Source organism: Anarhichas minor, unplaced genomic scaffold (assembly GCF_050575085.1).
Source record: "Anarhichas minor isolate MPS153535 unplaced genomic scaffold, ASM5057508v1 ptg000058l, whole genome shotgun sequence".
In the NCBI taxonomy this organism is placed as follows: domain Eukaryota; kingdom Metazoa; phylum Chordata; class Actinopteri; order Perciformes; family Anarhichadidae; genus Anarhichas; species Anarhichas minor.
This window is the reverse complement of record NW_027466504.1, coordinates 6,015,293-6,087,381: the sequence shown is the minus strand read 5'-3', so window position 1 is coordinate 6,087,381 and position 72,089 is coordinate 6,015,293. Positions and strand designations below refer to the sequence as shown.

The 72,089-nt window shown below is 43.3% G+C and overlaps 2 protein-coding genes across 2 annotated transcripts; both read right to left on the bottom strand.

Annotated features, from left to right (window-relative positions):
* Positions 1–19,725: 19,725 nt before the first annotated feature.
* On the bottom strand, positions 19,726–20,700 carry vox (ventral homeobox). Its single transcript, XM_076076543.1, has 3 exons — positions 20,430–20,700; positions 20,092–20,324; positions 19,726–19,977 (listed from the first exon to the last, which is right to left on the bottom strand). Exons 1-3 carry the CDS (start codon positions 20,698–20,700, stop codon positions 19,726–19,728), a joined length of 756 nt encoding a protein of 251 aa, XP_075932658.1.
* Positions 20,701–27,033: 6,333 nt separating this feature from the next.
* kndc1 (kinase non-catalytic C-lobe domain containing 1) lies at positions 27,034–60,721 on the bottom strand. The gene is made up of 31 exons (XM_076077034.1): positions 60,617–60,721; positions 56,241–56,439; positions 53,348–53,406; positions 51,125–51,271; positions 49,363–49,480; positions 49,122–49,261; positions 47,698–48,318; positions 47,044–47,158; positions 46,833–46,904; positions 46,620–46,681; positions 46,362–46,520; positions 45,147–45,224; positions 44,868–44,955; positions 44,359–44,551; positions 42,697–43,415; positions 42,401–42,539; positions 40,529–40,800; positions 39,174–39,529; positions 38,174–38,267; positions 37,984–38,078; positions 37,695–37,879; positions 35,177–35,287; positions 34,843–34,990; positions 34,601–34,756; positions 34,037–34,243; positions 33,781–33,863; positions 33,211–33,364; positions 31,571–31,693; positions 31,135–31,194; positions 30,372–30,529; positions 27,034–27,262 (listed from the first exon to the last, which is right to left on the bottom strand). The coding sequence occupies exons 1-31, from the start codon at positions 60,719–60,721 to the stop codon at positions 27,034–27,036; spliced, it is 5,445 nt and encodes a 1,814-aa protein (XP_075933149.1).
* Between the last annotated feature and the right edge of the window lie 11,368 nt (positions 60,722–72,089).

Below are 72,089 nucleotides of genomic sequence, written 5' to 3'. Positions count from 1 at the left end.
TCACCAGAGAGAGAGAGAGAGAGAGAGAGAGAGAGAGAGAGAGATCTCACCTCACTCGGGCTGAGACATTCACAGAAAGGAAGAAAGAGACGAGACAGGAGAAATGTCAAAAAACTAGAAACAGCCTGCCGAACCTCACATCTCCCCACTGCAACCCCAGCACAGCACGGGCACCACTTGAGGTTAGATATAGAAAGGCTCCACATTTCCATTTCCGTCGGCAAGCTCTGATGTGTCACTATTTACGTCTGAGCCGGCTCATACCTTGACACACACCTAGACTGAGCAGATGCCGTTCATTTATCTGCGCTAGTAAGAATACTATTTGTGTAAGAGTGTGTGTGCATGTGTTAGCATAAAACACCGGTTATACTTTCTGCAAAGAGTAAACACAGGTTTCTCCCTGCAGCGAAACCAACATTCTCAAAGCTCCTCAAAGTTCCCCTTTTTCTCCGGCCATCGACGTCTACAAAGATGGAAAATGTTTGATGGGCACGGATGCCCCGCGAAGTGTCATGTCTGATGGTGCGACGTCACTTTGCCCGTCCTGACACTCGCAAATGCTTTAAGCACAAATCAAGCTTAAAGGGAAGTCACCCCAGTTGATTGAGACAAAAAAAAATTCTATTACAAGTTTTGTGAAATTGTATATTTAAACATTTAATGAGACATTATCTAATGCTAACTTTTGGTGAATTTAGGAAAAAAACAACATATGGAAATAGAGCGAGTAGTAAAATATACAGCTAAATGTGTATAATGGATAATGGTTTCTTTCCACTCGTCTGAAAGAAGACAAAATATTGAAATTGACCTGTACATAAAAAAGAATTTATTTTTACATAAAAAAATACATTTTTTGCCTCTTGTCACAAGAGGACATGAAACTGTGTTTGAATAAAGGTGGTGGTTAATATTCAAAAGCAAATAAAACATACAAAGCATCTGGAAAAAATATATATAATGGACAAAGACAACTGCCCATCAAACAGTTGTCTTTGTCACAATCCATCGTATTCATCGTATTTTGATGTTGGCATACCATAACACAAATGTTTGTTGCATGATGGAGACTGTCACCTGTCACCATGTCAGACATGTGACGAATCAGACTGTGAGAGAATCTGTCGACTTGGATTCCATTTGAATGACAGCAACTGAGTCACAAGGTACTCACAGGGATTACCAATTGGGCAAAGTGGGCAGCCGCCCAGGGGTCTCGGACTCTTTTGGGGCCCCGGGGGCCCCACGTTGTTTCTTTGGCAATTACTCTGCGCTAATTTGATCAATGAAAACCTCTGTGCAGCAGCCGAGTCAAAGGCGCAGAGACGCAACCCGGGGAGACTGAGCGATGTGCGAGCACTAAATATTTCATTAAATGGCTTTTGATCTTTAATTGCACATATTAGTGCACCATTAGCCATGATCAAACCAAACAGAGCCATTCAGCGGCGGCAATGCCACATTAAAGCGGCGGTGATGCATGGTTACTCCGTAAGAGTCAGTCAACTCAGTACAATAGCGCGCTTCACTCACTGTCAGCTCCCTGCTCTCAGCTCTGTATTGTCGGTTTTACTCGCCGCACGGCTTATCACAGCTCCCTCCGGAGATACAAGAGAAGATGCACGTGTGCGGAAAGATGCATTGTCATCGTTCACTTACCCAACAAGACAAAAACTTACAGAGCGGAACAACAGAACCCTTATTCAAATCTCTGTTAACACAAGCCGATCCTCTCAAAGCATTAAGGAAGCTAGTTCTACGATTCATGTCTTTGTTCTGCAGTTAACAGCTCGACTCATTTATATTTCATCTCACATTTAAGGGTCTTAGGTAACGTCTTTATTCTTGGTGACTTACAATGAGAGAGCAGGTAGGGATCTGGGTGTCTTATGCCGCTGTCACACATGCAACCCGGGAGTAGTATGGCCCCAGGAGGCCTCATACACAAAGATGTCTCACTGGAGTGTTATTTGAACGGTTCATATTCACGATAGAGGACAGTGTGATGGCATAAACAGAAAGAAATATTGTGGAATAGACTTGTATGGCACTCTCAAAAACAACAAGAGAATTACATAACTGACACTGTTTGAAGGGTGTCAAATGTCTCTTGGCCACTAAATATGCCACACAAAGTAAACACTTCATGAAAAAAAGGGGGCTTTCACTGGATAACTGTGTGTAATGAATAACAACTGCCAAAGTGAACTTGCTCCGATGTGGGTGTTATCAGATGGAATGCCCGTTAATGGCTTTTGTCAGCTGTGAAAGCGATTTGACGATCGGCAGTTTGGTATGTGAGTTTTCAAAGCGGCATGAGACATAATGGTCAGCATCCAAATTATAGGTGCATTACTGTAGTCAAAGGAATTGCAAAATTGTTCGATATGACATGACGATTAGTCTGGAACATAACAACCTACAGTGACAAAGAGATCAATAGCACATATTTAGACTAAAGGAGGGGTGTGACAGATGGATACAGTGCATCAAGGGTGCTAAAAATGTTTCGAATTAGCCTGCAATGCAATTCAGCTTTTTAATGGCTTTTGCAATGGTGATGTCTTTATATGTAAGTGCTTGTTTTGCCTCAATTTGCTACTCCGCTTTGTTTGAAATCAGTGAGTATTATTAAGAATGCTGCAAGGATGAAGTGCAACCCCGGAAGTTAGCGTTGCACTGGTTCCCTCGGCCAAAACGTAATGAGATTGTTCCAATGTATTTTGCATTATTGCAGAAAATAAACTCTGTGGGAAACACGTTTTTATGATACTTACACATTTTATTAAGTGAGATACTCTTCACAAATGAAAACCACTTTTATGATTTTTGAAGCATCACCGCAATCACCAGAAGTAAAAAGCTAACGTTAGGCTATTAACAAACTGCACCAAGGTCGCATGACTTCTCGTCACCACCACGAAGCTAAAGGCGTTTTGTAGTCTCACTTAGCCAGTGAGTAGTTTGCTTCCTGCCTTTTTTAAGACGCGTAAAAGCTTCAAAATTAAAAAGTGAGGTATTTACTGATGCTGAAGCTTGTGCTCACCACAGACTTTATTTCAAGCATCTAACCGAAAACCGAGGGAACCGAAAGTGCTGAAATGCTTTCCAGGTATTTGTATTTCTCCCTCAACACTCTATTACAAAACAATATCATGCTTAAAGTAAAATAAATAGTTGGATAATTTGGGAAAAAGTAGAATTCATTTTTTTGAAAATTAACACCTCTGCTTTAACATAGACTGCTTATGAAGCTAGTTAGCTTAGCATAAAGGCAGCCTGGGGAAACAGCTAGTCTGACTCTGTCCAAAAGTAAAACATTGAAATAAAATAGAAGTAGTCATCCTACCAATACCTGTAAAGCCAACAAAATAGGTCTTGTTTATTAATCTACACAAAGTTCTGGTCTTTATGCTATGCTAAGCTAATCCCAAGCTTTTTCTAGCTTCATGTTTAGCATACGGACATGAGGGTTCTATCAGTTCCTCTCATCGAGAAATTGTAACATTTCTTTTTTCCCATTCGCTTATATCCAGTGGTTGAAAAGCTACTCACTCTTTCCACCTCACTCGAATTAACGACATTACGCTCTTCATGCAGAATAATCAAGCGTGCGCCCGTTTTTTCGTGGAGAGAGTTTTGTTTATGGAGAAACAAGCATGGTCGAGGGGGCCTGGGCCCTCATCAGCATTGCTGAGCAGCCGGGTTGAGATAGAGAGAGGGAGAGAGCGTATACTGGGCCGACCCCACTGGGAGCGACCTGGGGACTGGCAGCCTTTTGAAGTGGTAATTTGCCCGAACCCGAGGGAGGGTCGCCAAATTGAAATGTCTTTTGACAACATCACACAGCCGCCGTTGTCGTCTGATTGAGCCACCTTCAGGGAGAGAGGAAAAGAGGGAGACAGGGAGGACGGGATTGAGACATAGACAAAGAGAGAGAGAGAGAGAGAGAGAGAGAGAGAGAGAGAGAGAGAGAGAGAGAGAGAGAGAGAGAGAGAGAGAGAGAGAGAGAGAGAGAGAGAGAGAGAGACAAGGTTTTGCTTTTGCATTTTGCTGGATTTATCTTTATTATTGCATCTCACTGTTACTGTTAAGGGGAGGCACTACAGGTGAATAGGGTAAACATTTTAAATAGATTTCACCAGGAAGCTTCCCCAGTTGATATCTTACATTAAGACAATTCTGTTTTGAAATACAAGTTTTCAGAAATTGTATGTTTAAATATGCAAATGAATCATTATCTTATCAAATAATCTGAACATTGGATAAAGCATTTAATGTTGTTGACATATTGGATTCAAAAGCTTTTACAGAAGGAATTTGAAATCACTCCATAAATAGAGAAAGTAAATACCATTAAAAAATGTATATTATGTTTTTTGGATTAAATTGTTGTATAGATTATGTTATGAATGAAATTTGAACAAACCCTTCTGTAAAGATCTTCAGAATATAGATAGAAATAGGTGAATAGGGTACAAAATTACACCACTAGAACTCACCATGAAACTTTTCCAAGTTGCTTACTTACATTAAGACAATTCTTTTTTGTATTACAAGATTTTTGAAATGTTATGTTTGAACATGCAAATGAGGCATCATCTAATACTAACTTCTGTATGTATTTTGGATGTTTTCCTTCATCTGCTCTGAAGACATGTTATGGAAGCAAAATAGCCCAAAATCTCTAAATTGACCAGTGCATCAAAACAACAATGTTTACCAGCGTAAATCTAAAATGGCTGGGTGTGTGGTGACACAAGCCCTTATCTGTCTTAGCCCCCAAGTCTTTTTTTGGTGTCATTTTATTATCTTATCTATTGCTATTGGAGAAAACAGAGAAAAATCTCGTGGCATAACATATTTTGCCTGCAATCATTGGAACCAAAAGTGTCTGCTGCTGTCGCTGTCTTTGTCAGTGACTCTGTGCCAGATACAGTAAACGCCTGGAGTCAAAGAGGAAAAAGAAGAAGAAGAAGAAGTGGTTGCAGGCAGTGTGCTCCACAGCCCTGAATGATATGAGCACATGAATTAGGGCATTAGAGTCATGAGAAAGCTTGAGGTCAAACCCTGCCTGGTTTCCATTACAGCTGGCTGCGAACCACAAATAGATTCCTGCGCCAATGCAGAGAGCAGAGACGGACAGTTTACAAACATACACGCAGTAAAACGAAGCCCAAGACATTCATTGAAATGTAAAACGAGCTTATACACTTGCGATGGTCACGCCACACAAATGTGGTAGAGAAATACTCTCTTCTGTTTGGTTTAAATCTGCTGAGTTGTATGCATCTTGTTTCAGAAGCAGGGGCTCCTGTAATCATTGTTTTATTCAACTACTCCTTCATCATCCTCCTCTCTCAAACACACCTGGAGACACTCCTGCAGAACAGATGAAAAGAGCCTCAGTCGCTCAGGGGTGAGGAGAACTTTTAGCCTCGGCATGCCTGCACTCATGGGCCTCCTATTGGGAGCCAGGTGGCAGCGTGGTGGCCCGACTCCCCAGAGGACCTGGTTGAGGTGCTTGGAGCTAGGTGATGGAGATTGGCCCCTACATGAGGGGACCAGGGAAGCCATCTGTTTGAACATCCCCAGCATCAAAGCACAACGCAATGAGGAAAATGGAGGGAGGGGAGGTTAAGACTCACTAACCGCTGGGAGAAGGAAAGGAAGAGGGAGACACAGGGATGCAGGCTCCCAGCCTCATGGAGGTGTGCAACAAAGTAGCATTTTCACATTGAAAGGAATGTTAGAATAACAGCAAGCACTGGCTAAGCTACTGAACGCGTTCTTTGTATTATTTGGGCTGGTGTTGTTCACGTATGAGATAAAGGCAGTTATCTTTTATTGTTCACTGTAGTGAATGCAATACTTTGTTTCACTAAAGTTAATACTTCTGGAACATTCAATATTTCATACTGGGACATTTCAAAGCATGGTCCCAGGGCCACACTATAGCAGCTCTGTGAGGCTCTAAAGCTCACTGTTAAGAAATTGCTGGATACAATTCCAGGTCCAAAAGTTTAGTTTTATATCTTTAGCAGTTAAGTGTCCAGTTCCAGCAGGAAAAAAAGTCGCACATAAATAATTTGCGAATGATGGCAAATGCTTTGCTGCCAAACTAAATTGTCCAGCCGATGTGTTGCTTCTCGTCAATGTTAACCTCAACATACTGTCCTTGGTTTGACCGTTCCAGTTGTTAGAGATGAGAAATTCAGTTTTATTTATTGTTTATTTTTTTGCCATTACATTTTATATTTCAGTTAACATTTGAGATATTTGGCCTTGAATCAAAATATTGGACACAAACTTCACATTTCAGACTGGTCGGTGTTGTTAGGCCCTCGGATTAGTTTGATACAAGCATAGTTCTGAGTCAGACAGTTTCTCATAAAACTGTCTGACTCAGAACTATGTTTCCATGGTAACAATCATGCCACTGGTGAATGGCACCAGATGACAAAAAAAAGAGGAAACATGGCTCATTATTTGTTGTTTTACGGTATTTTAGAGTGAGCAATGAGAAGGGAAAGAGCTTTTAGACAGCTCGGCAAGACAGCAGCAAGCTAGGACCTGTGAAGTCTGCTTATTAGTTTGCTCAAAGGCAAAGTCAACGTCTATCTTGGTGATGACACTAGATAGAAAGCTCATTAAGGTTCACATAGATGTCTGTACAAAAAAATGTGGGCTCATCCATCTTGTAGCTGTTGAGATATTTCACCATATTTTTTTACTTCTGGTGCCATGGGATGAAAAGTGATCCCCAAAGTCATGAGGGTTCATCCTCTGGAGACCACGGATATCTGAACCAGATTGTATGGCAATGCATCCAGTAGTTGCGGAGACATTCGACTACAAGCAAAAAAATGCCAATCTCATGGTGGCATTAGAGGAAAAACAGGGGATCACCAAAAGCAGTAGGCTTTCTGCTCTGGGGACCATGACAACTAGTAACTACAACTGCAGTCTATTAAATATAACTAGAGATATTTGACCAAAGTGGTGGACCACCTGACAGACAGACTAGAGCCAAGCTGCTACAGTAGCATGGCTCATAATACCATCCTGACACACTGACTTACATTATATATCTTGAAAGTGATTTGCACATCATTCTTTCGTACAAATGAACAAAAGGCACAGCAAGTATTTTTGAGCCGAACTCAGTTTGTAGCTAATGAGCATAACGGATCCCCCCAAATTGCCAATTGGAGCCAAAATGACAACTACAGGTGTTTGTTATGTTGCAACTCAGGAAATATCACATCCTCATCCTGTCCAAACTGTCAAATCCTTAAACCGCGTCTTGCCTGTGTGCAGTTGTGCCGAGTGAACTCGCTCCTGCTCCGTGGCAGATGCGTTTAGAGGAACAAGCAGCTTTTGTTGCCTTTTTTTTTTCTGCTTAACTCTGTAAAATTTGCTCCGCTCAAAGGAAACACTCTGCAAAAAAAACAACAAGAAGACTGGATTTAAAATGCCGCATGTTAAAGTGTACCCAATTAAAAGCAGCCCCTCGTGAGACACGGAGGAAATGAGTCCGAAGCTTTGATGAGGGGGAGGATATGCTGCATTAGAGTACACTTGTTTGCCATTGTTTTTTTCAGCCATTTGTTTTGCAGAGTAGAGGAGGATGCTGTACCTTGGATTAATGCATAAGTGCAGTACATATTGCAGGTCTCTCCATGACTGCTGCACACTCCTATCACCAGAGCACAAATATGCCCTTGCTCATCGGACCATGATCAAATAGTTTGTGTTTATCTCACCAGAAGGGGACGGCTCGCAGCACCGCTCTGATACTGTCAGCGCGGGTACTAGACTTCCCTGCAGGCACTGGTTGTGCCACTCATCATACAGTCATACATTATAAACCTTACCGACACATTGTCCTGAGTACGCTAACATTACAATTACATTATACTGTATACAAATAGTGTTTGACCTCAGTCTGCTGCCAGTCAAGGCTGGAAACTGCTACCACCAAGTGGTGCTTTGGAGGATTTATAATTATACCTGGCTTAGAAAACAAAGGTCAGAGCTTCTATGTCACAATAATGTGTAAAGCCACTGTCTTAACACTCCTAGAAAGAGCACATTTCATCACTAATACAGGCATAAATGAATGGCATTTCTATTATTGCATGCTCTGTGCAGCAAGCAAGACCCCACAAATGATTAAAAATCAAATCCCGAATTACACATAAACATCGACAAAGAGGCCAAAGCTAAAGAAAACCAGTTCAAATATGTCTTCACAGCCCAATGCATAAATCCCGAACAACTCATGCAATGCATAAAACCAAAACTGGAGAAATTTGAATACATTTATGAAATAGTCTTCCCTTCTTTTTAAGGCTTTAGGGACAAAGTCAAACACATCCAAATTCAATCATTTGAGGGGTTTTGTTTAATCCTGTGTGCACCAGAATATTTCAGTAAATTTCCGCAATATTTCATAAAACATTTACACTGAGAAATCAAAAAAGTATGGACAACATAAAAGACAATTGAACTCACTTCTTCCCAAATCAGACAGCTCACATAATTCCTCCTGAATCTAAATCTAAACTGTGGAACTAAAGATCTTTGGTGAGACGTAAACTATGATTCAGGGCCATACTCTTGTTTCATATGCATACAATATGCCTTTGATTTTAGTTTGAATTGAATAAAAGCTTGCTTTTGATGGTGACACAAAAACACGCATTGCATCCGCCTCCTACATGATTGAGTTGGGGCAGCACACATTTTTGTAATGTCAATATATACTTTTTAACATACGTGTTGATGACAAAATGAACATGTATCCACTGAAGGAAACGAAACACCCTGGCATAGAAACAGCTTGTAAAGAATTCAATACTTTGCAACTGTCTTTGTGGTGCTCATCATCGGCGTCTTTAGCCACAGAGACTCTTACTGGTTCGGTGCGGTGTGAGATGACCTCAACATGGGCCAACATGATCATCGAAGATAGATCTCCCCTCTACTAAACTCTGTGACGTATGAATGCTGCCCTTACCGGTGCGAACTCAGAGGCTCAGAGAGAAGAACACAGTTTCATCTTCGCCTGGCTGCACACGGCCTTGACATGCCATAACACTCCCAGCATGTGTGTTCCTGTATGTGTGTATGTGTGTGTGTCAGTGTCTCACTTCAGCACACCCTGAGAGTCCTTGTCTAGAGACCTTGAGTGCCAAAAAGCATGGGGGCCCCTCTTCTGGGAGAGAGGGAGGGGGGGGGGGCAAAAACAAAAACAAAAACCCTGAACAGATAAGAAACTTCTCCACCGGCGGGAACGAGTCGTCCTCAACATTTCCCTTCTTCCCTGCTCTGACGTCTAAGGCGTGTGTAGATAATAACTGTAACACTGTCAACCAGCGTAACCAGACGATGAACTTTGTACAGTTCTTTCGAGCTATGTGTTTTTCAAATTTTTTTTTTTTCCCCCACCTCGGGAGGCATCTGTGGTGTCCACAGGTGTGTCGCCGTGGCTCGAAACCAAGGAGGGAGTAAAAGTGCTGAGTGAGCGCAGACAATAGCTACACTGTCTTCCTTAAACATCTTCAAGGTCCCTGTGCGCGGATAAATGGCCAAGAGGAGGTGCCTTCTTGGGAGAGACTCATCTGGAGCGATACAGGGTAAGTCCTCTTCACACCTCATTCATTTCATTTACCTATTTCTTTCATTTATTTTCTTATTCTTCGAAACTAGAGAAAAAACATCTGAACTTAATGGGACAGTTCACCTCAAAATCAAAAATACGTATTTTTCGTCTTAACTGTGGTGCTATTTGTCAATCTAGATTGAATTGGTGTGAGTTGCTTAGTTTTGTAGATATCATCCGTAGAGATGTCTGCCTTCTCTCCAATATAATGGGACTTTATGACACTCGGCTTGTGGTGCTCAAAGGTTGTGATCTCTCTCCAGACATCGCGACCCGGTTTCTCGAGATAATCCACAGACCTTGCTGGGAGCAGTTTCATGGAGGAACTATTTTCTTTCAACCATACTTCCGACATGAAACTGCTCACAGCGAGGTCTGCGGGTTATCTTGAGTAACCGGGTCAGGATTTCTGGAAAGAAACACTGCTATCGAGTTTCTCAAATGCAATTTTTTTTGTTTACGCTTTGAGCGCCACAAGCCAAGTGCCATATAGTCCCATTATATTCTGGATATGGAAGACATAGCCAAGGCTGGTATCTCCAATACTCGGCAACTCACACCAAAACAATCTAGGTTGACAAATAGCACTACAGGTAAGAGGAGAAATGTCTATTATAGATTTTGGCGTGAACTGTCCCTTTAAGCTTTGTTTGTTTGTTTTTTTATATACCTGTTGTATGTACAGTCATGTATCTGACCAGCTTTTTCCCTTTCTGCCCTCCAGGCTTCCGGCGTGCAGCGACAGGGCAACAGGGCTCTTTGCACTCGCTTTTCCTTTTTCCTATGCATATACCTTTTTCAGATGTAACTTTAAAGAGGTATAGGGCATGGGAAAATGGGGCTGCAGAGGTTTTCCACCAAGCAGACAGCCATTTCATCATCCTCTCCACAAGACAGCTGACCTCAAAGCGCGCACACACACACACACACACACTGGGCTCCATGGACTTACTGTATAGAGGAAGGCTGTGAGGCGTGTATTCTGACACACTGACCGCAGGTGATTTTTGTGTCTCTGTGATTTTTTTTTGTGTAATATCATAACTCAAATTTCGTCATATTCACTCATGATGTGTCTGTGTGTGTGTGTGTGTGTGTGTGTGTGTGTGTGTGTGTGTGTGTGTGTGTGTGTGTGTGTGTGTGTGTGTGTGTGTGTGTGTGTGGAGTGAGGTGATATTGCATTTTTGCTACATTCTTGTTCATTTAAAACTGTTTTTAAATCTGTTTGTTTCTGAATAATTTGTTTGCTGTTGTTATTTAATAAAGAAATCTTGGCATTAAATACTGGATTCGACATTTATGTATTCTGACTTTTTAGATTATATGTAATAGGGTCTTTTGGTTAAGACAATACAGACATTTGAACAGTTTTTACATTTTAATTTTTACTCGCACAGAAATGTCTTAGGGTGGTGATACACTTGGCAATTCTTTGGGCAACTCTGATGGGCAACATTACCCAATAAATTGCCTCGGCATTGCTGCTCTAATAAAAACAAGATTCTACTATTGTTCTTCTTCACTTTCTTGTTTGCCGCTAAAAGTGTTGTCTGCCCATTGTGTTACCAACAAATAGCTTAGGATCTACTAAAGCCCCCATTTGTTCTTATATGTTTTCAAGCCTGAGACTCTCAATATACAATATCATATAAATCATCTATTTCACTCTTAATGAAAAGATTAAAACAAAAGGCAGTGGTGGAAGACAATATATACATACTCCATTGCAAGTTAAAGTTATGCAAAAATGTAAATCAAAATCAGTAAAAGTATCAGCAACAGTATCAGCAGCAAAATGTACTTAAATTAGCAGGTCTGCATGATATATTGATACAGATTGTTAATGCACAAGTATTACTTTACTGTTGCAGCTGCTCAAGGTGGACTTAGTTTGAACTGCTTTATATACACTTAGGTACGGCAGTGGTTGCAAACCTAGGGGTCAAGCCCCTTCAAAGGGTCACCAGATAAATCTCGGGGGCATTTGGGATGATGAATGGGCTTGGAAAGAAGAAGAAAACTTCTGGTGCACGTTGTGCTATGCAACTTTGTAGACATTTTTTGTGGACTTTGGACTGACTCTTTGTGATATATTAAATAATTTGACCTCTTAGGCACAGTTATCTGAATGAAACCATCTGATGGGTTCAGATGGTTTACTTTCCACCACTGAAAAAAGGGAACTATCAAAACACCATATGTGACTTCTGTGAGTTTTCAGACTAAAACAATAAAAACACATGTTTGTAACTGACCACACATTTCCCTATTTTTATCCAGATCCAAATGATATTTCTACACGTAGAACACTGTGAGCTTGATTCCATCACTGTAATCATCAGTTGCTGTTGCAGATCTCATTAGCATCTCCCTCTCTCTCGCTGAACTCGTGGACAACCTTTGGCCTCTCCCCGTCACCCAGCCTTGGCTCTGCTCCGTCTGCTGCCATCCAGCTGCAGCTTCAGTGAGTCTGTTAGCACCTCTTCCCACTGCCACTCACCTGGTTCCAAAGGATCAGTGAAACACTCATTGTCATTCAAGTCACCAAATACTCTGCCCTCCCTTTACAATGGATCATTTATTGATGCTCAAGTTGCCATTAGTGCCGGGAAACTGTCTCAGTTAATGCTGCAGACTGAGGCCTTGCACTGTCTGGTGCTCTGTGTGGAGGCTCTGCACAAATGGATATGTGGTCCAGTAAGCCTTTTAATGAATAACGTCCTTCTCATTATAGTAGTTGCTGATGCATGGAATCCTAACCGTCTCCTTTGATAGTTGTGCCTCCTAGTGGGAGGTGTCAGTATTTATCTTTTCCTTCTAAATCTGCAGGGAGTATAGGCTCCTTTTAATCAGGTATGTGGCTGCACATGATACAACTAAAGGAGCCCAGAACGCTGCATATCAGTGTCTGATCATCTGCAGCCAGCACGCCTTTCCTTTCTGAATCCCAACTCTAAATCATTGAACAAGGCATGACGGAGTGACTCAATCAGTGAACCGTTTAGCTGGAGCCACACTAATGACTTCTTGACGTGAGGCAATATACACCTCGGGCAGACTCTCGGGCGCCGTCCCTCCGCGTCTCCCGAGTAGGTGCGAATTGTTCAATCGGGAGACAATAGAGCTCAATGGGTCTCAATGATCTGGCAGTTACCTCCGCTTTGATGTCCCTTTGAAGATGCACGTCTACAACGAGCCGAGAGCGAGCACAGCTCGGAGCCCTGCCACCGGACGACAAAGGAAAACAGTTCGCCTCCAGCAGCCGGAGGCGGCTTCTTTTTTTAGCCGCTCCACGGGACTGAGGGGCAAGCTGACGGAGGCCTGTGATACCTTAAAGTCATCCTGGGCTTTTTTTTATTTATACCTGTAGCTGTATAATATTCTAACAAATAAAAAACAACCTGAGTGTGAGAAAAGTGGTCACTTGCTGGTCTGTGATCATCGTGGCCACCATGGAAGGTCTTGAAAGAAATAGAGGGAGAGAGAGAGGGGGGGGGGGGGGGGGGGGGGAGAGAGAGAGAGAGAGAGAGAGAGAGAGAGAGGACATGGTGTTATCCTTCACTTTATCAGACCCCTTTTAAAAATGTGCGAGAATGGCTTTCTTATTATTTCAAAGATAATCCTCAGATAATATTCAAAGGGCCCTCTGAACAAATATATGCACTTTATTTGTCAGAACTCGAAATCATATTTTAGATATTGTGAAATATGCGTATTTAATAATAATATAATACTGTAAGTATAACAACAGAAGGAAATATTGTCAATATTTCAAGCACTTTTGAATGGAAGACAATGAAGTGAAATAGGCAGTTTGTAGTCTTTAATTACGTTTTTTGTGTGACATAGAACATATAATATTTGCAGGAAATACATTTACATTGTTTTATACACGCATCAATATATACAGTAGTACTTCAGTTAAAAGTAATTATATTCTCAACTTTAAAACCCCTATTTTAGAGAGTGCAATGGAAAAAACATCTAGATTAGACAACTTTCTTGTTTTGTTTTGGGGTTTTTTTGGGGGGGGGGCGGGGGGGGGGGTGTCAGTAGAAGTGTGGAGGCATGATGACTGGGTGGGAGCGGTGCTGGGATGGAGGAGCGGTGGGCAGGGCCGCTCTATGGAGCGGCTGCAGCTGCGGGTAGAAGCGGCTGTTGCCCGCGGGGAGCTGTCCACTCAGGGCGGGGTGCTGAAACAACAGAGGCGGCAACAGAGCGACGGGGACGGAGAGGAACGTTTCAGCTTCATCCTCCTGTTTTGAAACCACGTTTTCACCTGGGAAACATAACGAATGATCTATATTCTCAGTTATGAATCATGGTGACTATACTTTCACTGAAAAAAACACACTCCAGGAGCCCTATACTTTGAAGTTTATATAATTGCACTATTCAGGGCTCCCAAACTAGTGAATATTCCCCTGGAGACCTCTGCAATGTCACCGGAGGCCTACACAGTCCTCATCGTAACCACTGTAAACCTCAACCCCACCTGAGTTTCGGAGAGGTTCAGCTTCTCAGCAATCCTCCTCCTCTGCACAGCACCCAGGTATTTGTGCCTACTGAAGGCATTCTCCAGTTTGCTGATTTGCTCGGAGGTGAACTTGGTCCTCATCCTTCGTTGCTGGGCGGCGTCCCCCTCGCTGTCATCCCCCACCTCGCTCTAGGACCCCGAAGTGTAACCGCAACTATCTAAACAAGGAAGAACAGAGCCGTTTAATTAATTCAGCCTAAAATCAATACCCACACAGAGACCTGTCTGATCTCAGCCCTTATGGCGAAGTTCATCAGTGAAGTTATACCGTTTGGCGAGGTCGGAGAGTATGTGCTCCTTGATCCATTTGTAAATTCCTCCATTTCGCTGTATGAACTTTTGAATGAAGCGCGTCCTCTTCATAATAACTTTTGGAAAGCCATTCCACAGATAAATTTGCCATGTTGTATCCAAGCAGTGGTCTCAAGGGTATGTGTATGTGTGTGTGTGTGTGTGTGTGTGTGTGTGTGTGTGTGTGTGTGTTTTGCTGCCCCTTGGGTGACTCTTGGCTGCTATATGGAGGAGGGGCACACGTCTTTATTTGCATATGCAAAGGACTGTCGACAGAATGATAGAAACTTGATGGTCGTTGTGATTGAGGTTAATGGAGGCTGGGTTGTGGTTTTTCTCACATTCATGGCTGGCTGAGATGCTCTGGTGCCGGTAAGTCTGAGTGTCAGTCAGTCACCTGGCATCTCAGACTTAAATTATCCCTGCATAAAGTGATCCAGGGCCATATCCCCTATGAATACAAAGCTGTTAACTAAAATATCAGATATAAAGCCCAATTTCAAAAATCTATTTCTAGTAGACTTTGAGTCCTACTGTGCCATTGGCAGAATAAATTCAGATTTGAAAGTATTCGATGTTCCATAAAATGTTATAGTGTATCAAATCATATTCAGCCATATGTGGATGTTTTAAGACTCCGAAATCTATGGAGCTAGAACTGGGGTGGTGAGTTTTGGCATCGGAAATAAAATGTGGAATTGCACAAAAGTTTACTGATAAATAAGGCATTAAAACTTATTTTACTTTGATATTTGTTGCATACTGATGTGTTTTTCCAATCTTCGCTTCTCAGTAAACAGTTTTATCACAATGGACCATCTTTGGTGGTGCTGTCACATATTCAATAAGTTGTATTTAATGTATGATTATTGATATAATTTCGATTTATTTGGTAAATAAAATGTGAGAATTGCTTCGTCCTTAATGGGCATTCCAGGCACCACTAACAAAACTGTGGGAATAGACGTGCATCAAAATATAAACAGCTGCTGGCTTGACAGCAGTATTTATATCCATGGCAGTAAGCTTCTGTCTTTTCTGTACATCTTTAAAGGCACTGCAAGATAGTGTAACGTACCTTGAGCCTCCATGCCGGCGTTGTGGAGTCCTGGTTAGGGCTGAAATAGAGCTGGGTGTGGGCGCCGTCATCTAGGAGTTTGTCCTCCAGCTGACCCAGCGTCTCCACCATAGTTTTCACCTGGATGAAGAATATGTACATGGAATTACATCAGCCAAAAAAAAAAAGAATTGAGTTTCCATTTGGGTTTTGACATGAACCTGTATTAAATCCAAGCGTAGTAGATGACGCACCAGGTGATACTGGCACCTCTGACGGAATGGCAGGCTGTCGAGGTACATAGTCGCCAGAACACCACCCAGAGACCACGTCTACCGCTGCTGAGACGGGAAGGCCCAGAATAACATCCGGAGACCAGAGGGCGGGAGACAAGCGTCTATTGTTGGAATGATAACCATGGTGGCACTAGGTCAGAAAGCCAAATTGGCACAAATTTATTTGAGTAAATAAATTAGTACTTAGTGCTTATTGAGTACTACAGACTCCTCCCTTTCTAGGTTACAGTTCACTGTACAAAAGCCCGCTGGCTCAACTAACCTGAACCAAAAACAGCATGAACATCACAAAGAAGTAGCTGAAGAGTAGATGTGACAGGTTCCAACATTGACAGTAGGATCTCGACTTTTCTCACACCATGTTGGCGTGTTTAGTCTCTCTCACCTGTTTGACTCGAGGTTCCTGTCGACTGCATGTTTATCTCTCTCAGAATTGAAAGCGACATGTTGTGTCAAGTTGTTTTGCAAATTCCAAGCACTCGAAGAGCAATGTGTCTTTCTGTGTCTCCTGTCTGAACAGGGCCTCCATTGATGACATCTGGGAAGAAGAGGAACGTTATACAGAACAATTGAGACAACATCTTCACTGTGCTGAAGCTCTGGGGTATGATGTTTTGTTCTCATTACCAGTTGCATTTGATGCTGAATATTGAAAGTGTACAAAATATTTTAAGATCAGTGGCCTATTTTATGAAATCATAGGATATGGTCTGTAACAGACATGAACATTCAGATATCACAGTGTGATTACACTTGATGTCCAGAACTTAAGAATGAAGCTGACATTGCAGCCCATTTAAGCAGCTCATGTGTCCTCTAATTGTCTTGTATGCTTTAAAAATATATCATTCAAATATTGGAGTATGGTACTTGCTATATGACTTTCTTCGACATACTGTACAAAGACCTTTTTCGACATGCTATACTATGACTTTTGTATGATATTTTTTGACGAGCTACAGTATACTATGACTTTTTTCGAAATACTATATGACTTTTTTATGACTTTTTCAACATGCTATACTATGACTTTTTAATGAATTTTCTTGTTGATTGTAAATATTTGTAAATTATTATTGATATCTTTGGGTTGGTGAAATCATGGAAATATGTATTGTACATATTTTGTTGATATATATACTTACCTGTAGATGGTATGTCTGGGCTAATTAGAGTGAGCAGGTGTTTACAGTATAAGGAGCTCAGTCTGTTCGTGTGGAGGGACTGGTCGAGGCTGGTGGGAACTGGTCGGTGATGGTGAACCGTTGGTGTGGTGTTGGAATGAAAAAACAAATGAAGCTTCATCTGAAACCTCTTCTAGACTCCTGATCTGCTTATTTGCCCCCATGGCCGCTCGGGCATGTTAACACTATACAATGACTTTTTTCGACATGCTATACTATGACCTTTCAGCATACTATACTATGACTTTTCATGACTTTTATGACTAATACCTAATATTGTAAAATAAATGTAGTTAAGTTAAAACTGCAATATTTGCCTCTAAGTTGTATTGGACTGCAAGTATAAAGTTATATAAAATGGAAATACATATTATAATAACTATAACTAAGTACATGTTCCTCAAAATTGTACTTAAGTACTTGAGTAAGCTGAATGTACTTAGTTATAGTTAAACACTGCTATAAAGAGCACAAAGGTCTCCATAGATCTAGCCTCTTAATGTTTCTCTCAAAGTACACCAGATTGATGCATTTAAGCCTAAAATAGAAAATACATTATGACATCTTTTTGGCATACTATACGTGACTGTTTAATTATTTTTTTATAACACACACTTTAGGCCACTGTGGGGCGTTTTATTCAACATTTCTGAGTGATGGTGCTTCATGGTTTAGATGTCCATCCTGTCTGTTTTCACAATCAGCTGATATCAGTAGCCTACTTTCTCTCCACAGAGTGTTAGTTTTTATCTCTTTACCTCTATACATCCATTGCTGCTCTGTGTGGACAAGAGGACACCACAGGCGCTATGCCTGTGAACAAAGATCACATTCAAGTGCGCCCTGCCAAACGCTCTTCTGGTAATTGTGTGGCGCAATTGAGCACAGGATCAGAAAGAATGCCATAGAGCTCTTCACGTCATGACGCACTGGCAGTTTGTGAAATATGCCTGTTGATGAGCAGAAGAAAATGCATAATAATTAATAAAAGGAAGGGAAAAAATCGTTAGATGCGCAGAGAAGCACAGAAAGGTTGTGTGGTCATTTTACAACAGTCTGATGCTGGTGGCACAAAATGTAACCAACTGATCTGTCGTGCGTAATTGTGGCTTAATAGCGCACAAATTCAGTCCATAGAGACTGCAGATTGGACAGACAGGTGAACTGCTGCCTTCAGATGGCTGTAAAGAGAGTCCTCATTAGAGGCTGTCAGCAGACATAGCTTTATTCTGCACCCTGTTGGCATCTGGTTGAAAATCCTGCTGTGGAATAAAGTAATTGTTGCTGTCACAACAATTAACGATATGGCATATATTAATTACTGTTTTCAAAGTCATTTCTGTCCATTCAGCTATAACAGCATGGGTCATCTCAGAAAACGCATTAATGCCAAAATAAAAAACCTTTTTATTCCTGTGTTTTGTTTTTCAGTGGGACTTTTTTCAGTGCCAAATATATAAATTCTAATAATTTTATTCCAATCAAAATATCGCATACATGGCTGTCAAATATGTGACTAGCTTTTTTTTTTTTTTTTTTTTTACAGTTGCAGACAGGAGCGCCCGGCTGTCTGAGCACCAAGAAACCCGCTGATGAAGCCTTTGTTATGGTGGGACATGGTGGGTGTGTCTGCATGTGTGAAAGTGAAAAAAACTTCCGTTTGATCACTGTTGACTCCATTTGAATGAGACATATGCTGAGGAGCCTCTGGGCACCTATAACCCCCCCCCCCCCCCCCCCCCCCATGCTGCAGGTAACCTCAAAGCACAATGGCGATTATATTGGTTTTAAATACATGCACATGTAGGACCTTCTGGTTATCTGAAAGTGCTCTATCTCCACATCTCATCACATAATCGCGTATTAACCGCAGGCCTCAGACTTCACTCGCCCAGATCTGATTTATTCGGCCACACAGAACCCCAGACTCTCTGGAGCCGGACCGGAGGGCTCCTGCTGTAAGTGTGAACTCATCAACGAGAGGCTTAATTAGGACTAATTGTTGCCCGTGTTCTCCCCGTTAGCTGGCGTTTGAAGAGCAGCGATGGCGGGGGGGGGGGGGGGGGGGGGCAAACAATGCATGTGAAAGGAAGAGCATATGGTCGGTCTTTGTTGACAGGTAAAAAAAAACATAATGTCTGTATGAGAGGCTCAATAAGAATGTGTTCGTTTCGTGTGTTTTTTTTCTTTCAACAGTACAATCCTTGTGATTTCGTTTATTATGACTTCTTTATATGGATTGGTTTGGCCGGGTTTTGGGCCTTTTTATCTTGATATTAGAAGAGATCCATACAATGAGTTGTGATAATGGTTAACTCCCACCTCCAACAGTTCTTTCTTCCAACCTCCCCGTCTTAAGATGACAGACAGGATGATCTATTCGTGTTGAACTAATCCTGCAATAGAGATAATATCATCACCATTATCTTGAAGATACCCAGTGCAGTTGCAGCTGTAGGCCTGCATCTAATAGCTTGTGTAAGCACAGATGAAAGGCAAAGTCCAGTGCTGCAGTATAGAAGATAGACTTTATTCAATTATAAATAGACTTTTTTTGTAAATTATATATACAACTTATATATATCCAATAAAATAAAAACAAATCAAACATCAAATTAAAAACAAATCTGGATTGCACGTGTTTGGATCCTAAGTGTTTCAGTCGGAAAAGTCTCTGGTTGACAGTTTGTTTAGTAGAAATGTGGGTTGCAGATCATGTGATGAGGAGGGGGATGGTGGTGAGGGCGCATCTGCTGCTGGAGGACCAGCTGCGGGTAAAAGGCCGGGCCGGTCGCGGGGTAATGGGGTCGCTGTCCGGCCACGATGTGGTACTGGTGAACAGGGGGCAGAGGCTGGAACAACACCGGTGGGATCTGGGGAGCAAGGTAGTCCTGAACTTCCCGTTTTAGCTTCATCCTCCTGTTCTGGAACCAGGTCCTGACCTGAGAGCAAGCAAAAAAACAACAATGAAATGAAGTTAGATCCAGAGTAATGCAGAATCAGGGGAATCCCTCATTATTTAAACGGGTTTGTTTACACTGAATGTCTCTTCTTACCTGAGTTTCTGTGAGGTTCAGCTTCTGCGCCGTCTTTACTCTCTCTCCGGCATCCAGGTATTTGTGCTTGTTGAAGATCTTTTCCAGTTTGCTGATCTGCTCGATACTGAACTTTGTGCGCACACGGCGCTGCGGCGCGTCTTTCTCCGCGTCGCTTCCCTCGTCCACAGAGAGGCACTCAGATGAGGCCGCCTCGCTCTCGTACCCGGAGGAATAACCGTTCATTTCTGAAACTGGAGAGATTAAAAAAAAGAAGAACTCTGGTTACAAACTGTGCTTGCGCGTAAAAGACCTATGGTTTAAAAGTTAGGAGTTGTAGGCTGCTATTAAGTACTTACTCGGAGAGGCGCAGCTTGTCGGATGAAAAGGTGAGCACAGGCTGGAGTCCTGCCCGCTGCTATCCACTCGCTCCGCGTGCTCGACTGGCTTTAATGCTTTGGGTTTCGGCTGCAGGTAACCCTTGCCAAAAGTCGGCGGGCGCGGCTGCACCATGCAGGGCATGTGGGGCCTGCAGTTCGGCGCGGTATCCGCTCCAGCTCCGTGGTCCTCGGCCGGTGCGCCTTGGAGATGGCTCTGGGCCAGCCAGTCCACGGAAAAGTATTTCACCATGTTCGCAGTGCTGCTCAGTGACCTGCACAGTCACCAGATGTCAGAGGGCGTGAGTGTGGTTGCAAACCCACACTCGGCCGGGGGCCAGCTTTTATAGCGCCCTGGCCCCTTGGCTGGCAATTTGCATATGTAGAGGCCCTTGTTAACGCCCGATCGATCCCGATGATTAGGGGTTAATGGCTCGTTATTGAAGTCTTTACATATCCTGTGAGTGTGTGAAGAACTGGCGCCGCCGAGTCTGTGAGAACCCTCCTGAGCTCATACATTTGTCCGCCCCGACTGAAACCGGGGGGCTCTGCAGAAACAGCTGTATCTGCTGCAGAGGTGGAGACGCGCTTTCATGTTTTTCATACAGTAGCACCGGAGCAAAGGTGTCAGAATAACCAGTCTTCTTAGTGGTCTCACTTCAGACAATACAGGTTAACTTGTCCATGACTGATCTAATGTCTCTGGTAATCTCCATGTGAGTGGACGGAAAGCATCCAGAGACGTCGGGAGGGAAGTAACTAAGTACAGGCCATGCGATTTCATTTCGAGGTGCTCTACTAGAGTATCCATTTGATGCTCATATACTTCTATTTTACTACATTTCAGGAGCTAATTTTGTACTCCACTATATTTATTTCACAACCATAATTACTAAATTCATTTTTTTAGATTAAGATTTTACACACAAGGACGCGAAATATTGGGCTCGCCAACTACAACAAGCACAGCTTATTATTACAATTTTAGTACAAATGTTGTGACTTGTGATGAAGTATTTTTTATGGTGTGGATATTAACATAAATAATGAATACTTCTTCCACAGCTCACTCATCTATTTTTTGGGTGTGTGTGTGGGGTGGGGGGGTGGGGGGGGGGGGGGTATTTAAGGCGTGGCTCCAGATTGGAGCACTTAATCCTAATAATAGTGATCCCTGCATTACACAAGGGGACTTGATCTGTGGTAAATGATGCTCAGCTCTTCTGTTGTACTGCACTATATCAAAATGGGGGGGAAGGGGGGGGGGGGGATGATGATGATCCCTCTGGATGGTTTTCGTATTGACATGACGTATTGATACCCCGGTGAGCGCTGGCGCCGGCTACCCGCGAGCCAGCGTTTGGCACAGGCGCTTCAAACATTACGAATCAAAGGCATTACAGTAGCAACACAATTACGGCGGATTGTCGGACCGTTCACATGTAAATATGCCAAAACAAGCTGCGAGGAAGCTGGGGGGGGGGGGGGGGGGTGGGGTGGGAGAGAGTCTGTGAGCCCAAACAAACCCGCAATAGGACGCGGTAATCCCTAAATTGGCACCAATAGCCGCACACATTGAAAAGATATTAGTAATGCATTAGTTGAGATATACACTTTTTTTCATCGGCTTTGGGTGTGATCTGTAAAGTGTCACCACGCTGACTGGCGGGATCACATCGTGTCTGTTCGGGGCCACATGAACCGGTGGGACGGCCCGTCCGATTTTGTGAGATCTCCGCGTGCGGTAGCTTCTGACAATGGCGCTAAACTGATCGTTTAGTTCTGCGACAAAAGCAGATAAGAGGCAGGGACCTGGTCGTCTCCTCTGTCGGCCATCTGTCGCGGCGGAGGCCGGAGTCCCCTCGGCCCTCTGGAGCTCTTTATCTCTGACGCTTTGAAGATGAGCCCCGATGCCGTTAGATAACAATACCAAAAACAACACAAAAAAGCCACCCGGGACGTCGCCTTCACACTGCGCCGATTTCCTCAGCTCTGCCTGCGTGGGCTCTCTCTTTCTGTCCCCACAGGGGAAAGGGCCTGGCAGAAGAGACTGTATTCTAATTTCGACAGGGTCACTAAAGCCTGGATTAAAATAAATAATTAAATCAATCAATTCGTTGTATTTTATCTAACTCACATAGTCAATAAAATCAATACATTTGGGAAGTTGTGGTGTTTTCACAGGATCCATTTCAGGTTATTCATGAACATTTCCTGCAGACCAGTAGTCAAGTCAGTCCTTTATTTAAAGTAAAAATACCGCCCTCCAGAAATATCCATTATAAGTCAAATTCCTGCATAGGTTTGATTTGCTTGTAAAATCAGCTTTGTATTCTCATTTACTATATTATTGCATCATAATTACAATGTATAAAGGTGTAAGCAGCCTTTTCATGTTGTAGAGCAGTGGTTCCCAAAGTGGGGGTCGCGACCCCTAGGGGGGCGCGGTGGTACTACAGGGGGGTCGCGGCTTCATCACCAACCCACACACACAGACGCACACATACACCGGTAAAACAATATAAAATAACCGACGTGACATGCACTGTGTTCCAACCACGCCACCAGAGCGGCTCATGTCACAGACCGACTGTGGCAAAACCAGCGAGAGCGAGAGCGAGCGCGCGCGAGCGAGAGAGCGAGCGCGCGCCCGAGCGAGAGAGCGCGAACGAGCGAGGGAGAGAGAGAGTGAGGGAGCGCGAACGAGAGAGAGACACACAGCGACACAGAGCGAGAAAGATACGGAGCGACAGAGAAAGATAAAGATAAGAGAAGGAAGTATGTACAAAGATGGACAGATTTGTGACTGGTCTAAAGCGCAAATCCGATGGAACTTCTGTTACAGCCGCAACAGGCGACGCGACCACCTCGACAACGCCTCAAACTAAGGTACCTCAGTACCACAGAGGAAGAGCAGTACATTGACATGACATCTGACTCAACAAGGAGACTACAGTTCACATCCAATTCACTGGCTGTGTTTTGGATTGGAGTGGAGAAAGACTACCCACTACTAGGCCAAAGAGCTATGGGCATACTGTTGCCTTTTGCCACATCCTATTTATGTGAAACAGGGTTTTCTGCAGTTGCTGCAATGAAGACCAAATACAGATCAAAGTTGAACATTGAGAATGAACTGAGAGTAGCTATCTCCAACCAGCAACCCCGCTTTGACAAAATCTGTAAAGCAAAGCAAGCCCACACCAGTCACTGATTGATATATATGAATAGGAATATACATAGGAATATGATCACAAAATAATATGGTCCATGTAGACCTGCACACCTTGTTCATAATTGTGTTATTTTATTGTTTGAGAAAACCTGCTGTTCAATGTGAGGAAATACAGTATATGTTGTTTGCACTTTGTTTGAAATTAAGTTAATTGTATTTACAAATTATTTTATATATTTTTTATTTTATATATATTTTATTATTGCTATTTTTTTTCCCAGTTAAACAAACTGAAGAATAAACTGTGAAGTGATATGTACTTATTTTAGAAAGAAATAAAAATATTTTATACAGTTCATGCATTATAATGCAATTCATTAAAAACCAAGAAAAATTTGGGGTCGGGTTGCGGGGGGGGGTCGTCCAATGTTCCTATATCATCAAAGGGGGTCTTGACAGAAAAAGTTTGGGAACCACTGTTGTAGAGGATGTACTGATAGAGTACTGCAGTGCTTCGCTTATGACGTGCTTGCAGGTTTTGTTAAGTAACTATACAGCCGTCAGATAAATGTAAAAAGTACAACGTGGCCCTCTTGAATGATGTGAAACAGATAGTGGCATGGAATGGACATATTCAAGTAAAGTGCAAGCAGCTCAAAGTTGTACCTACGGCTGAGTAAATGTGCACAGATACGTTCCACCACTGACACTTCATGACTGTTATTATGAGAACTGCATGTAAATATGATTTTGAGTTGATCGGGTTTCAGAAGTCTTTACATACAGGAAGCAACTCAGTTTGGGGCCTCAGAGACCTCAGCTGTTAAACACGGTTAAATACGATGGATTTCCATCTGCTCGATATCAGTGTTAGAGTTTAGGCAGCACCACCCATCCCAAATCACAAATAAGCCCGTTTTGATTTGTGTTATTAGAGTTTTATAGCAGTGTGACCCCAAACACACGCAATATCACTATAGGACAAAATACTGTACATTTATTGACTATTTGACACACAGCCCATGTAACGTACATACTCCCCTTCATCAGGTGTGCAAGCCCAAACATTAAGGAAGTAAAAGTCGAGGTCAGCACAATAAGGATAATGATGCAACGGTGATAAATTGTCCTTCTGGTCAGGTTTGGTATACTGGCTGAAAGTAAAATGTAACCATTACACACCACGGCAAATCGTCCAGTGATAATTAAGAGGAGAAAAATGCCAGAAAGCACACTGAAAGTTCACTATGCAGCTTTAACTCCCAACATGAGGAGAGCTGCTCGCACCACACCTCACATCTCCAGACAGCTGTAACCGGCCACGCTTTATCACGGATATTGTCTGACAATAACGCGCTTTGGCAAGAGGTGGCTTATAAAATCTCATTTATTTGGCTGAATTAGGCAAATATTCATGGCACGTCACATTCCATCTCCACGGTGTGCTTCATGGCAGAAGGCCGTGGAGAGGGGGGGGGGGGGGGGGAGAGAGAGAGGAAAGGAAAATAAAAAAAATTGACTGAACATCATTCCTCAAATGACATTTTGCACACTGCCATCTCATTACGTTCCATCACTTTCTCTGTAACGGGACGGTGTTGTCATGACAGACGCATAGTCTTTTGCCCTGCGCGACACGTTTATTGATAATAAATGCTATCGCGTCACATTGTGCTGTTTGAATGGGATTCATATTTAGATATTCATTTACCAATCTAGTCGTATAAATCTCATTTTTGTTATTTAAGAGAAACTACACTTTTGTATGTTACTAAAATATATGATCAATAAACACTGGAAATCGAATACATTCTGAATTGTTTTGTCTCGTTTCCTACAAGTCACACACGTTTCAGCAACATCAAATATTTCACAGTTTGACATGGCTGGGTTCACTTGCTGGGGGCCTCGGGTAAAAATGAGCTGTTGGGCCCCTATTTACCCCCAAATCTGTCACCTTTCTGTGAAATGTGCACAATATTTCCCTGCAGGAATGACACACTTTCCCAGGTTTGCTGTGTCATATGATTAAATATAATTTGATCTAGAAATATGCACCTCTTAAGTACAGTATCATCTTGAAATAATGAACGTCCGGAAACTGTACCTTGACACAAGATCATTGTTCAGGACAGCGCCTCAGGATTAGGTTACAAGGCTGCTGTATTCTCTGTCAGAACTGGTTGTCCAATGGTTGAACAGCTTTGAGATTTTTTTGGGGGTGCTGCTGATTTCCATAACTCTCTCAAACATGCAAATCCGACATTCACTCCTCACTTCACACAGTAATTGGCCAGGTGTGCAGAGTTGAGAAAAAGAGCCAGGGTTTGAACTCCTCTTTCTATATCTCTGTTTTTCATTCTTTACACAACTGTCAAATCACACTTTCTGTGCGTATAAACGATAGCAACTCTACGAATGCGGCACAGTGTGAAAGTGTGCTCAGTTATCCCCGTATTTAAACAATCATCGTGCCTTGCACGTTTCAGTGATGGCAGGCTTTTCAATCTGGTTCCAATGTGGCAGCTTTAATGTTTTTTTGCCCTCCAATGTGGTCAGACGATGTGTCGTAGGAACCAGTTCTTCTGTAGCATTACCCAGCCCTAAGGGTCAACAGCCGCGCTAGCTAAATGCTAACGACAGCATGCTAACAGGCTCACAATGACAATGCAAACACATACATACATAATGTTCACCATCTTATTAGCCTGCATCAATATTAGCCTGTTAGCACGCTAATATTTGCTAACTAGCATTAAAACGTACGTACGGCCGAAGTCAAAATCAATAGTGGCTGAAAAGATCACCGGGGTTGTTACAATTCATCCTGTGTGAGACACCATTTTAATTTCATGGCAATCCATCCGATAGTTCTCGAGACATCTAACTGAAAATCGCAAATGTGAACCTCACAGTCACGCGAGAGGAAGAGTCCGGGGACCTCTTAGGGGCTCCAATGAATATTCATACAACTTTCACAGCAACCCATGCAATAGTTGTTGGGATGTTCGGTCCACGTATGAGGCTTTAACAGTTAATAATGATTCAAAATGTCAGTATATGAGCCGAGAAAGAATCTTTGCAAATCATAAACTTCACCAATTAATGCTCTTTGTGGAAAGAAATTGCTAATATTAACCTAGGCAAACTATCTGTGTAATCTTAAGAGTGCGAGTTATAAATGAAGTTTGCTTGAGAGTCTAAACTGATTCACTGACTTTAGTTAAGGGGCCTTTGACAGATAGTGAACATGAGACAAAGTTTTCCAGTTCACAAGCCTCTGCTGCCAGGACCACAGAGGCCTCAGCGGGTCGTGGCGTGGGCCTGGCGCCTCAGCCTGGGCTTGGACATGAGGTGTTGACCCGGTGGTGGTGACTCGCTCTGGGCTCTGAGATGTCGCTGGGTCGGGGCTCATTGGAAAGTGGCCTTAACCCTCCTCAGCTTGTCCTGGATCCTCCGCGCTTGTCGCTCGCTGGTCTGCTGGAAGCTGGCGTCTTTGTCGGCGGCCAAGAGGTGGATGTCAGAGGGGGCGAGCCGGGCGATGCGGCGCCGAAGGTAGTCCTGCAGCTCCCGGTCCGGGCTGTAAGGGTACACGGCCTCCTGGAAGGCGTGGACCTGACTCACAACCTTTGCTATGCTCCTTGGATCCGAGGACGGATGGGCGAGAGCACGGGGCGGCACGAAATAGGAATAAAGAGCAGAAGGAAAAGTGAAAACATGAAAAGCATTTCTATCTAGGTGCATATCATACCTATGTTTCCTTCCTGGCAGCAGCATCGTTTTTTTGTCTGTGACCTGATTTGGATAGAGCGGGGATAACCCCGGGTCCACAGCAACCAGCTGCGTCTCTGCCTCCTCCTGCTAGATCTCCTGACCCCAGCATCTGGCTACAGTCGCCTCTCAGCATCTGGCCCGAAACCTCTTTTCCAATCAAACCGCATCCCACGGGCGCCATCTGGCGCAACACTGGCACCCCAACTAGCAACCCAAATCCAACAGCTGTGCCATTACCATCCAACCGCCACTTGTTGTGACCTCAGCATCTGGTCGGCCATATTGGACTGGAGGAGAAGGACACGAGGAAAATGTGTCCTCGTAGCGAGTTGGCCGACTTTGTCATAGACGGATTCTCGGGATGTGGTGGGAGAGCTGATTTTCAGTTAATGACACTAACTGTTAGTATATTGTGTCACTGGATGAGACAGGCAGCAGGCTAATTTCATTGGCTGTATGTCCATTTCACTAATGTCACACCTCTAACGAAAACAAATGAGTGCAAATTGCAGCATGCGGTTAAATCATGGTTGTAATGTAAAGAGGTCTGGGCTTTTTATAAACATATCGATTGCTACAAGCAGTGGCGCTACCGGGAGTCATTTTATTAGTTATTAGATTTGCCTTAGTCCCCCGACTCTACAGTCTGTTCACATACGACTGTGTTGCCAAATATAATAACAGCAGAGGGAAATTGTCTGATGACACCACAGGGATTGGTGCGTTAAATGACAGAGAGGACACCCGTCGTAGGAAGGAGGTGGGGGACATATGTACAGTATGTGGCGTCAAGACAACAACCTCTACCAAGATGTTGAGAAAGCAAAAGGAGGTCATTGTTGATTTTAGGGGAGTCCAAAAACTGTTCAGCCACCAGTTTACATCAATGTGAAAGTGTAAATTAAATCAGATTTGTATGCATTCAGATCTCACACTCTACTGGGATTGTATTCATAAAGCTTCCTCGTACAAAAGATTTGCTCCTAATGATGGAATTCTTAGACAATTCTTAGAATTATGATGTTTTTCTAATGGTTTCCCCTTATAGTTAAGACACGGTCCTGGTGTTATTCAGACAGCATCTTAGCCGCTAAAAGATGTCTTGAGGTGAAAAACTGTTTGAGGCTTAAGAGTTTCGGAGCAGAGGAGAAAATGGTGGAAAAGCAAAAAAGGTCGGAGATATATTCCACAAACGCTGAATGACGGTGAGTTTATTAAAACGCTAACAGATGAGATTCGGGCAGTGATAATGTTTGCGATCGATCTCACAACGCAATAATACCAGAAATAAGACATTAAGTTATTTGGCAACTTTCTCAAAATGTATTCAACAGAGATTTTCATCACATGAAACAGAATTCAAAGGGGTCAACCACACCTCCTCACCAGGCCTAAAGTTTCTGTCGGACAAGGACCCACAGTGATTTATTCATTATTGTAGAGGTACCTCTGATTGTTGTTGTCTCTTCATTATGTATAGTTTTAAGGGATGTGAGAGCCGGGCCAGATGTATTTCAGTGCATTTGAATGTTCAACAGCACTTCTTAATGTATATGACAATAAAATTCTACTAGACAAACTAAATAATGTCCATGGTGATTGGTCACAATGGATTAGTAATTGTGTTTTTCTAGCGTGTGTTTACATGTGATATAACAGAAAATGTTATATAGTGTAGCAATAAAAGCACGTGCCCATCCAATATTCCTCTATCCAGAACATGGATTGCACTGTTGCGACTCATTTGATTTTCCACGTGGTTAAAATGTTGCACTGCGAATCATTTTCATAACAAACGAATTCAACTTTATTGTGGAGAAAGTCTTTTTATGATCCAAGCAAATCTTTTGCACGTTCGTTTCATGGAAGGTTGATTTTCATACCATCAAATGTCTGCACGAGGTTCAATAAATCAGACAGAAACATCGGTCCAGTGTTCCTTGACACAAATGTATTTTTCCAATTACTGACTATACTATCAATAATATAATTTGAAAACAATAATTAGACTAAAAAAGCAAAAAACTGCAAAAATCAGATAGCTATGTGATCATTTGTGAAATGAACTTGAAGCGTAAATCAACAGTTAGCTGTCTGCATGTGGAGCTGATGCGTTTTATTCTCTCAGTATTAAGAAAGGGGGAATGTACAGTGAGCCAGTTATCGGGTCTTTAATCACTTTGAACGAGGTTCATTTCGCAATAATGTCGCGCTCGCTGTGCGTCATCCCTCTTAATACTAAATCAATCAATAATTTGACACGCGTCAACCAGTCATGTTGCAGTTTACATCCGCAGTCTTACATGTCATCACTTCATAATTTTATCCTATTAGACATTTGCGTGGAATTATCATAGGTGCCATATACATTTTCGTATGTTATGGTCGAAAATGTGTTTTGTGAGGTCAACTAAAATATAATCAGTTCATCCTTGAGTCCAAGTGGACGTTCGTGCGGAAGAAATTCCCTCAAGATATTCCTGAGATATTGGGTTCACGAGAATGGACCAGACGGACGACCGACAACCCAAAAACATAACGCCTCAGGTCACAGCTATCGAAAAATGATCTTATTGCTTCCTCTAAAAAAACGAGTCCTCTTGCTGCTGCTTGCGTAGCAACAGTCTGTTATTCATACAAACAGACCGTCCAGAATCAAGTATTCAACAAATCTGTGTTATAAATTGATAAAGTTGTTTACTGTAACCACGTTACAGTAGCAGCCGGATCAGAGGGACTACAGTAAAAGTGAGTCATCACAGTGCCAAGTTAAGGATCAGTGCAGTCATCATTACTTTATAATTATTTGCGTTAGATTCGGTGGCGTGAGGCCATATGAACACCTCATAAATGTGGACGTGTGTTCCCAACGATAGGATTTTGCAGTCGGCTGCGTGAACTGATCAGCAATGAAACTCTTTCAGTTAAAGGGCCACAGCAGCTTGTTTACAGAGGTAGCAATGATTCCCCCTCACCTGAGCTTGGTCCACTTGTAAGCTCCGGTAGTGAGGGTGAAGGCTCCGATCTCCAGCTGCTGGACGTGCATGGCCAGGATGTGGGCCGACGGCAGGGTGGGCCTCCTCCTCGTGTGTTCTCCCCCCATCAGACACAGGTCGTCACTCTTCAGAAACACCTGAGGAGAGAGCAATTCATCCGCACAGTAGATAAATGAGTTCTTTCTGGGATGGAGCATTTGAAATAAATGTCCAATTAAGTCTCAGGCGCTTGCCGCGGTAAACAAGCGTGGCCTGACGTAGCGGTGCAATGCCATTGAAAGACTCGAGAGGATTTTTCCCGACAAATTTTAACCGCTTTACATTTCAAAGCCGAGAGAGCATACACAATTCTCTTTATTGCAGCTTAGCAGGAGAGTTGCCAAGAGAGTGATATGTGTTGGTCGATGCATCAGGTTCTTTTGGGGATAACTTTCAGATGCAGAGCCAGCTGTGAGCTCTCAGCACACACGCGAGTAGCTCGAAGCTGTTTTTCTATTGATTTGTTTGCCCTGCAGCCCAGTTTCACAATATGTGACCAGCCTGGCGTTCAGTTACAAACAACGCACTTACACACACACACACACACACACACACACACACACACACACACACACACACACACACACACACACACACACACACACACACACACACACACACACACACACACACACACACACACACACACACACACACACACACACACACACACACACACACACACACACACACACACACACACCTGCACAGCTCGTAGCTCCTCCAGGATCTCGCACACCTTGGAAGACAGATGTTTCCAAGCCTGTTGGCAAGAAGGGAGGAAGTTTTATTTAGTATAGCTCCAAAAGGAAGACTAATTATACCCTGGCTTCAATGCAACACAAGAGTCAATGAACATAACCCGAGGAAATATGAAAGCGTATTATATATTCTCGACACTGGTGTCTCTTAATTGTGGGTTTTTAAAATTGCTCATATTGACGGGCAACACTCCTCACTGCGCTCGCACTCTCCCCGTCTTATTTGAATGCGTTAATGCAACTTTCTCATTTGTGAAACTAATTAAATACCACCCAATTCTATCACCGCTGAAGAAAACATTTAGCTGCAGGGCATGTGACTTATTACAGAAAACCCACGAGCTTGTGTGAGGAGGAATTCATGAGACGCAGTCTTACTGGTAATTGCCTGACAATCCCGTTCTCCAGACCTCCGAGGACCTGCATGGCGGTGGCAAAGTTCCTGGATTCGTAGCAATGTTTTCCTATCCACAGATACTTGGTCAGCAGAGCAACTTGTGTCTGCAAGGGAGGAGAGCTTGCAATGAGAAAACTAAAATGCCGAACGAGGCAAAACCCAAGAATCTAGTAGGTCTTCACATGCGGTATGCTTAATGCTGCGTAATGAAGCAATGTCCACTGGGAAAAAGAAGAAAAACACTACACTTAGTCAGTGTTCAATGCAAGTGTGCACAAAACATCGCAAACAGGTTAAAATGTCTTAAAATATCAATTGCATCTGAGATGTTAAATGGCAGATCCAGTTTAAGTTAAAACCCTGAAAGCATTCAACGCGTCTTCTGAAGTAACACGAGTGTCATCGCTAAAAGTATTTGAGCTTTTCATTTAAAGTTTAAGTCCTGTAAGCAGTTGAAATTGTCAGCTAGTGTGTGAGCGATTGAGAGGAGCTGAACGGTCAAAGTGTGAAGATGAAAGCAGTTGAACTGTCATTCAAGGGGTAAAGGCCTTTGCTTAACACTGTATTTGTCCTCCTAAAATTGCCGATTGGATTTTCTGCACTTTTATTTTTGCATCCGTCAAAAGCTTTCAGAGAGTTGTTCGACCACTCAAAGCCACCGTGCATGCAAATCATCCCAAATGGCATCTGATAAGCAGATTCACTTTGTCTATCACTATACATACAGGTGATTGAAGAACAGCCTGGAATTGGGGATGACAGCAAAACAAAGATGTGCGAAACTTTAGACAGTAGTGGTTGTCCTCTAGGGCAGCTAAACGATAGCTCCTCGCTAATGTCATTCATTCATTAGCCCCATTTAGGATTAGCGCTTTCCGTTCTGGCTCCTATTGCACATTTTTCGAAAACAAAGACAATAATAAAACACATCGGACTCAGCATGCGAGGTTTCTGAGCGTAACGATTGTTATCGGATGACGGATTAAGAAACCATACCAGAAATACGGGCTTGGTGTGCAAAGGCCTTCAGAGGTGAAAGCAGTTGAATTATCAGCTTGTAAGTCAGCACTTCAAGTAGTTAAACTGTCAGTTGAAGCGTGAAAGATGAAAGCAGTTGAAATGTAAGGCAAGCTGAAGCACCAGAGATAAAAGTTGAAGTACAATGTAAATAGTTGAAGTGTCAGCTGGAGTATTGGAGTCGTCACATCAGTATGGGAGATATCACAAACTGAATTGTATGCACAGATGTCCGAAAAGAGCTGATTATTTAAAAAAAAATGATGAAATGGAATATCTATGTGAAAGAATGAGGAAGTAACTAAGGGACAAAAAAAAGTGACCATAATAATAAAATTACATTCATTTTCATTGAGTTTCTCAGCTTTTTGTGAGACAAATGAAAGCCTATGACATCCTACATTTAATGAAGAACTGCTCCAGGGTTTATACGTGTGTGTTCCTAACTGTCTATGAAGCATTCAACCATGAGGTTGGAGAAGCAACAGAAAGCACATAATGGGGGAAAGTCTGTGGCTGACATGAGAGTCCGTGTCCCATGATGAGAAATCAAAGCAGAGGCTGTGGCTGCCCCGTTGCTTTCATGAGTTATGTCTCCTCTCACCTTGACGGAGTCACAGATGACTATTTCAGCAGAGATCCAGTTAGCAACACTGTCAGCATAAGTGAGCAGCTGCTGGAGGTAGCTGTCTGACGGCGTCTCCTCACATTCAAGTGGACTGCTGCCCTCTGCTGGCGGGAGATGCTGAGACACATTCCTGGTGGAGGGGGGGGGGCAGTAATACATTGATTTGTTCATTAACTACCAGGAACTTTTATAATTGATTAGTTGTTTTAGTCAAGCAAAAAAGAGGGGTCATTTGCCCGGCTGCTATTTGCCTACCACTGTCTCCCATTCATTATACTGTGTATGCTTAGCAGACGCTGCCGCAGATACATAAGGACAGTTCACTGTCACACACTGACACACACGTTACCAAGTCAACAGGACCTCGTATACGGTGCAGAATGGGAGAAAAAAAAAAAAAAAGAGGAAGAAATCAGAGAAACATGAAGAATGTGAAAGCTTCCACTCAGGACACAAGGGCTCGGTGAATAGAAAGGATGTGAATCAAATGCTGTGGCCTACACTGTTTACTCTACTAAGTGTGTAATGCTGGAACAATGCACTCACTTGTTCGGGGTCGAGACCTTGTCCCCGACTCCTTGTATTCTGGAGTTGAGAAAATGAACTGGATGACATCCTTGGAACATCCCCTACAAAACAAGATGTATAACTCTTGTAGTAATAATGTAGTAATGGGATCAGGAGTTGACTGTTTTCATCAGGGTCTCGCTACGCATTCGTAAAGGCATGCCTCCCTCTAGTGGTAAAAGAGAGACGACAACGAATAGAGTGCCGGGTGTGGGGGTCGAACCCGTGCACCGACCTGCTGCAGCAGGGTGAGCTGCTGGGTTACGTGCTGCGCGCCGTTTTCATTCCGGCCGAAGGGGAGTCGCTCCTCACTTTGCAGGCAGACGGCGGGGAGGTCGTCCACCGGGGAGCCGTAGCAAGGCACGGGCAGGGCGGCGGCGATGGAGAAGGCCCTGTCTTTGGGCAGGGACGCAGAGGACTCCACCACTCTGGAGAACCTCCACTGCAGAGTTGAGAAAGAGATTTGACACATGCTCTGACTCAAGTAAACACACTGGCTAATACATGAATATAAGGTTTCATAGCAGGGTGCTCTTGTTCAACAGTAGACATTCGTACTTAAAATACAGTTCAAAAAGTCAAGATGCTCTCTAAATGAAAGCCTAAAGATGTACAGTATGTATTTTATTTTGGTGGGGCAGTGTTTGCATGTGTGTTGTCCCCAACAGAAGAATAACGCTCAATACAGAGAGAAAAAAAAAAGATTGGGGAAGAACAGAGATTTTTAGATTATGACAGGTGATTATTAATAAAATCCCCAAACAAAGCAGAGCGTAAATCGTCACCATGTAAGACCGACCTTTCTCACAAGATCCTCAGTAGACGAATGCACACACATAGAATCATCATCTTCCTCAAAGCTGACCAGGCTTCCTCGTCCTTGGATCCAAGTCGTACAAGGGAGGCTGTGGAGAGCGGCAAGAAGGGCCTCCCCTCGGCTGTCTACAGGAATCACCTGTGGGTGGGGGGGAAACACAGTTTGTCACGGAACAAGTCATCTCCATAGAGTGCAGAGCAAATTGCATGCTTATGTGTGTCTACCTCAGCATTAAGGAAGTTTTCCAACGTATCCACAAGGCTGGACTTTGGTGTGAAGTCCACCTGTTTACAGTCTGTTATCCAGAATTGGAGCAGGTCCAAACTGCGATGGAGGATCTTTACACAGTCTCCCGACATGTCTGGACCTTGTCTGCCAGGGAAAACAAACATTATGCTCATGCAAGCAGTGCAAGACGTTTCATACTGTGTGCTATTGGGCATTGCCGTTTGTAGTTTACAGGAGAAGCCTGACTGGAGATGCTCCTGTTTTTTTGTTGGCATGCTGTACTGTGCATAGTTGTTTCTATGTGTTCATTTGTTACTGGGTGTGCAGTACCTTGCGGCACAGATGAATTTATCCATTATGAACTGCAGCAACTCCTCGGGAGTGCAGAGGAAACGATAGGTGTACAGGAACTGCTGGATGAAGCCCTCCACGGCAGCGTTTCTGTGACGAGGAGCATAGCGACACGGAATTAAGCTCAGAGAGCAACACGGTTCACAAGATTAAAAAAATGAACTAACATTTTCGACAGAATGTGAAAAGGTTACAATGTTGACGTTATGTCAAAGACGTCTATGTATCGCGTTGCAGAGATTCTACTGAAATGAGCACGCTAGCCCAGCTAGCACAAGTCCTAGATTTCACTCTTTAATCCAATAAACAAACTATCAGTGTGCACAAACTGTACAGTCCCCGGCTAGGGGCAGAGTAAACACACAGATGAATGCAAAAATAGTAGCTTTTAATAATATTTTTTTACACTGATGTCTGTAAATTGAAATAGTATGGACTTAGTAGTAGAGGTGAAATGCTGCCCTCTACTTGTTTGGAGCATGTGGCCAGATCTTACACGGTCACTCTTCAATAAAATGCAGCATTGATCATTCCACTGTAAATCAAGGATTACAGTAACACAAGAATGAACAAGGAATTGTTTTTTCTATATAGTTCCTCATCCTAGTCAACCTAAATGTTTTTAGCATATTCCCTCAACTCCTTCCAGAGGGACCCTTCCAGCGCTCTCAGACCATGTGAGGAGATGTTACACCTCCCCGGGGCTTCCTCACCAGGTGCCCTGATGCGCCCTTTCAGTTGCATCATACCCCCAACAATCACAACATTAGTGTTGTAGTGGGTGTCATGTGAGCTGCCAGACAAATGGGTATTCATTCAAGATCCAAAAAAGTCAGAGGTTCCTCAACCACACACCCAAGTATTCACATAATATAACTTATTTATCATCTAGCCAAAAAGGGGGGATTTTGAAAAGTGAGGGGGGGACATGTTCCTCCCATCCCCAGAGGAAATGATCCCCTTGTTTAGTTCTTCGTGTGATTGGTGCTGTAATTTGACTGAAATGCTAACACATTTACTCATTTGTTAAATAAGCCACCGTTTGCAGACACACGCCGAAAACAAGCCTCATCAACTCCTTTAGAAGTAAAACAAAAACGGCTTCAGCTTTAGGCAGTTGGTGGCTACAAAAATGATGGAATGTGTCCCTGTTGATGCAGTTTCCCGTAGCAATAGATACAAACCAGATGCTCGGAAGCAGCAGTGATAGCGTTAGTTTCTTCAACATTTTGATGTGTGTGTTGGTGGCAGTGGTACACCTGTGGTTGTTTGCACTGACCACAACCCACTGACCTTCCTGAACTCGTTGCAGTGTTGTACCCAGAGGCCAATCAGGTGTTCTGCAGTCTTACCGTCTTGATATTCGTTATGTAAAGGGGACCGACAATATGGTGGCAGACGCGTTGTCCAGGGCTCCCCAGTGATAAGGGTTTACTGTGTGTGTTGCTCTCCTTGGTTCTCCTCTTAAACTGCTTCCAATATGCTGGGATGGGAGTCTGGTGCAAGGGATGTTGGACCGCTGGAGAAGGTCACTGGCTCACCTCAGATCGCTGAGCTTTTTAGACAGGAAACAGAATTTTGGTACCTGGAGGGTGTCGATTGCCCCGGTCGGATTTGAGATTTATTACCATCTTTATTTAAATAAATTACTTATTAGTCGCCTTCAGCCTGCATCTCCCTCTCTTTTGTCTCCAGAGCCAAGTTGTGAAAACTAACCCTAACGTCAAGGATCTTCTTCAGTTTCTTGTTGCTAATTCGGCAGTTGTCTGACCCAAGTCTTTGTGAAATCCCTTTGTTGGACAAATCAAAAGCAGTAGGGAAGATAGAAAATGGAACATGGAAAAACGCTTTGAGACCCTAATGGGCGACTAGAGAAAAGCAACGGCTGGCACATTTCGAATGAAAACACTCATCATCATCATCATCATCATCATGGAAGCCTCACAGGTTTCCATAAATCGCGGTTCCACCTGGACCGTGGTCGTGCCTCCTGCCATGGCCCTGATGATACCCACCGCTACTATCATTATTATTATCATCATTAGTCACATTACTATTACTGATAACATTACAGCCTTTCTTATCATTATTATTCCATTATATCCACTGCTGCTGTTATTATTAGTAGTCGTCATTTTTCCATCATTATTCTGCTTCCTACTCTCATTATATGAATCATTATGTCATTATGCATTGAATGTGTTGTAACTCTGTTATGTTGTTCATTCTGTACACATGACATCTATCACACTTCTGGCCATTCTGGGAGAGAGATCCCTCCTCTGTTGCGCTCCCTGAGCTTTATTCCTTTTTTTTTTTTATCCCTGTTAAAGGATTTCTTTGGTAGTTTTTTGGTAGTTTATGGAGTTTTTCCTGTACCGATGTGAAGGTCCCGGGACAGAGGATGTCACATGTGTACAGATTGTAAAATCCTCTGAGGCAGATTTCTGATTTTGGGCTATACAGAATTGAATTGAATTGATTTCATCAATGATACCTGGCATAGAGGTGAGCCATGAGGCCCAGAGGAGACCCAGCTTGCAGAGTGCTCTTCCCTTTGCTGGTACCAAAGTTCAGGACAGACGAGTCCTCAGAGGACTGGAAGTCCAAAGATCCAGGTCCACAGACAGCCAAAGCAGGCAGTAATGAAACCTCCAAACCCCACTGGTCCACACTCAAAATCTGCAGAAATGCAAGAAATGACATCAAAGGATAGGAGAGCCAAGTTGTTGTTGAAGTGAATGAGAAAGAGTAATGTTGGGAACGGTAGTACTTTGTAAGTATACCTCAAGGTATTTCTTCACACAATCTAAGAAGACCACTTTGGATCGGAGCTCCTCAAGCTGGGACTTGAGTTTGGACAGCATCAGTTTGTTGTCACCTTTGGGTGACACATACACTGTTTTAGAGATCACACTGGAAGCCACGCGTGCCATTTATCCGTACACTAGCAGTGTCATGAAATGGGTAGCCAACCTTTGTTTTTCCTCTCTTGTTGAATCAGCTTCTGGAAGAAATTTCTGGTCTTCTTCAGATTCTTTGTTTCGATCATCAGCTGCTGCTGCAGTTCCTGCAGGAAATCACGCAAAAATCACAGAAAAAGGCCTTAAAAGAACCCCACAAGCCTTTCAGCTGTTTCCAGCGCAGCATTTCTACTTTCCCTTTTTTCTTCCTTCTCTCTTCACCGTGGCAACACCAGAACACAAAAGCTCTTTTGAAGTGAAATGAATGAGAAGCCGCAGCAGCGCGACTCTTAATGTAGCATTATTATCCGTTACACAAACCCTCTGAAGAAGTGGCGCTGCCATCAAAGTGTGCACAACATTAATATTCAACATTAATATACTACGGCAAGTTCCTTTGCCAAGGGCTAAGTTCAGCACATTCATATTCAGATCCAGTATGGAGAGAACAATATGCCAATTATCTTTAGGTCCCCCACGTGTCCCAGTCCCATTTACCCCGAAGCCTTGACCGTGCCCCACTTCATTACAGATAGGAACATAATTCCTGCACTTATTCATAAAAGCCGACCATGTGAAAGGGCTGAAGGAGTGTGAAGCTGCACTCAATAAGCACTTGGATGAAACATGACGGACAAAATACACAAAGAACGGAAATGAAAACACTGAATCTGCAGTTCATAAACATAAAGTAATGAAACACAAAGACATAACGTCAGAGGATAACTTGATGGAAATACACCAATGATTTCCTCTCTTTTTTGTTGTTGTTGACAACCTGTTTTGCTCTCCTTTTTAAAAAGCATCCACTCTTTGATGGAATATCAGCTTTTGCATTAATATAAACCGCATGCATTACTGCATCATGCTTTAACAACACTTAACGATATGCATTTCACTGTGTTGATGTAATAGAATCTGATGAATAAATAAAGCAGGCTGCTGTTTGTTCAAACACACAGGGTTAAGGTCAGACATGACTCACTGGCAGTAAGCTCCACAGGTCTACCCACCAGTGTTTTCACATCCAGACACGGCGCTCCCATGTGCTGCCCCAGAGTCACTGCGTACTGGATCACCTCAGGGCCAAAGCACTCTTCCCCAAAGAAGGCCAAGGCCCAGGCCGGGCCCGAGCTGAGGCCCGGCCCCTCCGCTCTGGATCCGGGCGAGACGAGTCGCTCCGACACCAGAGAGTCGCTGTCCTCCATGTCCTCCGAGCAGTCGGGGCTCATCTGCTGGTCGCGGGCCCCCGTGCGCCCTTCCTCTCTCCCCGACGGGAACTCTTCAGAGGGGCTTTCATCGCTGCCCCCCGCTGATCCGTGCTCTCCTCCCTCCATGGCCACCGCTTCCGAACTGTCGGTGCTCATGCCTCGACCCGTAAACAAGGACAGTGGAGAGAGAGAGAGGGGGAAGAGAAGAGAAAGAGACTGAATCACATGGAGATAAAAAAAAAACAACAACAACAAATAAACTGGATGTGTAAAGAAAAAAAACAAGTCACAGATCCAGAGGTGGTGCTGGGGGTATTTGCTGCTAACCCTGTCATGGGTGCACAATGCGCCGCCTGTTTAAATGTTGAACTATCACCATCTCTTTATCTCGAGTATCGTGTAAGAGTCCGATTGTGATCAAGACCACATGTCTACCTCAGTTCAATAGCCCAACAAAAGCAGATGTGAGGGTGTGTTTGCTGAATGTTGCTGGCCACGAATGAGTCCCCGAGGAGGAAAAAAGGAATCTGAAGAGTTCGCTAGCTTGCCTTGGACTCTCGTGAATGCGCTTCAATCTTAAGAACAGCATCCAACAGCTAGGCACAGCTCTCATTCAGTCTGCAGCCAAAATGAAGTGGAATGTAACAAAACATCACAGACTGTCTGGGGTTCAATTGTATTTATTTAAATCTGGAACCAGTTTTGAATCTACTTCTCACATGCAAACTCTCACAAATCCCTTAATGAACCTATTTAGGTAGTTTGCTTCAGGAAGAGACACTTTCTTAGTGAAACGTGTTGTGTTTTTTCTATTTAACTCAATACAGCAGTAATCAAGTACGTTAACCGTGATCTGTGATCTGAGGGACTTGAACTTTACTTGACAAAGGAGAATGAAATGGAAATACCGCAATTCAGAGGAAGATATTGCAGTTTTTTACTATCTGACAGCTTTAGTTACCAAACATTGTACAGATAAAGATTTGACTTTTAAAATATGATGCACTGTTATGGATTCAATTTACACATGGATGCTATATAATTAGGTATTATATATTAAGTTTTATTTGTTATATATATTATATTTATATAACAGTAGACTTGATCTTTGCCAAAGCAACAACATATATATTGAGTATCTAAGTCTATATCCATACCTTGAAAGATGCAGGGTTGACTCTCCTCCGATCTTAAATCGAAATCTTCGAGAGCAGCCTCCTCTCCTCCCTGACGGGGCAGGGCCTCGGTTCCCTCGGTTCCCTCGATCCAACAACCCACAGCAGCAGGACTGGACGCGTGAACGTTCCCGTTCAGGTCGAGATGACCGCGCAGGCGGACCTCTCTCTCCCCTCCCCAGGCGGTGGCTGCCAAGGGTGGAGTGAGGGCTGCCCTTTTCACAGCCTTTGATGGAGGCTGCTCATTAGAGCCGCTGCAGGAGAGAGACAATACACACACACACACACAGCGAGTTCAAAGCAAGCCACGATTAGCACTTATGTAAAGAACCATGGCAATCATATGCAACAGTGTGTGTGATTAAAAAAGTTCACAGGTCAATCTGGAAGATGGCGTGCCAGCAGCGGTTCCTGATTTAATGTGAAAACACAGCAGAACACATCGCAACGACCACCACACAAGGAGGCCAACCAAAGACTCATGTCAAACATCTCGCAGATCACGTGCACTTTACAACAACCACACCAATCGATCAGCGGAATGTAATTGCACCGGGACAGGACGGCGTCCGCTCCGTCTCTCTCGACAAGAGAGGCTACAGTCCTCCCTCCGTCCCCTCAGGGGAACTGGAGCGCTGGAGAGAATAACCTTCCACAGCAGAGCCCTGCGAGCGAGAGCATCTATTTCTAGGCTGTGATGTCTCCCGACCGCGGCAGATTAAAGGGTCGCTCCGCATATTGCCCCCGAGCGTAAGAGCAGGGGCGCCGGCTGGATGAAAAGACGTCTGTGTGAACTGACGTCCCCCCCCCCGTTTCCCCTCAGCATATCAGTAACAACGCAGAAGAGGCTTTACATGCATCTTCAATGTTTGCCACACATCCACATCCTCCCCAGCACGAACAAACACACTTCATATCAGTTACAATAGCCACCGTTTAAGCTGCGGGCTTAAGTTTATGTATGAAGTGCTTATTGTCTAAACACTCATTTGAATGCAGTGTATGGGTGTGCAGAGGAGGAGGAGGACAGGTCACGGTGAGCTAGGGCTGGTTCTATTCTTCAGAAACCGCATAGGAATACTTTTTTTTTTTTTATCTGACCACAAGCAGCCACATTTGAGCATTTCACTGTTTGGACGTAAACCCCGGCTAATTTATTGTTGACAAGATATCCTTTTTTAATTTAGGGCGATTATTCTGACACCAAAGATTGGATTCATAAGCCAGTCCAAACCCTGAAGAACAGTCCTTCATTTTAAGGATTAAAAACTGATGCGTGAAAATGAATAAAATAAATAAAATAAATAAAATAAAATAAAATAAAATAAAATAAAATAAAATAAAATAAAATAAAATAAAATAAAATAAAATAAAATAAAATAAAATAAAATAAAATAAAATAAAATAAATATATTCCAGAATCCGAACTGCTCTATGGATGATTGAGTCATTAAACTGAGTGGAACTTTTCACATCGAGTGATGATACTGGAACTATAGCAGAAGCAGTGTTGTGGCCCGTCGCTATTTAATCAGTCTGCTAAACTGAACGGCCACTGTGCTGGTTCATTTTGACGTTTGAAAATATAGAGTGGCATATGTTAATTACAGTACACTGGCGCTGAAAATACCTCATTGGCATAATCAGGTACAGGTAGCCTCGATAATTCATTCATATTTGCCTCTCTATGATGTGGGCAGTGATTTATGTCTGAAAAAAAAACTAATTATCAGGTGCTACAATATGTGAATCAGGGCTAACTGTCAGCATTGAATCTGTTTTTATGATTCAAGGAGTAACGGTCTTGTCTGTAAAATGCCTAAATGTCAAATAAATGTCAGAAGTCCTACTCACGGTGAGGACGGGCTGTAGTTAACCAGGCAGTGCAGCACACCCAGCAGGTCGTCTTCCCAGTACAGATCGCTGAACCTCTCCTTCACAACACTGGCAAACGTGTGGTACTGGAAGTCCTTCAGAGAGAAGATGCACTCGCCTCGGGATAAATGAGAAAAAAACGGATCTTCTAAATGAATACGTCCTCATAACTAAAGGCAAGGATGATGAAGTGGGTCATTGTTTTGTCGTTTCATTAAAGAATGGCTGGAGTGAAGGATTGTGCAGACTTTTAAACTGCATTTAAAGATACATACCCATGGCTATGTCCTCATGTCCATTGTCCAAATGCCCATCAAGTGAAAACTCTCCGCTGAGCAGCTCGATCACCTCCCGCAGGGCAGGGTGGACATTCGGGGAGATGGACTCTGAAGGAGGCTGGTTCTCAGCCTGTGTCCCTGGATTTGTTTGTCCATTGCAAGCTCTGGGTACACCGCGCTCCAGGGGGCTGTCAGAAATGATGGAGCTGCCATTGAAATAGGATGATGGTGGGCCACACTCCCGGGGTCCAGGCCTCACGGGCGCATTCAGACAGTTGATGAATGGGCCGTCAGCGCACTCTGGACCTGTGATTAGTCCCTGCAAAGGCTGCGGCACGAGGGAGAGATTTATATCCAAACCGAGGAGAGACTCGGGAGCCCTGACCTGCACAGGCACTAAGGAAAGACGTCCCGTTGTGGGATCCTGATGGAAAAGGTAATTGTTGAAAACACCACGGCCACCGAGGTCAGCGGATAACGGCGGAGGAAGAGAGACTTCAAGACAGGAAATGTCGGGGAGAGTGGAAGCAGAGTTGACTGGCAACTTGTAGCCGGAAGTTGTAGTTATGACCGTCTGATGAACAGGCAACTCCTGAGTATGTAGATCAGGTTTGGTCTGTGCAGGACATGGGTAGTCAGAGTGAACGTGTGGAGGGAAATCGAGGCCCCTTTCCTCCATGTGTTGACTGCTTTTTGTCCTGTAAAATGAACAATCCCTAATAAGCTTCATCCTTTTAAAGATGTGCAGTACTTTCTGAAGGTATAAGTGTTACTGCTCTCTCTTCTTTTAATTTCTTCTTTTTTAATCTTAAAAAAAAAAGTCCTTGTAAATTTTGCTCAAAATTTGAAGAAACAGGCTTGTTCCCTTTTTTTGCTGAGGTTTATGAGGAGACTGATACCACTGTCAGAAGTTAGTTAGTCAGTAGCCAGATAGCTTAGCATAAAGACGCCACTAATCTGCGGTTTTTATGGGGGATAATGTGCTGGATTATTCCTCGACACGGTGACTTGCTAGAGTCATGTCGTCACTGTGACATTATCAGGAAACAGCAAGCAAAGGCTTAAGGAAGTCAGCGAAGCTCCCAGGACCGAGTTTGGCGTAGTGGCAAAACTTAGAATTGCAGGATCGCGTGACACACACTGGTCCAAAGAGACAATAATTACATACGGAGCAACTACACGACAATGAAAATGTTTTTTTCAGAGCATTACAAGCAGCACAAAGGTGCTCTTTGTATAATCAGAATATAATACATTCAGTCCAAAAAATTGGAAATTCTACAAGAGCCTTATAATAAATTATTTCATGCTATTCATGAGCGTGTGGAGCCAGCAGGAAGTCAAATGGCTCAGATGTAGTCCATCAAAGATGTCCTTGAAAAGAAACAAGTTGTCTCTTTTACATTTATACATTTTTTTTGTAAACCTTTGTACAGAGACAGGCTAGCTGTTTCCTCCTGTTTCCAGTCTTTGTGCTAAGCTAAGCTAACAGTCTTCTCGTTTAACTCTCAACAAGAAAGCAAAAGCATATAGCCAAAATGTCTACTATCGCATTGTAAATGAATTTTAACTAGAAAATGCTTTTTAAAACAGATACATCACTAATACAAAAACAAATTAGAATAGTGATAATAGATGTCATTTTCTTGAACATCCTACCCTTCAATGGCAGCCCCACGGTCCTGGCTCTCCTCCTCCGAGTCCCCCTCATTTGTCAGGATGATGGGGGTGAAGTGTGTGGCGGTGGAAGTGAAGGCCTCTGGGAGTCGGAGTTCCTTGCTGACTGGATAGCTGTGGGGAACAGGGCCAGTCACAGGAGCCAGTCGGCTCTCAGTGGCCAAGGGCACAAAGCCTACACACAGTTACAACAACGCCAGATACAATATCAGTGATATTGTCTCATGCAGTGAGAATTACACAGAATGTGGAAATTAAAAAAGAGAAAGAGCTGCTGGTTTGGCATGATTCCAGTTGAACCCATGCTCACTTATATCCTGCATCTTCTTCTTCATCATTTTTAAAGACAGAAACAAATTGGCGGTGCCTCTTGACAGCAAGATTCAAAGGGTCTTCCTAATGTTTGGCACATTTAGTGTATGATATACTGCACATTTCAAGGTAAACTACATTGCATGAGGGTCATCCATACCAAAGTAAAGATGTCCTACCACTGTTTCGTGCAGACTCTTCATCACATGAGCTTTGTTGAGTGTCAGTTGCACTTAAGTCATCTGCATCGCTGGATTTTGAGGCTGGCTGAAAGAAAACAAGACTTGGATTCGTTACAATGCAGAGAGATCCTATTCTACCACGAGAAAGAAACGGGACGGACATCAAGAGGATGATCACGAAGAAACAGACTGACCCTTGGCATTGAGGTTTGAATACAATAAATAAACACAAAGGGTGTAAATTCATCTGTGGGGAAAAACAATAGGGACGTTTACCGGGTGAACTCTGCTGATGAGGTTGTTCCACACAGCCTCAGCATTTGTCCCTCGACATGATAAGTAGTCACGACAGCTCTGGAACCGCAGGAAAACAAATGTAGTTTCAGTACGGGACACTTCCGCTCACAATCACACACACACACACACACCAACAATGTCAGAATTACGTTGTGCCCTAAAATAAAGCATTTGGAGGTGAACCGCTACTTTCACACAATTACCGACAGCATATAAATAAATCAGTTGTTTTTTAAGGAGTCCTTTGTTGAGTAAATGGCAGAGTACTTTTACAAATTGGATTCTCTATATTTAAATCACTCGTGAGTTTCTTTCAAACAGGATGCGTCTATTTAGAAAGGTGCTCCTCTCTGAAGTTGTGCACGTTGATATGCAGAAATCCAATCAGGCTTTCTTTACAGAGAACTTCTCCTTCAATGAAATGCAGTTCAAAGTGCTTTTAAAGGCAAGACATAAAAGGCAGAATGGCAAAATAAAATAAGGCAGCATTACACAATCAACCCAATGTAAAAGCAGAAAATAAATCAATAGAAATGAAAAGAAAAGTAAAAATGATTAAGAATCCAAATCAGTTTATTCTAAAATGTGCTTTTACTGGGTGCTAAAGCCCAATCACAGGAAATGATGAATAAACATGACATTCTCCGCACAGTTAACACGAGACTAAGGGTATACAGCCATGCTAGCATGTACAATGTCTTAGTTTTAGTAGCATACAATGTGAGCATGTCAACGTGCTGACATCTATGTATGAAGTCCTGTAATGAGCATCGACTAGTAATAGTAAATCGGACTCAGACAACCGGTGCTATACTTGGAAGAACTGTAAAATGTAACTGTGGTAAGTGGAGTATTTCAAAAAAGTCAATATCCCTCTGCTTCCGCTTCCCTCTATAAATGTCAGCAGTTCCACCCACCTCTACCTCAAACACTGTTTGAGTGTGAGGCACAACTGGGAGGAGATGCTTCTGTTTAAACTGTCAGCCTGTTTGTTCTCCACCAGGTTTTTGTATGTTTTGTAATAAAACCATGAATAAACAAGGCAGAAATATTCATCGCAGCCTAGAACTTAAACTTGGGCCGGGGTTGTGAGGGGCTCAGACCCGGCACACAGGCCTAACCTCTTCTATGTCTATGCATAAAAAAACATCACAGTAGAAACCATAATCACAGATTCAAAATAAAAACTAATACTTTTTTAGCCATGACGATGGTCGGTCTCTCAATGGGCGTCCTCTTTGCCATCTCCAGCAGCAGTCTCTTCAGTTTGCAAGGCATGGCCAGTTTTTGATGAGGTGATAAACTGAACTTGGTTGCAGCCCAGAGAATAGCAGCGACCCCATAGACACAAACCTGAGCCAAGACAGAGGAGAATAGAGGAGGGCAGAACCTAAAAGCAGAGCACATGATTGGTGACAGTTGGTTTTAAAAGATAAATTGAGGCACACAAACCTTCTCAGTCACAATTCCATGCTCTTGATATTCTGGAGCGAGATAAAATGCATCTCGGGATCCTGCAGAGAACACAGAGCGTCAGTAACTGAAGTCAACAAAAAACACTGCTGCCTTATACATACTTGGGTAAAGAGTGCATTTTCTTACAAGATCTATTTTGCATGTAAACAGCTAAATACAAAAAAAAAAGATGGAACAATATGAACATACCCATGTTTTTAGGTTTCAGGAAAAGCACTTCTCCCTCGCAGCCCACATGCAGTGTGTCCAGGCACAGATAGGCTAATAATACGGAGAGAAATCAGCTGCACGCTACAATTGCGGGGCACAAAATTCAAGCAACGCCACATATCATTTGCATAATTTTGTAACTCTCCTTCGGGCCAGCCCAAGGTTTAACGAACAAAGTGGTTCAAATCACCTGGAAAGTCGATGTAGGTCTGCAGTGAGGACAGGCAGGTGTAACACAGAGCCCAGAGCTCATTGACCGTCAGCCTCCGTCCACACCGAGTCAGTAACTCTCTCAGAGAGATCCACTGGAGAGAAAACAAAGAACAAGTCTGAGTTTAAAAGAGGGGTATGTTACACTTAGGAGCTTCAGTTGATCCTGACTTTGAGCTGACTTTGGAAATAGGTAGACAAATAAAAGTAGAAAAATAGTAAACAAAACATCATGTTAAAGCTGCTAACTTCCAAATTCAGAGCATATCTATGATCGAGGGACTGCCTCCACACAGCTCTAAACATGGCGACAGCTGAGCCAGTGGCTAGCAGCTAAGGGCGCTAACAGCACTAACAGTGCAAACCAAGGCAACAGTGCTGTCTGAGCTAACAGTGTTTACCTAAGGGGAAACCTGAGGGCTGGCGCTACGCTAATTTAGCTTCTCCTCAAGCTACTTCTCATAGCTTCGCTTTAGAGGAGATACCATGTTTAAAAAAAATCCAGTTCGGACCAACACCCCCACGACAAGAACCTTTTCATGTTTCTATCGCCTCCTATTTACAGACAGCCAACTCTTTAGTGGGCCTCCGTAGCGGCACCAGACACGACTGCGAGAAACAATCGCTGTCTAACCTCATCCTGAGATTCTTCGTTGAGGCACAGCATGCTTTTGGTCATGTAGTTATTGGGAATATAGAGGCTGTGGTTCAATGAGCTCTGGTGCTCAGACGGGTCCTGTTCCATTTCCAGCTCTTGACAGGAAGCGCAGGAAGATGCCGAATCCTGGGTGCCGTCCTTAGATTCGCACTCATGGCACCCTTGGATCTGTGTTTCCCCGCTGCACAACGTCTCTGCAGCGTCCTCGTATCCTCGTGACATTTGGTTCCCACAATCATCAGTGCTGCTGTGTGGGTAAGACTCACAGGACCGGCCCCGGTCGAGTCTTTGAAAGCTGCTGCTCCACATGGACGTGCAGCCCAAGTGCTCGTCCGCTCCTATCTCCGTGAGATCGGACACGGGTATGCTGATATCTCCGTGGGTCGGCGGGGACAGACAAGGGGGGTTGTTGGAGTCTGGGACGGAGCAGGAGCGGTTCAGAGCCCCCCTCGACCTGTTCGGCCTCTGCTGGGCTCTCCTCCTCACCGGGGAGCTGTTGTGGGACCTGCAGTCCAAGTCGTCGGCCAAGATCATGCCGTCTCCTTCACAGCTGTCCATATCCTCCGCCCAGAGAGAGGAATCCCAGCCGCCGCACACCTGCAGATTGAGTTGGTATAATAAAGTCATTTGTTTGGGGTATTTGTGGGAATAATCCTGATTATACTGCAAAAAAAAAAAGAACGTAGATAAAGGAACCTTGGTCAATTTGCCTATGCTCGAGGCTTTATCAAAACACTTTGAATAAAGGTAACTTGAAGGAAGAAAAGAAAGCGGAGCACCACAAGAGCACAGTGCAGCACACACACAGTTATCTTGTTGTTCATCTTACTCATTAACTTTGCAGATACTTCACAAATACTTCAAAAAAGTGAAGTATTTTGTGGATACTTGGTACCCCATCACTCGGAGACTAGATACCGTTAGTGGAGGAGTGGAGCATCGCACTCCAGCGCTAACAAACGAGACCGAGTTGACCAGCTCACACTGCAGCACTTTACGAAACCCAGTCAGAAAGTGACCACCAACGTGACCAGTTAGCTTGACTGCCATTTATGTTTCACATTGAAGCACACAATGTGAAACATCTCATTACAGTGAAGTAAGAGCCTGAAAATAGAGCAATCCGAGAATCGAATTGAGTATCGATTCGTGAAACCAAGAATCGGAAAGCGAATCGTGGGATTCCCAAAGATTCCAAACATCTAGTGGCCTGAATGGCTTCGAATGGCAGATGCGTCATGTTGTAGTGCTTTTTTAAAATGTATTTTACAATTTTTCAGAGGAAATGAAATATCACAAACAGGTGTGTGCTCTTGACAAATTCTGTCTGCTGCTGGCATCCTTAAATGATCTCTTCTTTGACAGCAGCAGTTTCCCTAAAGCCAGCGACTGTAACATACCTGCTGCCTGGACAGACCATTTGCTTTAACAGAACTGCCAGCACACAGGTCTTTGGCATTATCATCCGAGCTCGTTCTTTTAAGCAGACATCTGGGTTTGGGATGCTGCCATCTTGCCTCCCAGGAGCCTTCTTGTCCATCTGTGGATGATACAAAGACGGCAATTAGCACCGGGGGAAATCACAGCGGAGACCAAGCGGCGACGCATACGTTGAGGTGATAACATTTTTTTAAAAAGGACCTTGAAAGGTTGATACTGATTCGATGGAGAGCACCCGTCGCCCAACAGAAGACAGTTTCCGGCACACAGCTGCAGGGGAGGTATGAGACAGCCTTGCTTCAGCCAGACAGAGGACGTCCTGTGGGAGTATTACACACGTCGGTTTGTACTATAGAAATGATTATGTTCTACACGCAGACAAATCTGTCTTGCTTTAAGAAAATGATTGTATTGTATTATGGATGTCCACTGGATTATTCACCTATTTATTGCCATTATGAGTTATTATTTTCTATAGATATTGTGTGAGTTACAGTGCATTATTTCACAGTTTTTGCATTTGTTACTGGGTAATATTTCCTTGATATAAATGCAATTTTCTTAATTTATTCATTCTGCATACTGCATGAAGAATTCATTCAGAATGAAACCCCTTTAACTTGTATGAGGTGTCTTTTGCTGATTCTGCGTAATGCGTATGAATATACCGTACATCCAGGCTTGTATTTCGTTTCACGAAATGCCTGACGAAGGTTGCTTGTCGAAAATATTGCTATTCAACAACTCATACGTGACAGTGTGCAAGAGCTGTCACGTATTCTCCTACACACATTTCATTAATTACCTCTCTGTGTGAAGAAAAAAAGATGAGAGCACTCTGTGAAACCTGTAACGTGCTTCCAAAACGCACCACTCTGCTGAGGTAAAATATGTCAGACGTTATGAACCACAACCATCATTTCCTTTTAAGTCACATAGTTTCAAGTCACGTAACAATCTAGTGCTCTTTGCTTTTGCATTTTGTGAGGCACTCACTTGTTGATGACAGGTGTTAAATCTATATCAATATAAATCTGTGCAAATTAGTTCATCTAATAGTCATAAGACAAAAATAGACATAAATCAATGCTGCAGCCATAATTACAGTAAACACACGTGTGATTCTACTTGTGATGCCGTGCTGTACTGGGATTTATTCTATGGTCTTGTTGTGTAAGGACATTACCATTCATCTCTTTGGGTCCTGAATCGGACTCTAAACGTAAATGAATTCATTATATTTGCCAGACCTTTGGGGAGTTCATGCGTTCTGTCGTGTGTGTGTGTGTGTGTCTGTCTGTGTGTCTGTCTGTCTGTCCACAGCTAATCTCGCATACTACTGGACCAATCTGCCTGATACTTTTTTCGCACATTTTTAACTGTATGCTCAAGGACCTCTCGTTGTTGTGGTGATTTACACTTTTTAAATAATTTTTTTTACTCTTTCATACCGTCATTGACTGCTGACTTCTCACTCTTTTTCAGCAGCAACGACTGCTTCAGTAGCAAAAGGCTTTTGTCGTGGCTCAAAAACTGACATCCACAGAAAGAATTGGTTTCATTCTGAACTGGAAGATCTGCAGATTAATTCCATACCCGGTATTTTATGATCCATTAAACTCAGATGAAAAAATCCCTGTTTGTTGTTATCTTGGCCTCCATCTTGATTGTAAGGGAGCCAAGTGGGACAACTGACTGTGATTCAACTGTTCTTTGTTTGGGAGGGGAGAGGGAGACACCTGGTGGAGATCTGTTGTTTTCATGCAATCCCACTTGACATTAATCGAATTTAAAGATTAACTACACATTCACAATAACTTTATTTCAGACACTGTACTTCTTTTTCTTAGCTGTATACCATGACAACACTTCTACTGGAGTGAGATCTCTGATGATCCAACCCTTTTCACACCTTTCTATGAATCATTCTGGCAGTTAAGAAGAGTCAGCATGGTGCCGGTACCTGCAGGAGAGGCCTGTGCTCGGGCTTCTCCTCCTGCATCTGCTCCAGCAGCTTCTGGATTTCTTCCCCCAGCTCGGCCTCCAGCTCCGGCTCGATGACAAAGCTCAGTGCTGCAGAGAGCGTAGAGCCCAAAGAATAAACATGGCCCTGCAGCCGGGTATAAAATGAGGAGAAAACACCATGATCATCATCATCATCATCATCAGGAATCAGCTGCAGCTGTGATCTTACAGTAAGTACAGAGATCAGCCTGTGAATGACTATAGAAAACATTGAGAAAATACAGGATCTTGTTGCCATGTTGGGTGGTAATGGTCATGTGTTTGTCCATACTCGGGACAGAGCTTTGGTTTTGCTTTGCTACACTGACAGTGGATATTATGGTCAGCTCTAAGGCGGCAGCGGATTTCAACAAGGTGCTTCTGAGTTCACGTCGCGGACGCTGCTGTCACTCCCAACAATTGAAGCGGGCTGCACCCGTACTTATGTGGTAAACACATGTGCAAGGCGGATCCCAGTGTGGGTCACCAAAAATAGAAGCGCGAATACTCAGCCGAAGGCCTGAGCTCCTGTTCTGCTTACATCGTTGCTTTGGCCGTGAGTAATATCTCCCTTCAGAAAAACACATTTGAGAAAAAAACGTGTGAAAGAAGAGGAGACATGTTTCTGTGTTTCGACAGACGGCCAAATTAGAATGCACGATTTATTTTTAAAATGGTGTTACATAAGTCAGCTGTGAATTTATTCATGTTACGGTGAGAACAGTGACACCGCTTACTGATGCTGCATGCTCCACAGAATGCCGTCGCATCAGAGGCAGCAAAAAGACTCATTTCAAGACTGCTCCTTTCATCCAGCAGACACAGATGTATTGCAAAGTATCTAAAGATGAATGTAAAGGTGACGAGGTCCACTCTGGAATACTGAAGGAGCATACATTATATCTTTGAATTATAGTCCTCGATGAAGGATGCGTAGTTATCCTACGAGTATATTTCATCGCCTCGCAGTTACATGCCTCCACCAACCAGTCATGTTGCCGTTTACATCCATGTCTGTCCAAAATGTCATCCCTTCATCATTTTATCCTCTTAGACATTTGTATGAAATTGTCATAATTATCATATAATTTCTTGAGACATGTGTTTTGGATGTTTGTGTTAAATTTAAAGATATATTCCCTCAGGTCGTCCCTGAGATATCACTAGAATAGGACAGACGGATGTCACCGGCGCGGAGACAAAAAAAGGACCCAGTGAGAGAATTGCAGCAGCAGAGACGATTTATATACATTGTACTACACAGGCACACTCATACATGGAGCTGCAGGTATATTCTGCCTCATCATGCTGTATGTCAATACACAGATCCACTAGAGGAATTCAGGTTTCAGTACCTCACTCACAAAAGTTACAACAAGGTCCTTCTAGTCTCTCACAAGATACAATTTAATTTTTAAAAATGTATTATACTATATTGATCCCTTTAAGGGGGAAATTTGTCTTTGCATTTGACCCATCCCTGTATAGGGAGCAGTGGGCTGCCAATGACAGGCGCCTGGGGTTCAGTGTATTGCTCAGGTACACTTCGACACGTGTCGTCCGAGTCGAGGATCGAACCATTGACCTTCCAGTTCCCAGACAACCCTCTTAACCCAGTGAGCCACGGTCACCCCAAATGAGTGACCACTAGAGAATAATTCTGTTTATTTCAACTGAGGTGTTCTTATTGTATTGTGGCCTAACGTTGGTATGTTCAGATACGTTGATATCTCTTATAACCCCTAAATGTAACACTTGAAGCAGTTCAGCACATCTGCTGAGGTTGAAAAGTTGTGTGTGCACAACTACAGTAGGTCAATTCTTTTGTAATTAAAATTCCCCCGTGTAAATAAAACTTTACAAACCTGACACGCATTAATTACAGATAGAGAGAGAGAGAGAGAGAGAGAGAGAGAGAGAGAAATAATTAGACCTGATCTAAAATCAGAGGTGGAAGAAGTACTGTTTTAAGTGGCAAACCGTGCGTGATTGAGTGCTGCTTCCACCTGATTCCACATTACCAGACAGAGGTGAGCTCGTAGCTGAATGTTCGCTGCCGTATGTGGGGAATTTCTCTCTCAGCAAACATCGCCACGGTGCCTGTGACTGCGTGGTGCATACTGTCCCAGGGGTGAATGTGTGCACCAGGTTCAAATCTATGAGCAGATCTGGCCTCTCTCACCTCGAACGTGCTGCCCGTGTTGTCGAATTCAGGAGGCACAAAGGAGCCTTCTGGATCATCTGCAGGGATCAAAACATGGCAATTAATCAGCACCATTAAAGACGTCAGAACAGCATGCAGCATGTCATCGAAAGGGAACGAGCGGCGCGCTGGCCATTTGATGCGTAGCCATGTCGGTTCTGTACCGTGACCCGTTCTCGCTAAGCCTCCACCGCATTGAGATGCAAATCAGAGGGATGCGCTGAACCACAACAGTCCAGTGAGCTGGTGCTGCCGTTTCCCCCTCATTTGCCTAATTCACACGTCAGAGATAATCCCCGACGAACAAGATCCGCCGATCAGAAGACGGAGCGGCCTCCTCCTCCTCCTCCTCCTCAAATAGGCCACCGCTCAGACCGGCTACAGGAAGGACACACAGACGCACGAAAACACCACCACAGACATGCACCCCATCGGCTGGACTTATAGGACGAGAGAGGAAGAGAGGCACGTGGAGACAGAGGGAGAGAGAGAGACAGAGTTAGAGGAAGAGAAGGAGAGGAGGAAGGGGAGTAAAGTGGGTCATGTTTGTCTGCTGGAGGGATGATCTCCCAGGTGTTGTGAGGCCGATCTCCTTTTCTCCTCTCCTCCGGAGCCTTTTTCTTCTCATCTCTGCGTCTGTTTCTTTCCTCTCCAATCCTTACAATTCCTCTCCTCGCCTCCTTTCTTCCCTTCTTCCCTCCACTCTCCTCTTTTCCTTACTTGCTTGTTTTATTTCCTCTCTCCTTCTCTTTCTTTTCTTTCCCTTCTTGCTCTCTCACCTCCTATTTTCTTTCCTTTACTATTGCATCCTCTCCTTTTTCATTTCCTTTATTCTCTCCTCATCTTTAACTTCCTCCCCTACTTTGCCTTTTCATTTCGTCTCCTCCTTTTTCTCTTTCCTTTTTTCCTTTACTCTCCTATCCATCCCTGCCTATTGCTCTCCTCTCCTCTTCCCTTTCATTCCTCTCCTCTCTTTTCCTCTCCCCTTTTTCATTTCCTTTCACTAGCTGTCCCTACTTTTCCTTTCCTCTCGCCACCACCTTGGCACCTTCCTTCCATTCATTTTCTTTCCTTTGTCCTTCCCTTTCTCCTACTCTCCTCTTTCCTATCCTCTTCTCTCCTCACCTCTTTCCTTTCCTCACAACTTTTGTTTTCTTTCCTTTCCTTTCCTTTCCCCTCCTTATCCATAACCTCTCCCCCGTCCATGTTCTTTCCATCTCCTCTCCAAAGGTTCAATCAAACAAGAAGGAGAAAAGGACAGGCAGGAGTAGAAAAGGAGGACAAGATACTTCAGCATGTAGTGAGGAAGAACTGTGACACGGTGAAATGAGCAGTGAATAAGCAAAGAAGAAGAAAAGGACAGCCGTTATCAGTGACTCAGTTGCCTCCGGGGTGATGGAGAGAGCTCTGTGAGTCATGTTTGCCTACTAGCGCAACAGGTAGCATGAGCTGAGCACTATTCCTGATTCAACACACTTTCCCTAATGGGCTGATCACATTACCCACACGGCACAGAGACCGTTTTTATCAAAAAAAGTGGAGCTGCTCGTGATGCTAAACCTCCGCAGTTTGTCTCGGTCATCATTGTGCGAAAATCATCGGAGGACATTTTGTTACTTTGCTGCTATGGCTGCAGTTTTAATTAGCTGAAATGAACCCTATTGATGAGTCGTTGTGGCAACGGCCCCGCTCACTGAGATTCATCACCACAGTCCCTCAAGGTCACTCTATTGTGCCTGTTTGCGCACGAACACGGGACCGCGCGCATTGGCTTGAAATGTCATGACTGATGCACAAAGAACTCAATAAAACAAAATTAACGGGGAAAACTGTGCTTTGCACGGAAGGCGGAGAACGTAGAGTTTTGATTAATGATATAGAGATGCACCGTGTACCGTGGGCACTGCATGTGGTTTCTCTTTCTATTCACAGGATGACTCACGGCCCGATCCGATAAAGCACGAACACAAATGAAGCTGCGAAGGGTTTTAGCCGACAGAGTCACCGAAGTACCTCTCCAAAGTGTCTCTATCACTAATGGAGATTTGTGTGGATGCAACATTTTAAAGGGAAGTATATGTGAGCGCAGGTTGCCTGCTGATAGGCTAACCAAGCCGTTACCACAACAACGATCCCCCTGGCAACTCTGACACTGTTGATTTGATCAATGCTCATCAATTATTATTTGCTATCGGGGCATGGAATAAGTGTGTGTGCCACAGTGCTGGTGTTGGTGATGAGACACAGAGCGAATGAGAGGGGAAACATGGAGATAGGAAGGATAAATGGAGAGAAGAGGAGAGAGGAGAAGAGAGAGGAGAGGAGAGGAGGGATTATAATTCATTGGATGTCGCGGGGCCTCACAGCCCTGTGAAGGAGAACTACGTTGTCTGCGCAAATCAGAGCGGACCTCAGCAAAGCCCCCAGAGATCCAGCGAGACACTGATGTATTTTCAAGCAGGAATTTGCTCCTTGAAAGTGATACAGATGAGGGCATCAGATCGCTGAAGAGAGAAAAAAGAAAAGAAAAGAGGCCTCCTCTCTGGGCTAAACAGAGCTGAAGCTGCAGTTAGGGGCCAACTTCACATTAAAACCCTGCAATGCAGTTCTGATCTACTCTGTTCTGTCTTCTGGTTTCTAAATGTTCCGGCATGAGGAGATATCCGTGCCACGAAAATACAAATAATATTGAAAAAAAAACACGTCACCAGTCAGCTTGATCAGTAGCATGACAGAAGTCATACCCAGAATATGATGATAAGCATATATCATGCAAAAAAAAGGTGCAAATCAAAGGGTATACAATGTCCGGAAAGTGGTTTCATTTTTGCACAAACACATAAATGACAGCGTGTCCGTGCTGACGACTCACCGCTGAGCTGCTCCATGAAGCACACATTCCCGTGGGCGTTGAAGGCCAGCGTGTCTGGTGTGATGCACAAGGTGTGGAAGAGGTGGGAGGGTCGGATGCTCTGCAGCGCCAGGACGCACTCTGCACACACTGCCCACACCTCCTCCTCAGACAGACAGCTGTCCCGTAGGGACAGGATGTCTGCCAGAGACACGTTCTCCTGGGGACAGAATACACACACAAGAATGTCCAGGTAAGCTCACACAAACACGTGGTTCAATCATAGACAAGAAGTGGATGTAGTCGCCGGGACGTCACCCATTGGTTTGTGGACAGCCGCTTTGAAGCCTTGAGTTTGGAATTTCGGCCGTCGCCATCTTGGTTTTTTGCAACCAGTAAACAGAAGTGACCATATTTGGACTGCAGAGGCGTGACGCCGTGGCAGAGACCTGTCAATCATAAGGTAGCCACGCCCTAAAGATTACCCTGCTTTATGGTCTATTTTACTCTAAATAGACCATAAAGCTAAACTAAATGAACATCATGCTGTATTGAAGAAGACTTGTAACTAGAGATTGAGACCATAAACTCATGTTTACAATGTTTACTAAATAAATCAAGTTTCATAGACTTCCAAACAATCAGACTTCTTTCTGCAACCAGAGGAGTCGCCCCCTGCTGGACATTAGAAATAATGCAGGTTTAAGGCACTTAATTCATTCACCTCATTGACTTCACTTTTCAGAACCAGAGGTTGCCTTCTAGGTTCAATACTTGTGTGAGGGCAAATGTTAATGAGGATTTATTTTCTATTAGCTTGTAGCTATTTAGCTAGGTCGACCAAACGCTGTTGTCTTAACAAAATAGAGGACAAAAGGAGGCAGACGGCACCACCTAATTAGGGCTTTACCTATATAGCCATAAAAACTAGAAACTTCCAAGTCAAGTCTAGCCAGCCGCTTAAATATTGTACTACTTTAGAAGGGCTTTCAATGTGGCGAGGTTTCTCTGCGGAGCATTTCATACTTTTTAATGCCCAGCAACAGAGACGAGAAGGCAGGCGGTTCCTGTTTCCCTCCACTCCTTGAGCGCCTCAAACGCACCACCAAACAAGAGTTTTTCAAAACAGTCCCTGCTTTCTGCTGCGCTTCAGTCAGCCAACTCACGTGGAACGGATTCATTAAAATGTAAATACAGCGTGTGCAGAGTTAAAGTTTGCCGTTAAGGCTCTGGCCTCATCACTCTCTGCAGCACAGAGGGGCGCTGGAGACAGATAACGGAGTCCCACCTGAAGCCCGGAGAAACTAGATCCTACATGTGGATGCTGGGTACTACAGTTATAACGCAATGTTATCAGTAGCAGCAGCAGCGTGCCGGCTTATACGGAGTGCCGTCTTGCAAAGATACAAATAGGGAGATAAGGAAGCCAAATGGGAATGTCTGTATTGGGCTAATCCTGTGAATTAAAGGTGCCCCGTGGAGACTTCTTATAAACAAACAAAAGTTGTGTTTACATTCAATATTACTCATCAGAAAAGCATTGTGCGTATCCCTGAGGTCTAACAAATGTGCTCAATGCATTTGCTCCATCGTAAAACATTTGCAAAGCTAATTTTTATTTATTCATATCGTGTTTTACCATGACACCCAATGGTTTGTGGACTGCCGTTATGAAGCATCAAGGTCAGCATTTTGGCCATCACCATCTGGAGCCATGTACAACCTGAACACTGCTGTGGTAGCGACCTGTCAATCACTAAGGTAGCCACGCTCCAAAGTATACTCTGCTTTATAGTCTATTTGACTCTAAATGGGACCATCATTTACTAAATAAACATCATGCTGTATTGAAGAAGATTGAGACCATAAACTCATGTTTACAATGTTTACTAAGGTAATAAACCAAGTGAGAAGTAGAGTCATGTGAAATATCTGACAAATCAAGACATTTCTCATATCATTTATGCAAAATTACTGTAAAATACAGGAAGCTTCTTGGTCTCCGTTTGTAGAGCGATCACCTTTGGTTGAATGCAGGTACACAGTCTGTGTGGAGAGCAAGGGAGGTGGAGGACCTCGTCAACCATTGGCTATCATCTGACAAAGATGTAGCTTTTCATTAGCTTTTTTAAATTTATTTCTCTGCAATCATATGTCGATAACTGTTTATAGAGATTGGCCAAAATGTTATCTGGATGTAAAACACCAATAGCCTACAAAAAGCAATTATGTTTCTCTCAAGTTGCTAATCGAACAGCTAACAATTCACGTACACACGGAACACACGGAAGAAGAAAGAATCCCTGAAATATTGGTCGTTGTCCCCAGAGGCTAAAACGTCGTCAAATCGATAGCTGGTGTGTTCTTGTTTTCTTTCCTATTTTACCAAATTAAAACTGACATGCTGTTCACTGTAATAAATATATCAATCAAGTTTAAGCACAGGATCACTGGTCACTGGAAATGACCTCACCACTGGAAGATGACAGCGCGAAGCACTGACAGCAACGCTACTTTTTCGGGAGTCATCTTCAGTTTGAGAAACTGTTGAATACCCCTGTCACATCAAGGGTGGACCAAACATACCCGCCCCTGCAACAACCTGCTCACCCTGCTGCCGTCTGGCAAGCGATACGGACTTCAGAGCAGTCAGACTTCAGAGCAGCTTCTGTCCTCGACCTCAAGGAGACGCCTCAACTCATCCTCCACAAAAAAGACTTTTTCCTCATGTGGCATAAAGGGACTTCAACTGCATTTTGTTATGCAACCCTGTTTTGTAGAATGACAATAAATTAACCTTGAAAAGGTCTCAACAATAGTCCTGAAACAGTGCCCTCATTTTGATACTGAATTGCTACTTCAGTATAAGGGTATTTGATACACAAAGTACATGACAACCTGCTAACACACACACACACACACACACTTTTTAAGCCATGGAGTGACTCCACACAACCCGCGTGCCATGAATACAGTGCATCGTCTGTGATCCACTATTACCAAGTGGCCCCACTTATCCTCGCAGACGCGGTGATCTCAGAGATTCCACGTGGCATCCGGCATAATGCCGCGGTCTGATCACGACAGGATCCTCTGTTCCGTTTAGCGAGTGAACACAAAAGCTGGCCTTGACGCAGACAGATGGCTGGAAGAGGGGAGTGTGTGTGGGGGGGGGGCATCACAAAGACGCAACTGTCAAACACTATAATCATAACCATGAACTTCTTTCTTCTTCCATGGCATTATTTATGTCTATCTCTCAACGGGAACTTATATCTGTACTCTTAACTGTGTCTATCCGTTTTGCTCTCTGGCTCTCTTGTGGGTGCAGCAGATTGTGAACAAAGCATATGGAGGTGATCTAGTGGGGTAAAGCATGATTACAGGGCAGAAAAGTGCCACTAGAAGCAGCAGCAGCAGCCCCATAAATAGAGGTTTCCCTTGAGAACAGTGCAGAGGAAAGCTAGAAGTCTCTCTCAACCCCCCCCCCCCAAGTTAAATATGCTGTCCTATATAAGTTTGCGCCTGAGCTCCGAGGTTCTGATGAGCCTGGTAGAGTTAGTGGATAGTGGATGTGTGGTTTGACTGAAGTTCCTTACACTTTCAAAAGTACATCTACTCCAGCACTGTTTTGAGTATAATTCGCTTGAGTAAATACATTTTATGTTACTTAATGCTTCAACTTGTTTTTTAGCTTGCGGCACTTTACAAAAGATGAGATCTCTGGTTTGGGGCCCCTTGTCACATTCAAGATGTTAACGAGGGGTTGAGTGGTACGTGGTTCAATTTCAATAGCTGTTCATGGCTAAAATGGCTACAGCTATATCTAATATTTCACCAAAAGGCTAAGATTCAGTTCAAAGCCCAAAGAATGAATGCAATTGTACGCAGCAGAACTTTGTTTTTTCTTCTTTTCTGCTGCAATACTCATCTCAGGGGCCCCGTAGATTAATCTGGAGACCTTCAGAGGGGTCCCACCCCTACAGGGAACAACAACACTAAACCACTTAACTGAATACAGTATAGTTACTAAAGTAGGCCTACTTTTACTAAATACATTTTTGCTTATACTTCTATAGACTTTGACTTAGGTAGACTTTCAAAAACACATAAAATATGAAGAAGAATGCAGCGTCGGTGTCATTGCCATCTGGTGAAGACACGGGGCATGGACTCACAACTTCTAAGTCTTCACACAGCTGAAGTGCTAATTATATAATGAAATAATGCTATTTAAACCCTCTGCAGTTTGAATACGTAGGCTGTCGTGGTTTCTGAAGGGGGGAGAAAAAACTCATCAGTGGGTCATTTATTAAACATCATGTAATCTAACCAACCAATAAATCCCAAAATGTGTTAAAACATTCATGTAAAAAAAAAAAAAAAATGTGCCTCACCTCATCCTCCAGCAGTGGGGGCAGATGCTCCAGGTCATAATAGCCGTCTCTTTCCTCAGTTTTCCCCAAGTATGTGAGCGCAGCATCGCCCCCCGAAGTTTCCATTGCGGCCACTTTGGGTTCCCTCAAGCAGCAAAGCGAACGTCGGCCCAGACAACGTTGTCTCCAGTCGACCCAGATAGCATTTCCCAGAGCTCTCTGGGTACAGCGAGCACACTGCAAACCGGGGCGCACTAACTACTTGCTTGCTGCAGTCGCCGGTCAACTGCGGGGACACTCAGGGTCCAAAAGCGACGCCGGAGAAAACGGGGAAGCACGGCAATGCGCCTGAGTCGACCGGGAGAAGGCGGTGGCGGTGGTGGTGGGTGTTGGTCGGCGTTTTGAGTCTGTCATGACTACTACACCTCCACGGAAACAGACGACAACACCGAAGGGGGGATCACGAGCTGCAGCTCCGTGGATCCTCCCCTCCCAGTGGAGGAGCCCGGTGCTGGCAGAGCGGAGAGTGTTGCTGCCTGCATGCTACAGTTGGCTCCACGCCTCCGCGCACAGTGCAGTTTGTTTGAGTGACTCATATTCAACACTTGAGTCATTATTTTCGATTTTATTTATTGGTTTATTTGGTTAGGCACAGTGCACATTAATAAAGCAGTCCTGTAAATGCGCCAGAGTTAGCCAAGAGGCTATTTTTCATCTGTAGTCCCAAGGCGGATGTTACAAAGTCAACCTAAAAACAGAATATAAGGTTACATTTACAAAGTGATGCATTATTTACACTTTACAAAGCATGCAGAAGCAATACAAATAGAGAGAATATTAATATAAGTAGAAACATCATTCAGGACGCTCTATTGTTAAGTACTGACATGCAACACAGACTCACTCATACAATAACATATACGGAGCGTGAGCGATAATTAAGTTAAATAGAAACATGGACTAGAGACAATATGATGCTGCATTGTTAAACACTACAAACATACATGTCAGAAGCACAACACATTAAAGCATGCAGAGTATGTGAAATATATAAGTCAGTCTGACACAGCAAAACAACAATAAAAGACGGTGGTTGGATGAGGTCAGCAGACAGATTGAGGACAGTAAGGAGCAGGTAGGCCTAGTGTTGACAGAGCTGGGCACTAACTAACCATTTCTTTTAAATGAACTGGATGTGTCTAGTTCTCTAATGGTCACTGGGATGGAGTTCCATTCTAGTGCAGCTTTGACAGAAAATGGAGACTGACTGAAAGCACTTTTCCTGAGTGGGATCATGTAATCCCCTCTGGCTGCACCTCTTGTGAGCCGATGTGCAGTTCTTGTGGTAACAAACTGTTTGAGCGGAGGAGAGGTCGAGCCATAATCTACATGAGACAGACATTCTCATATTTAATCATCTTTTCTCAGCTAAACAAGTTATATTTTTTTTATATTGGGCAATGATGAGAAAGACCTGATTCTTTTTTAGTGTTCTTTTATACTAGCGGTTTTAGACTAGTAGTCCTAAGCTAGCCTGTGACCAGGATGTTAAACAGTATCTCTTATCTGTGATCTGGCTATGACTGGATGTTAGTTCATTAATACATGTATGTGTGCTGTCAATGTCATTAGGCTAGGGTCAGTCAGTAATAGCCTGTTTGGTATTGTGGAGGCTGAAATCTTCCCCACCGAGAGAAGGCCGGAGAGCACGCTCCACTGTTGTTTTACAGTAGAGTTGCTTCTTAATAAATCTACCATAAACTGGTTTACAATTAAAAAGTATTTAATCCTACTGAAGCTAATACAATTTCAGAATGAAGTACACTACTAACAGAATATATAATATATGATCCGCGCGGAAAAGCTATTCACTCGCGACTCAGCCTGGAAACACAGATGTTTCCAGGCTCAGAGCCGAGGAGAAAGAGAGTGAATTCCTTTCCAGCACTTCCTCTTACAGTTTGAAATCCCCTCCCTTTTGTCCATCTTAATTCCTATTGGCTAATTTCGGTTGCCTCCTCCTGGCGTCAGGCTTCCGAAAACCCTCGTGCGGGCACAACCTGCAAATGTCTGTCTAGAAGTCTGACTTTCCCTTGGCTATTCTTCACAGTTTAATACATTCAATGACTGTCTTTTATGGCTTAACACTTCTATGATAAACATTCTATATAAAGATAAGGATTTGCAACTTTTGGCAAAAACTTCACAAGTTTCACAAACAGATATAAAGGTGCTACTAAGATACACTTCTAACTACAAACCACTTCTACAATTATGAATCTTCTAATTATGTATTCCAAAACACTTCTAATTATGATTTCTTAATTATGAATCATTAAACACTTCTATTATGATTTCTTAAAACACTTTTCCTACAGTATCGCTGGAAACGATGAATTCCGAGCTTTCTAACGCCTACGGTCTACTTTATCGCGGAGCGCGATCATAGCTTTTCTGATATGATTGTCACTAATAGTTCACTGATAAAACCCCTATTAACATGCCTGAGGATTTTAGAAAGACAACTAATTCATTTTTAAATGCTTTAGAAACCAGAAGTCTTAAAAATCTTAATTTGAGTAAATATTTTGCAGCCAAATCATAGTTACACTCGTAGAGCTCGTATAAAGGCGATAAAGTAGATATCATTTTATAGTTGATGTAGTTAAATACAAATCCTCTTCGGCATTGTGGAGGTCGGTTGATGGCGTTTTGCCAGTTTCAGTCTTCTTGCGTCTTCACAGTACATTTTGTTAGTGCACCCTCTGGCGTTTCGGAGAATAATCACTGACAGGACAAGGTACTAGTAAGTGAAACCCATAGTCAGACCTATGCCTAATGAAGAGCCCATCTATCTATAAACACACAGGTTCCAGTTTACAATTATTTTTAAAATGTTCTTAAAGACTGGGCTATTGTCCTCAAAATGTTGTGCCAAAAAGAAAGTGCCAGGTTCACTGGAAATGCACGTCTGTGCTGCACTTCTTTCTAAAGAATCATCTTTTGGCAAAGATAGTGACTTCTTCTCAAAATGTAGCCTGTGGGAGATTATCGCCAATTGTAGTCTGATTGATAATCGATCGTGGAATTGATTTGGATGTGTGCAATGATGTCTTGACTCTAAAACTCCCCAAAAGTCGACAACTTCAACAACATCAAAGCAAGCTACCTGCTAGATGCAGTTAATAAAGTAATTCCATTATTTATTTTGCAGTATGGATTAGAATGAACAAATTATTGGTTAAATCTAACCATAAAAGTTATAATTTTGATATGTGTTGTGGAAATAGATAAAAAGGCATATCTTTGTTACCAAGCAAAAAAAAGGCCAAGTTGATTGGTTTTCAAATGAGGAAAACATCTATACGTAAACGCCCATTGTGACATATATGTAAAATTTCAGATCTTTGGCACTAGGGGGTAGTATTTAGAAAATATTTTCAAAAATGTGGTCCATTTAGTCTGTTTTATGTCCCCTATCATTTCCCCTTTTAGGAAAAATGTGTTTGGGTTCTTATGGGTTAAACCACTGCCCTCAATTCTCATGCATGGAAACCTAAGTTGGAGGCTTGAAACACAAACTAGTCCATAGCTGGAGACCAAAGTAACTCTGACAACATACCTGCAGAGGTAGTTCATTTTACTGGTTTGGGGGGGAAAGCATGTCAAGTCTCTGGAGGAATGCCAGCTCCTCGGCCATGCAAACCCCTTCTTGCTTTTATATCACTAATACAGTCACGCTCCTGCACACGCTTGTTCTGGATCAATGCTATTTGTACACACTTTGATCCACCTTAATTGCCCACTCGATTTTGAATATCATCTTTGCCAGTGATGATGGAAAGCTTGTCTGGGTGCCAGCTGAGCCCAGGGTGGCAGGGAATGAGATTGCTATTATACCGGCGGTGCCCTGTGGCTGCCGAGCAGTGATGGAGAGGCCTCTCTGGCCAGGCAGAGGGGAACTGCTATTCGATTTGTTGACGGCCCAGCGCTCTGTCATGTTGAGATAATAGACGAAAATACTTTTACTTCAGCAGCCAGGCAATTAATGAGATTGTGCATATCCTGGCATGTCCCCTCAATGACTTATTACTCGAGAACAAGGAAGTCTATTTGATCCTTGTTGGCATTGTACAGCAGCCAACTGAGAGATGCATTCAGAAAGTATTTCATCTTCAAAAGGATTAACTGTGGAAGCATCGCACAGCTCCTCGCTGCTGGGAACAGCTGAATCATTAATGTGAGGAAGCGCTTGGCGGAGACGAGCTTGACATTGGAATCCAAAGTTATCTCTTTTGTCTGTTGTCATATATATGAGACATACTCTTGTTCATTATTTGTACTTTTCACTTCCTTTCATTCTGATTCAGTGAGTTAACACTGAATGACAAAATGGTTCGATTTGCTTTTTTGGGTTAACACGTTCAAGCAATGTTGCACATTATGCCACGCCCCTATCAATGATGTCACAACAGGCCTGTTACAGCAGGTTTATCATGAAGTGGAGCGCGGCAGGTCCTTTGAGATCATTCCCAGAGTCTCCTGTTATATCATTCATTGCTTTCTCTTTCATTTTTAATTTGCCAGGCAGTCACTAACTCACCTGTCGCCCCCAATCAAACTTGCAGTTGACCTCAGTTTATTCCCGCCAGTTCCAGTTACCTGATCCCAGGCGGCAACAGTCTACTCCTGATCCCCACACCCACCCGTGCACATGCTTCTCATTCCTCAGCTACAACACGCCATGACCACGGCCACTTTGGAGACAGGAAGTGTAATGCGTCATCTTTGTTATTAGAGCATTTTTTGCTTAATAACTAGTATAACGACAAAGTCCTCTAAGGGTGGAAGTGTCGGTGGATGACTCTAACTTTCACCCAGGAGGTCACTGTCCGTGTCCTATGCGAAACCAAAATAAACGACATGTGAGCTTAAAATTTGTTACATTAAATTTTTACGGTTGTTACATAATGTTACTTAAGAAAGTCCACTACGGGTGATGTTTTTTTATTCATGCCAGTTCCATTGTTACGGTTGTTACTGTTACGTTAGGTTGATACATTATTATTTGAACACAAAACTCTTTTTTCTAACTTCATCCAATTCGCTTTGTTACATAAACCCAACCAATCATTTCACAAACCACGGGACATTGTGTGTTTCTGCAAGCGTGATACAAGGCTATGATGAAAGGTATTTATGAAACGTACTTAGTTCAGAAACATCAACATCCAAAGTATCCCGTGGTTTTCAGAAATGTACATTGCCAACATTTGTTCTGGCGACTGGGTTGCATTTCCACCTACACTTTTTCAGATCGTCTACTGAGGCATCCAAACCATCGCGATCCAGCCTTTCTGACAGCTAGTTTATGCCCCTTTGGTTTGGTTTGCCTGTCATATCAAACAAGAACACTTTTTTTGAACTCCATCTGCCGTCTGTGAGTCATGCTTTTGGGTTCAAACCTTGTTTGAAAGTCACAACAGAACTGTCGGGATAGTATGTGAAAACACAATGTGATAGAACAGAGTTTTTTGTTTGGGCATGATTGAGGATAACACTGCTTATCACTACAGTTCATCTCTGAGTCAAGGAATAATCTAGATGCATGTTATGAAATGCTACAAATTCTACGTCACTGTACAAAAAATGTAGGATACAATATTTTTACACATTTTTTGTAACTCTTTTAGATGAAATGGCTTATTTATGTGACTCAAATCAATGCAAATAAGTCACTTGTAAAAAGACCAATTTCATAGTTGATTCAATCGGAGTTGTTGATGTAAGTGAGACACGATGCAGCAGAAACTTCATCTAGGTAGTCAACAGTGGCGTTATTACTGTACTTATGCAACATCTATTGATGAAATACCTCCTCGGAGACTGCATAGTACACAGTGATCCAATTTCACTTTCAAAAACTGGTTCAAAGCTGGCGTTAGTGCTGATAGCTGGAGCTAATTATGAACCTGTCTAAACCACCAGAATTCTGGCCAAATCGTAAAATACATGGAGAAGAGCCAGCTCACGTTTCATTTCCAGAAAACAGATGGTTGTGTAAGTCTTCATTATCCATAGAGGCACAAATCTTTTAATAAAGAATAACTGCTCAGTAAATCTTTTATGGGACCAGATCATTTTACTTTTTTTCTTAAAGGAGGTGGATCTAACATTCTGATCATTAATACAGTAGCAAAACAACTATTTTCTTTGTAAAGATGTAGTGGAGTACTGTCTACCTGAGCAGAGAATGAAGTCATTATCCCTCTGTGTGTTGTTATCAGTGCTTCTCCTTGCTTTGTTAGAATAAGCAGGGCCACGCATGCTTTTAGTTTGTGCATGCGAGCGTTCCCCATTAGCTCACGGCCGCCGCTCTGCGCTGCTTTAATACGGCGGTTACAGCTGATAAAGCCGTCCCAACCAATGGAAGCGTAGCACCCACCCTCCGCTTCCCCCTCAGGTAAACACTATTAGCTCTGCCAGCACTTTTGCTGTAGTTTGCACTGTTAGAATCAATAGCACTGTTAGCACTGTTAGCGCTGTTAGAAACGGCAGCTATGCGTCGGCGGCTCGCCAGCGACATATTGAGAGTCGTTCAGAGGCAATCGAAATGCTCCCCATCTCTGATCTTGCACCTTTAATAGATTTTGGATGTCAGGAACAGAAGCTTGGTTTTAAAATATATATCTGACAATACATGTCCAGAATAAAGGAGCAAAACAAACATAAAAGTGTTATTCCTCCTTTAAATATTCGTATAAAACAAAATGTAGTATATAAAAAAAACTCACAGAAATGGAAAAAGAGGGCTGCGACCCATAATTGGGATCCTGTGTGTATCCCGGACTGGCTGACCTATGCAGTCTGGACAGTAATGTTACAGAGCAGAACCGTGACGAAGCTGGAAGGTCAAGCATGCGGACAGTCGTAAAACCCTTTGGGAATGGCGAATACTGGCAGATGTGCCCCAGAAAAATAAACCTGAGGTGTCAAAAGTTCCTAGAGTCGACAGTTCCAGTATGATGCTTTAAAAGTGAAGCTCGGGGTTATGTCTCAGCGGGGAAGCTCCTGTGAGAATATCTGACTTAGCAAAGCAGCCTGAAAGGATTTGGGCTGCCGAGGTACGCAGCCGTTGAGGCGTTTTCTTTAAATGAGCAAGAGCAGTGTGTGGAACCACGTTTGGCAGCGTATTGTATTGATTTTATGCCAGGAATATGCAAATTTGAATCCCCCATGGTGCTTTTAAACTCATAGAAGGTCAAAGAGCTGGACTGTCATCGGACCTCACCTGCTGAAATCCAAAGAGCAGCTGGGGAAATGTGTGAGGTTGATATACGTTTGTAATGTTTGCTGGTTCACCCAAGTTACAAAAAAGATCTCACCTTCCTCTAACGTCAGGCTTCCAGTGAAGAGACGAAAACATCGGGTCTGTGGAGACAAAGGAGGAGACAACACGGGTCACCAACTAATACGATTTCATATATTGGCAGTTTCACAAAAATGGATATTATTACTATTATTGATAAGAATAATTATTATCATTATTATGTTACCTCTAATAAATACCAAAAATAGAAAAATGGGAATATGTCAAATAATACAAACAATACTTATTGTTAAAACTGTGTCTGATAGAAGAACTCTTCATGTTTTGTTGGTAAAACTCAGGAGAGGCAGTCTAGCGGGTGAGAGGAGAGCCAGGGCCAGCAGAGCATGTTGGAGGCTGCACGTCCAGGGGTGCGTATTAGAGGACAGTCGATAGCGAGCACGGACCCCGCAGACCTCCCGCTCTCCCTCTGGTTCAACATGCTCTGCGGGCCCTCCCTTTACTCTCAGTCGCCTGGCTTTATCCCACAGTCCCTAAGCAGCCTCCAGCAAGCCCCACTGTGCTCTGCTCCCCCACCAGAGACCCAGAGGGAGGCAGTCTTGTGTAGCGTCTCATGAGAGCTCCTGCCAGCTCACAGTGGTGTCTCTGAGCCTGACTGGCCGGCCGGCTGGCTAGCTAGCGATCCGCGCTGCTGCTAGCTTCCTGTCACACCAGTTTGTGGAGCTTTCGCAACTCCGAAAACATTGAGACAAATGTTCTATTTGTTCCCAGTTTTCTTAAAACTGCCAATATTCCAGGTCCATCAATAAATATCTGAAGTGTCTAATTCAAAGATTTGGTTAGCATCATCGCTAGGCTAACGTTAGCGATTAGCAGCCAGTAGCTAATGAGAGGCAGAGTTGTAAGTGCCCGCCCTTTTCCAAACATTTTCCAATGCCTCTCAGATGTGTCTATGTAACAAACCAACCGACGGGTCAGGTTATCAAAAAAAGTTTTTTATAGAATTGTGGTGAACAGAAGAAGATTGGTGTTGTGCTGGGCAGCTTCCAAGTTAGAGATATGTTAAAATATGATTCCAGCTTCATCACAACGTCCTTTAGCGCTCCCAAAGGCCTGTCCTGCTCTCACCTTCACTCTCACCTCCTCTCCTTGAAAATACTTTGTGTTCAGCGTGTCGACGCCCACAGAGAGAGATGTATCTGACAAAAACAAGGGTGACATCTTTTTTTACCCAGGACCTTGTTATAAAAGTAGGGGGGAAGTAACCTTTTTGTCCCCTTTGGCCACAGGGGGAACCGTATAAATCTTGTGAACAGGACACACACACACACACACACACACACACACACACACTCATACACACACACACACACACACACACACACACACACACACACACACGTAGAGTAAAACCCTTGCTACAAGGCAACACTTCCAATTTCATTTAGCGTGACAAGCTTTCAGTGGGTGGACCTACAGTAATATCAAGGTGATTATACATAATCATCATAAACACTGGAAAAGGACCATGAATGGAAACAGTCTTGATTGCTGTAGTTACTACAGGAGGTTAAAAAGCATTATATTCCCATGGAGCAGGACTGAGACCAGTGAAGGAAATGCTTTAGGTCTATATGTGACCTGAGGTGGAGCTGAGGGGAAGCACAATGTGTTCACAGTTTCAAGCTAAATTGTAAAACACACATTTTACACACGATACAAGTAATATTTTTGCAATATTCATTTGTTTCCAATCACTTATTCATGCCTAAACTTGTCATTTTCAGAACTTATGGATATCTTAAACATACCCCAATATCTTATTATTGACATTTAGGCAAGACCTATGCACACAAGCTGTTAAAATCATTGAAGGCTACAGTCGCTGTTCATTGACTGGCACTTATCAAACACAAACTAGTGAGATCAGTAAAAAAACAAATCCCTCACAAAGATACTGCTCGAGGTGAAAGAGACAGTTGCATGCCGGGTTTCTACAAACAAAGGGAAGCCAGTTATTGTATTCTAGGGAGTGTCAAACAAGGATAAAGTACTGTAGTCACTTTATTTCTACCCTATTATGTAGCTTCTTTTGCTTTACTTTACTTTGTTTGCTTGTTTAAACAGTTTGCAATCTTGAGTATTATGCTAAAGATAGTTTCAGAGTATACACTATTGCAATAATAACTACAATATTTTCATCATTATCAAAAATCTCATGACAAACTTGTTAAAGAGCAAATTAATTAGTTCATCAGCCATAACGATACTACTGCGATGCATAGCAATAAATGTAATGAACAAAATGTTTCGCAGTGAAGTGGATTACTGGATGCACAACAACTGTGACATATGGCTGTGTGTAAACAGCTCCGTGGGTTGGTGTTTTGGTGCCCAAATATGTGTGTGTGTGTGTGTGAGGGTGAGGAGGACTTGCTAGCTGATAATGATTCACAGGGAGAGAGAGGGAGGAGGAGTTGGAGTGTATCACTGCAAACATTTGCATTTAGCTGGAGGAGGAGGAGGAGGAGGAGGGGGGGGGGGGGGGGGGGGGGGGGGGTGTTGAGTTCAGCAGGGCCCTCTATTTCTCACCTCCATCCGAACACTGAATTACTTCAGCTGGTTAATCTTTCACTTAATATAAATCTATTAAATAGGCATGTCTGGGTGAAAGCAGGCCGTGATTTAGAGATACCCCCAGTGCTTCTGCTGCTACACTTGGCCAAGACAATATTTTGTGCCGAGCAGATCAGAATCACTAATTACACTACCGCACATGTGGGAATTCCAAATTGACTTATGTTTTGCCCTATATCATTTGCATAACCTTTTGTTTTGTGCTTTCTGTATGGGCGGCTCAGCGGCTATCATCTCTAATCTGGTTTAATACGAGTTGCTCTATCCGTCGCTCTGTACAAAATCCTTCTCCAAGCAAAAAGAAAAAAAAGGAACCCAGCTCCTGCATTAACCTGCCTGCTGACCTCTGTCTCAAACTCTCACACACACACACACACACACACGCTGTAAAGAAAGGCTGTTCACTGACACCCACTTGTGTCCCTCCACACCCAGAGTTACTAACTCTGACCACGAGATGGCACTCCTGTACAGCGAACAGAACAGAGTACAACTCTGAAACCAAAGACGGGCCTTGCAGTCAGATGTTTCTATGGGTTTGCCTTGTTGACGAGTGAAGCAGCGAGCAGCTACATTACATCCCGCTTTAACATCCGCGTCTGTCTTTACATGGTGGGTGACCGGCAGCAGCTCTTATTTAAGTGAGGACTAGACTTCTGTCGCACCGAGAGAGGAAACCCAGAGGAGCTCGTCTGACCCGCTTGCTCCAAGCCTTTCAGAGTCCAGTGCACATCTGCAATCTGAGATTCCCAGAGCTCATGAAAACAAATGAAAACTGAAGACGGATTGCCTTTCTGGAGCGCACAGTCGGTGCCATGAATCCTTAATGAGGGAACATAGAGTCTAAAATGAAAAATTGCACCCTGGGTCGTAGCCAGGATTTTAGAAATGCAGAGAACCACTCAAAGAAAATCAGGACTCTAAACCGTTTTTGGGTTGTTTTTTTCAATTCCTTTATTACACAGTAACAGTAAAGGGAATGAGATGTGAGAGAGATGGAGAATGGCGCGCGATGAAGGCCCCGGCTGGAGGTTGCACTTCATGGCTGGTGCCTTAACCCCTTCAGTGTTCAATGATACTGTCTGTAAATTAGATTTTTCCAAATCTTAATGTTTTTTCAATATGGAGCCCTGAAAGCGACTAAAGGCAGTAAAAGCTTTCACACTGGCTGTAACCACAGACCTGCATTGTCTGGTGTGGTTGTGTGAGGAAAGCTATAGCCGCAGCTGGGTATTGAAAGAATACTCGCTTTTAATGCATCAACGGAGGCGGAGTTTTCAATTCCTCTCATCGGTAAAACAGAATGCACCGTAGCCTCTAATAATAGATTTATTGTTATGAGTAGACCACGATACGAACTTTCAGGCTTCCTCATGCGGCCCAACTGTGTACTGCATATTTAGATGTTAAATAAAGCAGTGATTCTTAACCATGGGGCCGCGAACGCCACCTAGAGGGCCGCAAAAAACTTTCAGTTTTGCACCTATGGGCCGTCAGTCAGTTGTTTAACAAGCTACAATAAGCAGA

Bases quoted from the DNA above. Each gene is read 5' to 3' on its own strand.
- kndc1 (XM_076077034.1), bottom strand. From the start codon at position 60,721: ATGGAAACTTCGGGGGGCGATGCTGCGCTCACATACTTGGGGAAAACT. The intron at 49,481-51,124 runs GTACCGGCACCA...ATACTCCCACAG, and splicing joins AGCACAGGCCTCTCCTGCAG to GACGTCCTCTGTCTGGCTGA. The intron at 34,991-35,176 runs GTACTGCACACC...TTTCCCTGGCAG, and splicing joins AAATTCATCTGTGCCGCAAG to ACAAGGTCCAGACATGTCGG.
- vox (XM_076076543.1), bottom strand. From the start codon at position 20,700: ATGGTGAAATACTTTTCCGTGGACTGGCTGGCCCAGAGCCATCTCCAA. The intron at 20,325-20,429 runs GTAAGTACTTAA...TAATCTCTCCAG, and splicing joins GACAAGCTGCGCCTCTCCGA to TTTCAGAAATGAACGGTTAT. The intron at 19,978-20,091 runs GTAAGAAGAGAC...GCTTGCTCTCAG, and splicing joins TGAACCTCACAGAAACTCAG to GTCAGGACCTGGTTCCAGAA.